At 44.2% G+C, this 68,470-nt stretch overlaps 1 protein-coding gene and 2 long non-coding RNA genes across 5 annotated transcripts in view; all 3 read right to left on the bottom strand.

The window, feature by feature from the left end:
* Positions 1-23,637: 23,637 nt before the first annotated feature.
* LOC133734184 (zinc finger CCCH domain-containing protein 46-like) lies at positions 23,638-26,669 on the bottom strand. The gene is made up of 8 exons (XM_062161818.1): positions 25,501-26,669; positions 25,240-25,404; positions 24,954-25,133; positions 24,763-24,854; positions 24,401-24,637; positions 24,207-24,309; positions 23,840-24,072; positions 23,638-23,722 (listed from the first exon to the last, which is right to left on the bottom strand). The coding sequence occupies exons 1-8, from the start codon at positions 26,313-26,315 to the stop codon at positions 23,685-23,687; spliced, it is 1,863 nt and encodes a 620-aa protein (XP_062017802.1). The 5' UTR covers positions 26,316-26,669; the 3' UTR covers positions 23,638-23,684.
* A 31,828-nt stretch (positions 26,670-58,497) lies between these two features.
* LOC133734783 (uncharacterized) lies at positions 58,498-61,025 on the bottom strand. Of its 2 annotated transcripts, none has more exons than XR_009858573.1 (5): positions 60,895-61,025; positions 60,591-60,723; positions 60,028-60,091; positions 58,784-58,868; positions 58,498-58,669 (listed from the first exon to the last, which is right to left on the bottom strand). It is a non-coding gene; the product is annotated as an uncharacterized LOC133734783 (long non-coding RNA). The 2 variants fall into 2 exon arrangements; XR_009858574.1 differs by having other exon boundaries at positions 58,498-58,613.
* Positions 61,026-64,598: 3,573 nt separating this feature from the next.
* Positions 64,599-68,470, bottom strand: part of LOC133734781 (uncharacterized) — an 8,711-nt gene continuing 4,839 nt past the window's right edge. The window contains exons 1-4 of one of the 2 annotated variants that reach the window (XR_009858570.1): positions 67,049-67,179; positions 66,745-66,877; positions 66,182-66,245; positions 64,599-65,022 (exon numbers count right to left, since the gene is read on the bottom strand). This is a non-coding gene — a long non-coding RNA (uncharacterized LOC133734781). Of the gene's footprint in view, positions 65,023-66,181; positions 66,246-66,744; positions 66,878-67,048; positions 67,180-68,470 lie in introns of those variants that run through there. The other variant, XR_009858571.1, reaches the window with a different exon arrangement.

The raw sequence follows: 68,470 nt of genomic DNA, 5'->3' as shown, positions 1-68,470 counted from the left end.
TTGGCCGACCAACAGTTGACACAAGCCCTCAGTAAGTGTCTTCCGCTGATGTGTGTTTTAGTTTGTTGTTTTTGGGCTAAGTCGTTGTTTTTTGCAGACTCTCCGCCAGGCAACAAATCGAGCCGTGAGGCGTTTAAGAATGCCATGGACCACGCCGAGATCAACAACTTCCTGGAGACCATGTACGCCACTAGGCTGGCGGCCCAGAAGACCGTCGTTGATCTGGCGACGCTGGCGCTGAGCCAGTCTGAGGTGCCTGTGGTGCTACCGATGCCGCACCACTCTCACCTTGGTGCCGATGGTCTGCCCGTCGTTCAGGCGGGGACCGGCGTTGACCGTGGGGCTGCCGGCGGGAGTAAGACCCCTGCTGCTACTGTGCAGCACAAAGAGAGAGTGCCCGCTAACCGGCGTGGGCAGCAAAAGGAGAAAGTGGTTCATCCGGCGGAAACGGTCACCGTTGCGGAGCTGGAGCTGCAGAAGGGATCGAGGATTGGTGTCGCGGGATCCACACGGCAGGTGCTTCAAAGGAGGCATCGCCAAAATGACTCCGATGGAGAGGAGAGGGACGACCCGGAGACCATCGGGGCCCGCCAGCAGAAGAGGGCAAGACAGGCTCCTCCCGCGGTGCCCGTGGTTGCCGGCGGGGATGTGTAAGCGAGCGACCTGGACTCGTTTTCCGCGTATGCAGAGTTCCTAACCGACCATGAGCGGGAATTTCTTTACCATCTCTGCGAGCGGCTTGGGTTTGGCGGCCTAGAAGGGATTGTGCGCTCGACCGCTGTTGATCAGTCGCCCTTTAGCTCGGCCTTTGGGCATTTCTCCGTTGGGCTGCACGAGGTGTTCCTGGCGGCGTCGAAGCAGCCCCGGGTTGAGCGGCAGCTTAGGGAGGAGATCAAGGGTCTCGAGCGGGAGCTGGGGGAGGCCAAAGACAGGTTGTCGGATGTGGAGCGGCGCCTGACCAAAGCGGATTGTGATGCTGCGGATGCCCGCGGCAAGCTGGCCGTCGCCGTTGAGCGGGACCTGGAGCGAAATGATCACGTCTCCAAGCTAGAGCAAGATATAGCCTTACTGAAGGACCGGGTGGCGGCTAAGGATAAGAAGGTTGAGATCCTTCAGCGGGAGTCTGCCACCAAAGCCACTGAGGTGAAGAGGCTGGAGGGCGAAGTTGCTGGCCTAGGAACTGAAGAGAACCGTGCAGCGGCCACCACTGTGGAGGTGTTTAAGTAGTCGGCGGAATACAAGAAGGCAATGACTGAGGTGGCGAAGGCCGGTGCCGTTGCCAACGTGGAACTGCTGAACCAAAAAGGAGCCATCGACTGGGTCAAGGCGTCCTAGCCCGCCGGGCGGTCAGGTCAGAATGCTCCACCCGCGAAAGGTGTGGTTCACACCCAGTCTGAGGGTGGCCGCTCGGGTAGTGGAGAGAGCGGTATGCGTCCGGCGGATGACTCTCAGCGGACCCCCCCTCCTACTCAGTCCGAGGTTTCTCGTGCTGGCTTCTTGGCTGCCCACACTCGAGCGGATGGTACCATCATCACGCTGAGTCCTACCGCTCGTGGGTCCGATCAGATGAGCCGTCAGTCCGAGCAACAACCGCCGCCCGACTGTCAGACTGCTTTTTCTGACATTATTTGTGGGCAGGGAATCCCGACCCTCAATATATGCAGTTTGCTTTTTGGATGCTGTGTTGTTTCCATGTTGTTATACCGCCAGCGTTTTGACCTGTGCTTCTGTTAATCAATGAAACATTAAAGGAATTAAAATTGTTCCCAAGTGCACGATGTATATCTGACATTATTGCTTTTTCTTTTGTATATCTGACATTATTGCTTTTTCTTTTGTATATCTGACATTATTGCTTTTTCTTTTGTATATCTGACATTATTTTTGGGCAGGGAATCCCGACCCTCAATATATGCAGTTTGCTTTTTGGATGCTGTGTTGTTTCCATGTTGTTATACCGCCAGCGTTTTGACCTGTGCTTCTGTTAATCAATGAAACATTAAAGGAATTAAAATTGTTCTCAAGTGCACGATGTAGCGGATGTGGTCCGCAAAATGTTGTTGGCGTTGCCAGTTAATTCTTGTGCTGGAAGTGGGCGACAATGGTTTGAATAATTCCTCGTTTCATTGATAGCTGACAGATCAACGTGTTACAAAAGCGGGGTTGTACCCATTGGGTAGCTTCCCTTAGCTAAATATTGAACAAAAATTTAGCTAAGTCAAGATGCTCTGGGGTAGCGGTATGATTATTTGTGGTAATACCGAAGGTGTTCGGTATTCCAAGGGTGGGTCGTTGTGACGCCATCCTTGTCCATTAAGTAAAAGGTGTCGGGGCTAGTGACGAATGACTTCCTTCATTACCCAGTCCCCCAGTTGGAGGTTCCGGGCCTTGACCCTGGCGTTGTAGAAACGCGATACCCGTTGTTTGTTTTGCAGATTGTGCAAATGGGCCTTGTGTCGTTTCTCCTCTAGGAGGTCCCTGTTGAGATTGATGCCCTCGCCGTTGGTCTCTGGGCGGTAGCCTTCGACCCTAGCGGTAGGTTGAGTTACCTCAATGGGTAGGACGGCCTTAGTTCCAAACATCATACAAAATGGCGTTTCACCAGTGGCGGAAGTTGGGGTAGTCCTGATGGCCCACAGAACTTCCGGGAGCTTCTCCGCCCATAAACCCTTGGCGTCGTCGAGCTTCTTTTTTAACATCTTATTGATTATCTTGTTTGCTGCTTCGACCTGGCCGTTGGTTTGGGGGTGAGCGACATATGCAAAACTCATCTTGGTGCCCAGGTTAGCGGTGAAAGATATGAGTTCCTTGTTGTTGAACTGTGTACCGTTGTCCGTGATGATTGTGTGGGGGACACCATAGCGGCAATAGATGTTCTTCCAGAGGAAGTGAGTTACCTTGGCGGTAGTTATTGTCGTCAGTGGCTCCGCCTCTATCCACTTGCTATTGTAGTCGATGGTGACGATGATGTATTTGAACTGGCCTTTGGCGGTTTGGAATTTTCCCATCAAGTCCAGGCCCCACGTGGAGTGAATCCATGGACCAATGATGATCGACAGTGGTTCCGCTGGGGCATGTGGGAGATCAGCAAATTGTTGACATTTGTGGCAGGATCTTGATATCCTCCTAGCGTCGTCGCCGAGCGTAGGCCAGAAGTAGCCTTGTCGCATTGTACGATTGGCCAAAGATCTGGCGCCCGAGTGGTTGCCACATTCCCCGCCGTGTATCATTTCCAGAACGACCCTTCCCTCCTCTGGGGTTAGACACCGGAGGTTGGGTGGGTGAACCCCTGGCAGTAAAGCTTGCCATTCTGGATGTTGTAGCGGGTTGCTCTCCGCTTGAGCTGTCGTGCTTCGACTTTGTCCTCTGGCAATGTCCAATTGCGCTTGTATTCGATGATCTCGTCCATCCAACTGGGACTGACCTCAATGTTGAAGATCTCCGCTAGTTTTTGTGATGCTTGGCTTATCAAGGCATTCCACCCGTGTGTCCGCTGGACTTTGGTGTGGCTGAGCGGTTGCTAGTCTCGCCAGTGAATCAGCCTTGGCGTTCTTTTCCCTGGGGATCTGTGTGATGGTGTGGAATTTGAATTTTTTGAGGAGCGTCTTGACGTAACCCAAGTATGCCGCCAACTGTTGGTCTTTGGCCTGGAAACTGTCATTGACTTGGTTGACGACTAACTGGGAGTCACTGAATATGTTGACACTGTCGGCCCCTGAGTCGATGGCAAGGAGTAAGCCGGCGATGAGCGCTTCATATTCCGCCATGTTGTTTGAGGCTTTGAAGTTGAATTTTAACGCGTATTCCACGTTCAGTCCCCTGGGCCCTGTCAGGATGACTCCGGCGCCGCTGGCCTTTGCGCAAGCGGAGCCGTCCACGTGCAGGTTCCAGTTTGACTGCTGGGGGGCTGGCTCCTCAGCGGTTACCATTTCCGTGCCGGGCTCCGCCTGCCGCTCGGTGAGCTCAGCAATGAAGTCTGCCACTGCCTGCCCTTTCATGGCGGTTCTTGGTTTGTAGTCGATGTCGAACTCGCTGAGCTCGATGGCCCACTTTGAGGCGTCCCGAGTGTTTAGGGTTCTGCATTACCTGCCTCAGCGATTGATTTGTTAGGACATGAATTGTGTGGGCTTGAAAATACTGGCGGAGGCGTCTAGCGGCGACGATGAGCGCAAGAGCAAGCTGGTCCAGGGGCGGATATTTGGTTTCAGCCCCGTTCATGCCTCTGCCGGCGTAGAATATGGGGAGCTCATCTTGGCCGTCCCGCCGGACAATGGCACAACTTACCGCTGACTGTGATACCGCTAGGTATATATACAATGTCTCTCCTGGCACAGGAATAGAGAGGAGCGGGATTGCCGCCAAGTACTCTTTGAGGCCCTGGAACGCTGCCTCACAGTCTGGGTTCCAGTCGATGACCTTCTTGTGGGTTGTCTTTAGGACTTTGAAAAATGGGAGACATCTGTCAGTGAGTCTGGAGATAAATCGAGAGAAGGCGGTTAGTTTGCCCTGGAGGCTCTGAATGCGCTTCTTCCACTCTGGAGCCTTCATGTTGAGGATGGCTTACACCTTGTCAGGGTTGGCCTCTATGCCCCGCTCACTGACTATGTAACCTAGAAATTTGCTGGCGGTGACGCCGAATAAGCATTTTTCTGGGTTAAGGCGCATACCGTAGGCCAAGAGAATGGCGAATATGATTCTGAGGTTTGCCACGTGTCCGCTGGCCTTTATGCTCTTTACCAACATGTCGTCCACGTAGACCTCGATGATTTTGCCTAGATGCTGAGCGAACATGGCATTCATCAACCGCTGGTAAGTTGTACCGGCGTTCTTCAAGCGAAGGGCATGACATTGTAGCAGTACAGGCCTTTGTCGGTGGTGAAGGAGGTGAACTCCTGGTCACCGGGGTGCATCTTAATCTGATTGTAGCCAGAGAAAAAATCCATCATGCTGAGTAGCTCGTGTCTAGCAGTTGCATCGACCAGTTAGACTATGCGGAGTAGCGGGAAGCTGTCCTTGGGGCATGCCTTGTTGAGGCCCTTGAAGTCGACACACATCCGCCACTTCCCGCTGGGTTTTTTTACCATGACCAGGTTGGAAATCCATTGAGGGTAATTTACCTGGCGGATGAATCCAATGTTCTGGAGCTTGGCGACCTCTTCTCCTATTGCACGGTATCTCTCCTCATCAAAAGCCCTTCGCCGCTGCTTGACAGGGTAGGTGGATGGCTTTATACTTAATTTGTGTGTGATGATCTCGGTGGAGATGCCTGGCATGTCAGCGTAGGACTATGCAAAGACGGCGGCGTTGTCACGTAGAAATTGGGTGAGCTCAGCCGCTACCTCTGGGTCTAGCTGGGCGCCGATGCGGACTGTCCGCTCGGGGTGCTCGTCGGAGATGCTGATAACCCTTAAAGATGTTTCTGGGTTGACAGGTTCTTTTTTGACGTACTTCTCGTCATCCCTGGGATCCTCAAAGATGTTTGGTGCCGCTGCATGGTATCCTACTGTTAGGATTTCATGACGGCGCGCTGACCGTGCCACGGTTGAGGAATAGCACTCTCGTGCCAGCTGTTGACTTCCCTTCACACAGCCTGTTCCGTTGGGAGTAGGGAACTTCATGAGGAGCATGTATCCGGCGATGATGCACTTGAGTTTGTTAAGTGTCGGTCGACCAATGATGGCATTATAGGAACTGAAGTAATCCACAATGATGAACTCTGTATGGATTTCCGCCGTACGTGGACTGGCACCGATGGCCAGTCGCATGTAGTCGGAACCCAATGGCTGTGTGACATCACCGGAGAAGCTAAGAAATGGCTCATGATCCTGTACTAGTTTTCTGTTCCACCGAAGTTTGTCGTAGCACCCTTTGAAGATGACATTTACAGCGGACCCGCTGTCGACAAGTATCCTTCCCACTGACCATTTATCGAGTATGGCGTCGATCAAGAATGGATCATCGTGGGGCAGATGTACTCTGCGCTCCTCCTCCTCTGAGAAAGTAATGGGCTCCTAACCAGACTTTGGGAGTTTAGCGGACCTCTCATATTGCACACCTCCTTGGGGTGGTTAGCACGTGCATAACGCTTTTTTGTCCTGTGAGACATGTTGGTGATTGGAGCGCCACCGTTAATGGTGTTGATGCGGCCCAAGGGCTCAATGTTGGCGATCACAGGTGGTGGTTGGTGTACCTTAAATTGTTCCATCTTACCGTCTCGGTACAAGGTTTCAATGGCTGTTTTGAGGGCGTTGCAATTGTTGGTATTGTGCCCGCTGTCCTCGTGGTATTTGAACCACTTGCCGGTGTTTCTGGGTTTTCCCACACTTGGGTACTTTCTTGGGGTGGTGGCGGGATCTGGTCCTTGCATTGGTCGTATATTTCCTCCTATGAGGCCGTGAGGACCGTAAACATTGCGTACTGCTGGGATGACTCCGTCTGTTTATTACGGTTATCCCCATGAGATGAGCGGTTGCCCTTATTGTAGTGTTGGTCCTTCTGCCGCTTGCTCTGGTAGTTGCCCTGTTGCCACACTCTCTTCTTATCAGTTGGCGGTGCATCGGTGGTTTTGGTAGCGGTTTGGTGATGGCTGGTGGAGGGTTGGGTGGACTTTACAGGTATTGGTGGTGGTGGTGGGGTTTCTCTATATGTGATGAATTCTGCTTGTGCATGGATGACATCCTCGCTCATGACGTGGTCGTAAGTGGCATTTAGATGATTGTAATTGAGGTGATAGAGAAATGGCCCCTTGAGGAGTCCCTGCTTGAAAGCCGCCAGTGCCATTGTCTTATCAAGATCGCGGCACTGGGATGTCGCTGCTCGCCACCTGGTGACGAACGCCTTCAACGTTTCCTCCGCCCCCTGCTTGAGGCTGAAGAGCTGAGTTGTACTGTGGTGTCTGGCCGTCAATAGGATGAACCGAGAGAGAAAAGCATTTGATAGGGCATGGAATGAGTTAATGGAGCCTGGCGGGCACTCGAAAAACCAACTCATCGCCTCACTATCCAGCGTTTCGCTGAACAGGTGGCAAAGGGTGGCGTCATCGAACCCCTTATTATTGGTGACTTTTTTGAATGTGTCCATATGGACAAAGGGGTCAGTCTTACCGCTGTAATGTGACATCTTCGGTGTCTTTGCGTGTGCTGGGCGGATGGCATGCAGGATCCTGGCGGTGAATGGTCCTGGCCTGGACGCAAAGAGTGGGTTTTGTATTGGCGCTGGGGCGCCCGCTTCCGCCCGGATTAGCCTTTGCTCTAGTTGTTGCATCCTTTCTAGGATTAGGGCAGTTGCGTCGGCGGTGGGCTCCTCCTGGAGGTCCGCTGAGCCAACTCCCGCCGTCTGGCATGTATATTTCCCTCTGTTCTTGCTCTGGCTGTTGAGCGGTTGGTGTGAGGCTGCGACTCTGCTTCCTGCTCCAACATTAGTCGGGGCGGAGGTGGTGGGCCCATCCCCAATAGCTCTGGTGGGTCCAGCGGTACCTGCATCTGTATGATTGGTTCGGGTATCAATTCACCGAAGTTGGGTTTACTGCGCCTGGCTCTCCGCGATTGCTCGCTTTGCGCTGGGTTGGCGTTTGCTTCCAGCGCCCTCTTCAGCTCGTCAAATTTGGACATCAGCGTGGCCACCTGCTTTTGGGCCTCGACCTTTTCTCTGCGCTCCTGTTCGCGCTCTATATTTCCCTTGTGAAGGTCCGCCAGTGCCAGCTCATACTTAGAGGCGAGGTCCTGCACCGGTGGGTGGCTGCCGCTCGGTTGAGCCTCCACTGTGGTTAGGGTTGGCGGAATTTGGGGAGTGGCTTGGGGTTGACCGGCGTGTTGAACAGTGCACGGTTAACGTTAACCGTTGGATCAACGTTAATCGTGGGGTTGGTGGGATGGGGGTTGGCGGATTGATCCGCTTGCTCCTCGGCGTTTCCCCCGCTACCGTTACTCATGGTGGATGTTGTGGCGGGATGGCCTTTTGTTCAAGGATTCCCACAGACGGCGCCAATGTTAATGTTTAAAGTTCAGCGGTAGCTAAACCTTTGTTAATGCTGGTCCGATGGGCGGACCGATACTTGTGATGTTATCAGAGCTTCCGCTACCTGTTAAGTAAAATACAAAGGGTGTCAGAGGGAGACCGCGTTGGGCGGTCTTCTCTTCTCCAATGCCTAAGTTAGTCAATGTATTTATTTTGACAAAGTAACAATAGGTAAGTATTAAATGCGTAATTAATGAGGAGAGAAGAGAGAACCTTTTATAGGTGAAGCAGGAGCTGATCTTCTTCATGTTTTCGATGTGGGACTGATGTGCTTTAGTCCCCAGCTTTGGAGCTTCTGATGCTGTCTTGGTGCGGCGCGTGGCAGCACGTCAGTGGTGATCTGGGGGTAAGCCGGGGCTCAGGTGGTAGCCTGCCTGGTTGTGTTCCCGTAGGTCACTCCTTTGGCGGGAGTTGGTACCGCTGGCGGGAGTTAGTACAACTGGTGGTAGCATGAGCGTGGCTCATTATACACTAGTACATGAAGGTTGATAGACATCATCTAAATACTAATGTCTATTTCAGTAAACAACCGATGTCTCATTATATAGCTAATTATGCTTGCAAATGCCTATGTAAGTACATCTACGAACCATGGAACCTGAAACTAAAATCAAAGGCCCAGATCCGCCGAGATCCACACAAACCTCTGATCATGAGCTCCTCAACACCGAGGTCAAGTCCTTTCGCCAGTCTTACCAGCGCCTTCTCTCGAAGTCAGCGACGATGGAGGAAAACTTCAATCGCTTCCAAAACCAGAGAGACAAGGTGGCAGCTCGCAATGGTTAGTTGACCAGAGTCATCGAAGAAGTTTCTAGTGAGAGAAATTCTCTCCGCGATGAGTTTCGCAAGCTCGAAGCTATTTCGAGAGAGAAGGAAGACAAGTATGTGATGAAAATTGATGAGGAGGTGAGAAAGAAGGAGAGTTGGGAAGGTGATATTCGAGTTCGTATATAGAGAAATAAGAAATTAGAGATTAAGAGGAAAGAAAAAGATGAGTAGAGCTGAGCCATGTATCAAATTTGAAGAGCCCGAACCTGAACCCAAACCGAAATTTTTGGGTTGGGCCATAATGTTGTGTTTAAATTCTTGCAACTGAATGAAGCCCTGACCCCTTTTTTGTTCGGACCACAATTCTGGGCTTTCAAGGCCATTGTGCCCTGTTTTGAGGAAATCTGAGCTTTCGGCTTAGATCCGGCTTCAAATTCACATCTGATGCGGTAGCTACAAACCCAGCACCACAAAATCAAAGCCAATGGCTTTGTCCATGTAGGTCTGTGCGAAACCAACATTTTCCAACCCATTTTTGCAAAACCATATCCTCTGTTGCCCAAATCTCACGCCGAAGTGTTAATTCTCAATCTTCACGAACCTCAACAATATATTGTGGTTTACATGAGCTCCGAGAGCAAATTGATCCCATTAAGAACACCCAAAAAATCACGGAAGCCATAAAGCTTGTGGCGGCTGCCATGGTTTGAAGTGCTCAAGACGCAATCATGAATGGTTGACTCTTTTCGGAGACCTTCCTCTGTTAGTGCTTCAATACCAAACCTAATTACCCTTATTAGCCATCACCATCACTGGCTGATTGAGGTATCTTGATTATTGTCCTCAACAAAGTCTCCCTCCTCGATTGCGAAAGCATGAAAACCCTAGCAGAGATTATATGCTAGACTTTATTGTCTTCCAGATCTTACCTTGCCTTCTTCCAGTGGACAGTGGTGGTAAAGGAAGAAAAGAATTGAAATGCAAGAGAGCATGTGTAGAGAGAAGAAGGAGAAAAAAGAAAAACAAGTGTGGAAGACACTAATAAAAAATATTTAAAATATATTAATTACGACTCGGGCCTATCAGAGTTTTTTAAATTTTAAAATCTCAAACCAGGACAAGAACCAGGTCTGAGCTGGTTCGAACCCAATCTGGGCTGGTTTTTCAGGCTTTCGGGCCTTTTTTACTCACTGATAGGAGCACAAAGTGCGACGATATTATTGAGTATATGCCCCATTTTAGCCTTGTTTCTCCCTTAGTTTCGTGTTTTGAGTCATCGAGTCATTTTGAGAGTCTTGTAGAGTGTTTGGCGTGAAATAGGCAGAAAACGCAAAATTCATGAAGAATCCTAGTTGGATCAGGATTCCTCACCGTCATGCTAATATGTGGGCCTTAAGAGAAAATTTATGGGAGTATTTTTCTGAAATTAAATTGTTTTAATTCCCTTTATTTTCTCTAAAAGAATTTAATTTTGTGCCCTTTATTAAATCAGGTTGACCAAGCAATGAAGAAGGGAAATAAAGGAAAAATACGTTTTTCAATTGGGGAATAAAGGAGAAAGATGTTTCAACTAGAAAATAAATAAGAGAAAGACGTTTCAGCTTGTTAAAAGACCCCATTATGAGAGGAATTAAGGCCATAAAGAAGACGTTTCAGTTGGGAAATTAAAGGAATTATGATGCAATCCCATCCGTCCAAATGATGAAGGGTATGATTGACAAAAGCCAACCAATCCTCCCTTATAAATAGGCAACGTCCAGACCAGAATTATGATCACTTCCTGCCCTATCACTTCCTTGCCTATCACTTCCTGGCCAAAAACTATTCCAAGACTCTACCCATTTCACTCCTCAAACCTCCAACACTTACAAGACCGTGACCACCATCCATCCATCAATCTACGAAGTTTTTAGGCGCTGAGTCAAGGACGCTCCACCACCATAGCATAGATGAGTTCATCAGCTTGTTGCTAAGCCGCTGAGGAAAGCTTCAAAGTGTAACTATGACTCTACTTATAATTTTTGTTTTGGTTTTGTGTGTTTGGATTTGCGAGTTGTGTAATTGGAGACATGAAATTTTCAGAATATTTTTATTAATATTTTTGAGATTTTCAGTTTATTATTGAGTTGATTTCGAGAATTCTTTGATGATGCATGTTACAATCTTGTGCCATTTTACGTGTTTAGATAATTTTCAGAGTTAGGTTAATAAGTTTGCATGCTAGAATAACTGTGAGAGTTCTTGTGTGTTTGCTTAATTTGCCAAGAGTAATTGTTATTTGTTAAGACGCTGAGTTAAACAAGTAGTAATTAGTTCTAACGAGTGGTAAAAATCATGCTTTAATGATTAAACGATTCTGGAAATTACGTGTTAATTAAATTCTATGTGTAATGGTTAATTTGCACATGTGAGTTAATTCGAGGGTTAGATAATACTACTAGTTAAGAGAATTACGTTGAGTGTTTTAAAAAATTAGTAGTATTTGGCTTGGTAAGGACTTTTCCGATCCTAAGGTTTAGGTACGGTTGTCCTTACCTAAGGTTTAGGTACGGATTTGGTGTTACTTTCCGATCACATTTTCACATCTTAACCGTTTTGTTTTTAGGTCCTAATGTATAGATCACCTCTGCAAATTTTCAGTCAATTTAGTGATCGTTAAGGCATCAAAAACTGTAATTTACCATTATAAATACGAACGGTTCCGGTTCGACAGATTCGGTCCGTTCGTGTAAATTGCATTTTTGGACACCTTAATGATCACCAATTTGGCTAAAATTTTGCATAGGTGATCTATACATTAGGACCTAAAAACTGAACGGTTAAGATGTGAAAATGTGATCGAAAAGTGGGTGAAAACACCAAATCCGTACCTAAACCTTAGGTAAGGACATCCTTACTTGAGAAAAATCCTATAAAATAGTTTACGGGCTTTTACGGGCCGGGCCGGGTTTCAAACCCCTAAACCAAGCCCGACCCTCTACCTACCAGGTCGGGCCTATGGCGGGATTTTTGACGGGCCGGGCTATTGGCCCTTGATGTAGGATGAGATTTTAGCCAATTTCAACAAAAAATCTCGAAAAGAAAGAAGCGTCTTCACATTAAGAAGAATAATTTGAATATTGGAAATTGATATTCAAATAGGCTTCTTAATGATGGAATTAACCATAAATTACTATTTTGGATATATCGGGATTCTCATGCAAAATCTGATTGAGATTCCAAGCGTAATATTCTTTAGTATCTAGGATTCTATTTCTGATTTTTATTTAATCATGTTTAATTAGGTTTCCTAGTTTTAGTCTACAATAAATTGTTCTTTATGTTTTCTAGTTGTATTAGGTTTATGCTATGTGCCCTATATAAGGCACCTCTTAGATTGTAATTTTTATTCAAGTTATCAATACAAAACCAAATATTAGAGAAGTTTCTCTATGTTTCTTACGGTTGTGCCTAAAATTGCTAGTAGATTCTAGCTCATCTCATATGGCTTTCGACGCTTGACGGAGCCTCTTACTATTGTGTTCATGCTTCCCGCATCAGCCCTCCGGGCCAACGGGCTTCCATCGGCCCACTTGATCCGCAGGCTTTTTGATGAGGCCTACCACTCCACCATGAGTACCACAGCCTTATGAAAAAACATCATTGTAGATGCTAGTGCCGCCATCTCGCCAACCATAGAAAAATTAAATAGTTGCTAGGTTAAACTATAGTAGTCATATCCTTAATTATTATATAAAGCTCACTAGTCTTGGATTAGCATTGAGTATCTTTACAAAGAGAAAATAATCACAACTATTGTCTATATGATAGATATCAATATAATAATGATTGTTCAAAAATTAGGTTGTAGTTTATGTTCAAAAATTAGGTTGTAGTTGAATTTTGTCACGAAATGCAAAACTCACAAATTTTTTGACTTGACTAAGGTGTTTTGTGTCAATTCAGGCTAGAAATCAGGTTTGATTACAAATATATGTTTATATAAGAGATATTAGTATAATAATTGTGTAGAAATTAGGTTGCAATTCAAGTTTGAAATGAATTTGGGCAGGCAAAGTCAACCTGAATTTATTTTGGTTAGGTTCTAAGTCTTTTTTTTGTGGATTTAGGCTTTAAAATTAGGTTTGATTTATTGGTTTGTAACAGTGTGCTTATAAATCTACTTTTGCAGAGAGCTCGCAACAGTTCAAACATAGTAAACCATACATCCACAAAGTGGCAATGACATACCTGTGACTTCCTAATAACCATCATTTTCACCAAGAACAAGACTATGGCCGGCCATTGAAGCGCCATAACCCCGCCATGAAGAGCTCCTTTAATTATACTTATTTCACTTCATGAAACGAAATACGAACAAGCCAACCCTCATGAGCATATGATCAAAAATGGATTACACAATCCCCTAAACAACCGAAATTAATTAAAATCATCTAGAAAGATAAGCTTATTCACTAACAAATGCCCCACCAAATCAAAATAGAGATCATTGAACTCTACTCCACCATTAATACCCAAGTCCACCTGCCTCCTCAAACAACAGCATTGCCATCTTATCAGCCACACAAAAAAAAAAAAGGTACAGTTACTAGAATAAGGATGCTAGGTTAAACCTTAGCAGAATCGTATTCTCAATTATTATAGTAGAAAATAATACTTCAATTCAGGGTTAATTCGATGATTCTATTCATCCCACAATGATGGTATATATACAAGTACAAAGGAGTAGTCTAACTCTAATAGGAAACAATCTTTCCATAATTACAGGATATCCTAATTAAATAAAAACCTAATTACATACAGATACAGCGATTCTACACTCTCCCTCAAGTTGGTGCATAGATATCTATCATGCCCAACTTGTCAACTGAGCTGTCAAATACCTTCTTGGACACTCCTTTAGTAAGAACATCAGCTAATTGCTCATCTGAGTTTACAAATGGAAAGCGAATAACCTTTCTGTCAAGATTTTCTTTAATAAAATGACGGTCAACCTCCACATGCTTTGTTCTATCATGCTGAACTGAATTATGTGCAATCTCAATGGCAGCTGTATTATCACAATGCAAATCCATAGACCTTTTAAGCTTGTATCCCAGGTCTTTCAAGACATTACGAATCCACAACATTTCACAGACTCCGTGTGCCATACCTCGGAACTCAGCTTCTGCACTTGATCTGGCAATTAACAACTTTCTGCTCTTTGCTACGCCAAGTGACAAGGTTCCCTCCAACAAAAGTGAAGTACCCAGATGTAGAACGTCTGTCAGTTTTATCACCAGCCCAATCTGCATCTGTGTACCCAACAACTTCCAATTCATCTTTTTTTTGAAACAGTAACCCTTTACCTGGTGCCATCTTCAAGTACTTCAAAATACGAAAGACTGCATCCATATGCTCTTCACTAGGACAATGCATAAATTGACTAACAACACTTACAGCATAAGCAATATCAGGTCTAGTATGTGAAAGATAAATCAACCTTCCTACAAGACGTTGATACCTCCCTTTATCAGTTGGAACTTGATCAGGATAGATAGCAAGTCCGTGATTCATCTCAATGGTGTCTCGATGGATCTGCAGTCCAGCATCCCCGTTTCAGCAAGTAAATCAAGAACATATTTCCTCTGTGAAAGTGAAATCCCCTTCTTAGACCTTGCAACTTCAATACCCAAAAAATACTTCAGTTGTCCTAGATCCTTCATTTCAAACTCCTTTGACAAATACTTTTGCAATTCATTTATCTCTTTCAGATCATCCCCTGTAACAATCATGTCATCAACATACACAATAAGAGCTGTAATCTTACCACTCTTGCGCTTGATGAACAAGGTATGGTCAGAATTGCTCTGTCTGTATCCAAAGGCTTTCATGGACTTTGAAAATCTTCCAAACCAAGCTCTTGGAGACTGCTTCAGGCCATACAAAGACTTCTTCAATTTACACACCTTGCCAACGTCACTTGGGTAATTCTTAACACCTGGGGGCACATCCATGTACACTTCTTCTTCCAAATTCCCATTAAGAAACGCATTCTTCACATCAAACTGGTGCAAGGCCAATCTTTGTTTGCTGCAAGTGAGATTAGAATCCGGACAGTATTAATCTTTGCCACAGGTGCAAAAGTCTCCTCATAATCAATCCCATAGCGTTGTGTATATCCTTTGGCAACCAACCTCGCCTTGTATCTATTAATAGTTCCATCTGCATTAAGCTTCACAGTAAATACCCAACGACATCCTACAGTCTTCTTTCCAACCGGCATAGGTACTAGCTCCCATGTTGCATTCTTTTGAAGAGCTTCCAATTCTTCATTCATCGCCTTTGTCCATTTTGGATCCGTCAATGCATCCTGCACGTTACTAGGAATAGATACAGTAGATAATTGATCAACAACAAGTGCATGTGACCCAGAAATCCTATGGTTAGACATAAAATTAGCTATAGGGTATTTAGCTTTGGCTTTGATATCTGGTTCATATTGTTTCTTAGGAATTCTCTTGGTAACCCTTTGTGATTTCCTAGGTTCGACACTTTCTAACCCAGAAGACTCATTACAGTTTAGGGGTACCTGAGGTGGATCATTCTGACCGGGATCTTTAGTTGGTGATGCAGAAGGGGAAATATCTTGTGTGTGAGCTTCAGATATGTCTTGATTTTGATTCAAACTATCTAGAAAAGTTGTCTCTTCTGTCTCGGAATTCACAACACTCTGTTCGGCAGTTACATTTTCTATTTCGGAATTTGCGACACTTCGTTCGGCAGTCGCATTCTGTTCGGCAGTCGCATTTTCTGTTTCGGAATTCGCAACACTTCGTTCGGCAGTCGCATTGTCTATTTCGGAATTTACAATGCTCTGTTCGGCAACTGCATTTTCTGTTTCCGAATTTCTACCATCAAATCTATCCTCCAAATTTTCCAAGTCTTCAAAGACATCAAAATCAATAATAGAACGAGGATTCCCTTCACAACCTCTCTCCCCCTGAAGGGAAGACTGAGAAGCTCCCCCTGAGTAATAAGGCTCGGATTCACGAAAAGCAACATCAAGAGAGACATGTATAGTGCCAGTAAGAGGATCATAACTTCGATAACCCTTTTGAAAGTCAGCATAACCAACAAAGATACACTTACAGGCACGGGGATCAAGCTTGCTGCGTTGAGGCTTGGGAATATGAACATAGGCTGTGCACCCAAACACCCGGGGCTCCAAATTAGGCATAGAAGGGATGGTCAAAAGTGTATGAAGCTTCTGATGAGGATTCTGAAACTCAATCACCCATGAAGGAGTACGGTTGATAAGATATGCTGCTGATTTTACTGCTTCTCCCCAATAGGACCGAGGTACATTCATGCCAAACAAGGAAGCACGAACAACTTCCATCAATTGCCTGTTCTTCCGTTCTGCTAAACCATTATGTTGAGGAGTATAAGAATTGGAGGTTTGATGACGAATTCCATGTGACCGGCAAAACTCAATCATAGGGCCATTCACAAACTCTCCACCATTGTCAGACTGAAACACTCTAATGGATTTTTGATACTGAGTTGCCACCATTTTGTGAAATTCGGTAAACATCCCAAATACATCACTCTTATTCTTCAGTAATGATACCCATGTCATGCGAGTACAATCATCAATAAACGTTACATAATATCGAGCTCCAGAAAGAGAAGGAATTTTCGCAGGACCCCAGACATCAGAGTGAATTTTCATAAAAGGAACAGGACTTTTATTAAGACTTGGTGAATATGAAACACGGTGGCTCTTGGCTAGTTCACAAATGTCACAATGGAAATCCAAATCACTGACAACAGAAAACAAATGAGGTTGCAGCTTCTTAAGATAACTAAAAGATAGATGACCTTAACGGCGATGCCATAACCATACAGCTTCCTTCGCATTCTCTACCCCATTGATCTGATTAGCTTGCCCCAAAAGATGCTTCTGGTTCTCTCCAGTCTCTGTCAGATCCAGGTAGTACAATTTCCCCATTCTAACACCATAACCAAGGATCCGCCGAGTCAGAATGTCCTGAAACACACAGAAAGACGGATAGAAGGTCACAATACATGCAAGAGCTAAAATAATTTGACCAACAGACAGGAGATTATAAGCTAGTGATGGCACAACTAAGACAGATTCAAGGGTTAATGTATCAGATAAAACAATAGAACCTTCTCCGGTGACCGAAGTTGGAGTACCATCAGCAGTAGAGACAACAACTTGAGGGGAATGTCTAAGGTTTTTCACAAGATTAGGGTCATTGGTCATATGATCAGATGCACCTGTATCAATTATCCATGTATTATTCAAAGTAACCTTACCCTTCATACCTGATTGCGTTACATTAGCGGAGGCATTGTCTAGACGCTCTTCCTCTGTAGTAGCAATGGCGGCCTTGCCCAGATTCTTTCGTGGTTTCTTGGTGAAGTCCCACCAATCAGGGTAACCAATCACTTCATAGCATCGCTCTTTGCTATGACCTAGTTCCCCACACACAATGTACTTTCTATTTGCATATGGATTTGGTTTACCTAGAGGACGATGTGAGAAGCCTGGAGGAGGACCTGGTTTGCGTTGGACAGCCATAACAGAGGATTCGGTAGGTATCGAATGCCCCATAGCCTGTTTCTCTGATTGCACCTTGCGAATGTAAGCATAGCTCTGCTCCAAAGAGAATTTAGGTTCCTTGCGCAGGATTTCTCCACGCACCTGATCATACTCTAGGTCAAGTCCACTCAAAAACATGTGAACACGCATCCGGGACATCGCTGAGGTCTCTTGAACTACAGCTGCAACATTATCATTCTGAGAGGCCACCCTTTGATCAATCTCCTGGAACATCGCCACTAACTCATTATAGTAGGTAGGAATAGGCCGTCCATTTTGCTTTGCTTCAAAACACTTCTTGTTCAATTCAAAGATCCGAGTTTGATCAGAATCATCATAAAAAGTTTTCTCTACAGCTTCCCAAATATCTTTTGCAGTAGGGAGACGAATATACCGGTTCATAAGAGAGGACTCCATGGAGTCAATGAGCCAACTTTTCACCTTTTCATTGTCAGTGGCCCAAGCTTCATACTCTGCATAATTTATGGCGGGTTCAGCCTTCACTCCGGTCAGATAACCAACCTTCCCTCGTGCTCCAATGCGCATCCGCATGAGAGGAGCCTATATGGTGTAGTTGGATTCATTCAAGACAACACTTGTTGGGAACGCAGAGTTGTCTTGTTGGGTGGTGTAGTGGTGATGGATGACTTGTGAGGATGGCACCATTGCCTTCTCGGGATTTGACTGTTCGCCTTCAATTACAGGTCCGGCCATTGAGGAATTCGGGATTTTTGCAGGATTAGGTTTTCTAGGGTTTCAAGATGGATCTGAATTTTTTTTTCGAAAAAAGGTAGGGTGATGGTGGTTAGGAATTCAATGGTGGTGGTACGCAGCGGTTTGTGGTGTTCTTCAGGATTCAAGATTCAGGATTCAAAGGATGCAGCGCAAGTTCAAAGGATTGAACCTGGCTTTGATACCAAGTAAAAAAGAATACTTCAATTCAAGGTTAATTCGATGATTCTATTCATCCCACAATGAGGGTATATATACAAGTACAAAGGAGTAGTCTAACTCTAATAGGAAACAATCTTTCCATAATTACAGGATATCCTAATTAAATAAAAACCTAATTACATACAGATACAGCGATTCTACAATTATAAGAAGCCTATTAGTCTTGGATTAGTATTCAGTATATATACCCAAAAACAAAAAAAACAATCACAACAATGTTTTTATATGATGCTAACAGTAATAACTAGGGGTGGACTTTTGGAACCGAAAGCCGAAAAATCGCACCAAACCGAACTAAACCAAATCGATGCTTGTGGTATGATTTCAGTTAGTGTTTATGATAAACCGATAAAAATCGAACCAAAAAATCTCTAAAAATGGGTAAATGGACAAAAACCCTACATTGGGTCCTTGACCCAAAGCCCCAAAATTAGCAAAAGTTATCCCACTTACCCCAGCAACAGATTTTTATTCCCACCCAATTTAAACTAAATTGACATTTTTGCCCTCAGCCTAATTAAAAAAATTACATCGTGCCATTTCAGATGCAAACACGTTCTGAGAATGTCGTTCTCTCTCTCACAACTCGATCTGTCTCTCTCTCTCACACCCCGGCGGACGACTTCCGGCTTCGACTGACCGGGTCGATCTCGTCGGCCATCCCTCCTCTCACTTTCACCTCGATCTCTCTCTGTCGGCGCCGACCGGCTTCTTCTCTCTCTCTCCTCCCTCCCTCTGTCGGCTTGCCTGAAGACGACAAAGAAGCTTTGGTAAGAGCTACCTCGCTGGTGGAGAACTCAGATCTCGTGGTCCCACGATTCGCAGGACGTGGAGTGGAGGAGGAAGGCCTCCGGGACGCTGACCCGTCGATGGCATAAAGGAAGGAAGCGATTTCGTGGTTGGTGGAGTCTTGGAGCATCACTTTGTCGAAGAAGGAGGCGTGGCCGTAGCGGCTGGACTTGGCGTACTTGGAGTTGGCGTAGTTGTTGAAGGCGTCGTAGGTCCCGTGGTGGCACAAGTTGCCGCACCGGAGGATTAAAGGTCCGAGACTACAAATCAGTTTCTGTGTGCCCAAATCAGTTTTTTTTTTTTTTTTGGTAAAATAGAAAGAAAGAAAAAAGAAAAAAAAATGTTTTATTAGGGGCTAGACGTTTTAAATTGATGTAATCTCTCGTTTTTTTTCTTTAATCAAAGTTTTATTTGTGTAATTTTAAGAAGATTAGTTCCCATTTCAGTAATCGAAAAGTCTATTGGGGGGCAATAGATGTCTATTGGGGGGCAATAAGGGGCAATCGAGGTCTATTGCCCCTCTATTAGGGGGCAATAGATGTCTATTGGGGGCAAAAAAACATTTTCGGTGGGCGGCGGCTGATGACCGGATTCTGGCGGCCGGTGATCGGGCTCCAGCGAAGTCTCCTATGGTTTCTCTCTCTCCCTAAATAACAAAGGGGTAAGGGTAAAATGGTATTAAATTAAAAAAAAAAAAAAATCTTAATGGGGTATTAGGGAAGACCTCCTTAGAGTGTTTTGGGTAAGAGGGAATTAAAAAAACTTAATTGGGTAAGTGGGAAAAACATCTCTAAAAATTGGGTAAATGGATAAAAACCCTACATTTATACTTGTATTATAGGAGGTTTATTCATACTGAAAAATACTTTCCGTTGTAGTCCCTCAAGCACTAAATCATTGTTACTCTAACATGTGTTTAATTTCCTATTCTACGTTTAATTTATTTGACTTGTAACTTCATTTTAATTGCAATTAATTTGATTTGCTTATGTATTTTTATATTGCTTCTAGGTTTAAATTATAGAGTAAACTATAATATATCCAATTTTATTGTCTTGTTGTCTTTTTTTTTTTTTTTTTTAAATAGAGTTGGTGCGACTGCCCTCAAACCTTGATTAATGAAACAACAAAATACAAGTAGGGGATATAGATCCTGAACTCTAGATTACAATACGCATTAAAAGAACATTCTGAAATAATATTAGGAGTTTCTACTAAATCTATGTATTTAATATGCACCAATTAGTAAAGAGTGCTCGACTGATTACTCCATTTGCTTTAACATATCAGTGACATACCAGAAAGATCATATTTGCTCACATAAGGGACAGTTTCAAGGGACTGTGAAGGACAAATGCATCTCAACCGAATATATTAAATATAAAAGCAGAAATTATAACAACTTAAAACTGTGCATTTATTTTCAGTCGTCAAATTCATTTGTCCATCACAGTCCCTTAAAAACTGTCCCTTAAGTGAGCAAGCCTTCCAAAAAGATAACATTATTACAAATAGCATAACTTTCCTACTATGCTGCCGCACGGTACAAATCTGGCGACACTCTGTTTTAATTCTAGTCTTGTTGTCTTTCGATGAATGTTATTTGGTTGAGATTAAAATTGTGGATATTGATATTGTTTGGTTAATTACTAATTGGGTACGATCACAACTGAAAAAGTAAAAAAATTCATTAAAAATATGGATCAAAAGTCAAAACGTTAAAGTCATGGCAGTTAAAATTAACCGAAATAGAACCAATATGTTAGTTAATCAAATTTTCGCTGCAGTTTCGATTAGTATAAAAAAACAGAACCGATGAAACCGAGCCCACCATTACTAATACAAGTTGAGAATATAATAATTGGGTATATTGTGATATCAATATAATAATTAAGGTTGGAGATGAATTTGGGTGGGAAAAGCATAAACTCAAGTCAAAGTTGAGTGTCAAGTTTAACGGCTTCTGGGCATGTAGTCTGTCATCTAGTTGTTGTGTAAGCTTTCTTTAGTCGGAGCCTAAAAGGCTCATTCAGTCAGTCATTATTGAGTTCTAGTGTGAAGTCTAGTGGTCATTTCGGTGTAAGAGATGTTGTTCAAAATCGTTGTAACTAGTTCATTATTAATGAAGTTTCTTCTTGATCAAAAAAAATAAAAGTCAAATTTATTCAAGTTGGCTCTTTTTGTGTCCATTTAGGCTCAAAGATTAGGTTTTGTTTACAACTATGAGCTTATATGAGAGATCAGTCTAATAATAATTGTTTAGAAATTATATTCGAGATGAATTTGAGCAGTCAAAACTCAAAAGCAACTCAATCCAAATTTGTCCTCCATTTTAAGTTTGCCCGTACCAAATTGCGCTAAAAATTTCTCAAACTCCATAAGTTACACAAATTACATAAATATTCTGCTGGATTCATCAAATTAGACGCAAGATGGACATAAAGCCTGTTTCCATGATCGAGCTTAGTAATGTAAATGAAAATAACACAAGTGCAGAAAAATGAAGCATAACCGCAGCCCCTGATAAATCTTCTAAGTAAATCATGAGAAAGTTTGCTTATGACAAGTTTTTCTTTCTGATTGTGACAATTTGATGTAACGACTACATGAGGCTCACCACTAGAGACAAAGGGCGTCACTAGACCAAAATGACTCGGAATTTTCACCAATCTCCCTAATTATAAGGCTGATTTTGACACCACACAAGATATAATATAAAAAAATCAACTTAATCTTGAAAAGAAAAAACAGAGGGACAAAATACCCATTTGCCCATATATGTAGTTCTGATACTTTATCCAGGTTGTTGTGGCCAGCTATGTAATTTGAAAGAATGTGGATTGTTAATGATGCTGACATCTTAACCCACATTAAGATTCTAGTTTATACAAACACGAAACACTTTTATAGTAGTCCTGTGCTTTCTCCTGGTGCTTGTTCTATATTCATGTTGGACTAAACATGGGCAACAATACTCCTACTACTACTACAAGAACACTCCTACAAAGTGGGCACTAACGCAAATTATGGAAAAACTGTCCTTGAACCATTCATATGCTCAAAAGCTTCTAAAATTCCCATTCACAAAATAAACGAAAAGTTGATAACCAATCAAATCCCTCTACTCTCTCTAACTAGATGCTGTCAAGAACAACAACAAACAAAAGAAGGGCCTTGGTATCAAACAATAAATATATCAACATCCATCCATATTAGACTATTGCGTCAAAAGGTGTTGTACATGGAGAGGGCAAAGAAGGAAGGGCTTCAAAGCCATAATATTTCAAATTCAAACAAAGGGTATAATCAAAAACCCATACAACGTCCAAAATTCTTGGCAGTAACAAATATTAATATGAGAAAGGAGGTTAAAAGGCTGGAACTGCAAGGGGAAGGAGAGTGTGTACGTGTGGTACCCAGGTAGGCAGATACCACCATTCAATGGTGTCAGAGCCCATGTGGGAATGAATGAAAATGAAGGTGTGGCCCTTAACCCTTCACAATTCACATCCCATATCAAAAAGGAAATCACAAAATGAGACAAAAGTGTCCTCTAAAGTAACCCTTTACTCACATGAAAGAGCGACCAACCAAACCCTTTATAATTTAAACCTTTCTACCAAAAAAAAAAAAAAAAAAAAAACCAAACCCTTTATAATTTTTTCTCTCTTAATAGACTATTATATTATTATGGATACCTGAGTAATAAGTATTAACTTAACTGGTCTTTTCAGCTCTGCCCTAGCATAGCTGATCCAAGTCATCCAACCCCTATTTCATAATGTAATTGGGGGAGCTAGCTAGATGATGCAGAAAATATAAAGAAGGTGGCAGAGACACAGCTTTTTACCCTCCACTGACTCATCCCCACTGTCTTTCCCCTTTTTGGGGCTCCATATCAGAGGAGTTGTTATGCTTCTGCTACAGTTGATCACCACACATCAAGTAGGTCCGAGTCTCAAAGACTCAAACAGTACAGTGACTTCATACTATACAGTATACACACCTCAGTGAAACTGACCTCACATAAAAAAAGTGGTAAAAGATGAGAAAAGTAAATTCAATTATTAAAAAAGATATCATATGAAGTTTACTACTACCACTACTAGGGTACTGTCCTAACCCTTGTTTGGTATGATACAGTGGCTACTTAGTTACTGTGGTCCAGCACATATCTAAAGAGGGAAAGTAGAGAAAGAGTACAGACAAGTATATAGACCCCAGTACCATCAATCAGTCCCATCTGTTCTTCTACCGTATACAATTAGGTAATTATTGTAACTAGTATAAATATATATTAATGATGATGGTGATCTTGTTGCTTAGATCTTGTCCAACGAGTTTCTTTGATGAGGGTATGATTTTTTGGCTCCCCAATTGTTTCTGCATTTAAGAAACCCAACAAAAAAAAAAAAAAAAAAGGAAATAGCATCAGTAATGATCATTCCCTTTGACCCAAAAATTGATATGCTTTTTCTTGAGAGAAAGGTAAAACTTACCCTAGCAAAAAGTCAAGTTACCCCATTGCTGGCCATGCTCAACTTTCTTAGTTGCATTCCAGTGGTTCCATACCCAAAAGAAAACCTATAAAGTCCACAATTAATAGTTTATGTTGACAATGAACTACAATAGTAACTACGAAGTAATGACTCTATTGCGCGTGTGTTTTGCTTGTCATACAAGGAAAGAAGTAAGCAGTACCTGAGCTCGAGAGAACAGATTTTGGGGAAGTTGCATTGGACGTAGAAGTAGAAGTAGAAGTGGTTGGCAGTAAATTATTATTATTATTGCTATTGCTATTGCTATTAGAAGAAGAAGAAGATATTGCTGAGGTGCTTTCATTGAATGGTGCAGAAGCAGTTGAGAAGACATTTATGTGGTCTCCAGCTACTGCTGGTGAAGCAAACAGGTTATCAGGGAGAATGTGCTCCACACTGTTGTTGTTCAAAACAAAATAACATTCATTAATAGAGAATATATATACATATATATATGGATGCACTGTGGACACTGAGAAAAAATTATATTCATATATGTATAGTGCTGCAACTATATACAAGTTGAATACCTTTGATGGAGGTCACACTCTTCAGCATTGGATTGGTCCTTGCCACTCTTCTCCTCTTCTTGTTGTTCACCATCTAAAGCATAACTTTGGGAAATGACTGAGGCTAGCACAATGTCACAAAATAGAAATGAATTAACTACCAGTAACTTAACTAATTAATGTATCAAGAGCTCTAGAGCATAAGATTAGCTAACCTTCTGAGACATCTGTGAGGGGTTGATTTTTAGGTGTATGTGATAACTTTGGGGAGGGAAATGGAGACCCTTCTGATAGACCTTGATAGTACTGATGATGATTGTTATTCTTGATGCCTAGAAGTTGCATATTCATAAGTCTTCTTTCTTGGAGTTCAATAGCTTGCTCCAAGTTCGCTTGGTCCTCTAATTTCCTTCGCAACAGCATCTCTTGGGTACTGTAATACATTCTTGATCCTGCAAAAACATCAAAACAAGTCCTCAATCTAAAGGGAGTTCCAAATTAAATCCTCAATTCACAGGGAGTTCCTAGTCTGCACCATTGACGGAAGCAAAGAGACTAAGAGAGCCTGTTTTCTTACCAAGATTGAAGTCATAAGGCTCCCTAGAATCAAGCCCAGATAGGCTTGAACACAGAGAATAGTCTCCCCTCTCCAAATGTTGGTGTACCTTCCTGAAATTGTATAATCCAAAGAAATTTAAATTACAATGTGGGAGGAGGCCAGAATTGGTAAAATAAAACAAAGCTGAAGAGTTTGTAATTGTCTAGTACTTGTCTGGTATTTTCCCCTTCTCCTTATAAGGCTTCACAAGCACCCGAGAATCACATACAAAATGAGGGTTCCCTTTGGCCAAAATGATCCTCACAGTTTCTGAATATACAAATGTAACGAACCCAAACATTCTCTTCTGCTGGTATGGAATCCTCACATCTTGCACAGGTCCAAACATGCTTCAAAAGCCACAAAATTATGCTATATTTCAGTGAAGTTCTATAATGTAACACCTTCATTAACTTGATTTCTAGAAGAAAAAGCTAAAAAATAATAATTACTTACTTGAAATAATTAGAGACATCTTCTTCTCTAAATGTACTATCAGCTGGGAATGTCAAGTAGATCTGCCTTGAACAGGGAATTACATTTCCACCCAAACTCGAAATATCATTTCTCTCATGTTGGTATCTCCCAAACTTGTGAAGGTCTTCTCCCATCATCAATGACCTGAAACACATCAAAATGGCATCATAATTCATCACCAATCCCAAAACCAAACTCCAATCCAAAACTAAAGGTCTTTAATTACAAGTACGAATATACCTTTGGGTGTCATTTGGTTGTTGCATAAGAAAGTTGAGACACCTGTTGTAAGGCAAAGAAGAACCGTTGGACATGAACTGTGACACTGCAGCAAGTTTGTGTTGCTGGGCAGCAGCATTGGATCTGAGCAAGTCTTCACACTGCTCAAGCATACTGACATTTCCAGGCAAGCCATCACTGTGGAGAAAACGGCAACTACTTCCATTTTTACAGAACCCTCTTGCAAAATACGAACATGTTTTCCATCCGAGCCCGGAATTCACATCTTCAGAACCAAAAGCACACCCGCAGTGAGCAGAGTAGCTCTGCTTGTTCATCGAGGAATTACCGTAAACACCTTCAGGGCCTCCATCGAAAAACTCCTCGTCCGTCTTCGGATCATTGAGGAAAGAAAACTGGAAGTTGTCAACAAGCTCAGTAGCACTAGAAGAGTCATTGATGGATGGCGATAAAGACCCAGAAGCAAGGTTAGTGTTTTTGCTAACAACATTGGCATAAGTAGGTGAACAAGTGGAGCTGGGACTAATGGGGTTGCTGAGGCTCCAAAGATTTGAGGTTGGAGAAGATGAAAGAGAAAGTGGGTTGGGCCTGGAAATGGGGTTGAAAGATGGAGTCTTGGAGTGAACAAGACCCAGTTGGGTTTTGGCATTGATGATGAGATTGTGAAGCAGAGTCTCCGGTCCAAATGCCAAGCGTATCATCTCCTTCTCACCCTGGTCTTGAATCAAAAGGTACCCCATGATTTTTGATGCATTTTCTGAATCCAAGCTCTGGATCCTTGAGAAAACGATCTTGGTAGCTTCGTATGAATCCATGGGAGGCAAGCAGAGAAACCCAGTACTACTGGTAACTGAGAGAAACAGAGAGATGAAAAGAGAAAAGGAAGAAGTAGAGAGAGTGAGTGTGTGTTGTTATAAAAAGAAGCAATAATGGGTGGGTAGATTAATTTAGTATAATCATTGTCACAAGGCTGTAAAACAGAGACTATAAAGCAAAACAAAACAGTACGAGTTGGGTACTGTTGGCTTTGAACTCTGAAGATGATTGATGAAGACGAAGATGAAGAAGAAAGGAGTATCAAATCAATTCGAAGGTGACGCTCCCCTGTTGGATATTTAGAACCACAACATCAACATAATACGTACATTGATGAAAGGTGACGGTGCAGAAGTTGCAGCCTTGGGAGAGTAAACAGTAAACTCACTCTCAAACAGTGTCCCACTACTTCTCTCTCGTTCATTATTAATTTCAAAGGTGTTGGTGTCTTTACAGAAAGAGACAAAGTGGGAGAACGGGTTCAATTTAGTTCCGGAGTAGAAAACAAGGCCAATTCCGATTCAAAATATTTTTTAAAGTGACTAGAAAGAGGGGAACAGTAAGATCACTCGTTACCTAAAAAGCAAATCACTCTTTTATTTTAATTGCATTCTTTAATCACTCTACAAATCAATCACACGAGGAGTCCTTGTTCTTTTTCTTCTACGAAAAGTTGTTACAACTACAACTAAAATCTACCCGATCAGTGTAAACAAGAAAAAAGTTACTGATTAGGTCATCTTTTTTCAAAAAAACTTCAGATGAGTCAATTTTTCATGTTGACATTATTTGCCGGTAACTTATTATTTAACAAATATTTATTGGGCATCATCTCTTGTTTTTTAGTAAATGAGTCATACTATTCATTCAAAAGTCAAAACGACACATAAATACTTTTTCTGCTCCCAATCCGAGCAATTAGGAAAACTAGTATAATCCACTGTTACATTAAATGTCACTTATTCAGTAAGCTTATAGTACTATGCACAACATTCTAACACAAAATAAAAATTTTATGTGAGAATTCATTCGTCAATGCACTTAATTGTGGTGCTCCAAAAAACTCATTTAATTCAGTGCTAAAAAACATATCACAGTATGTTGGAAATTCTTCTATGCATCGATGGTATCAGTAACCCAACACTTATAAGATGATATCTGTCACACCCCGAATTTTGAATAAATAAATTCAAATCTGAAACGCGATAACTTAACAAGCACAAGAAAACCACACAGAAATTTTTTTTCAAATAAATTAAGCAACTAAACAACTGAGCTCACAATGTACATACCGACTCGTTCTTTAGAGTCACATATTACATTACAGATAGTTTACAAATTAAATTGAATGACAATTCAATAAGTAAACACACCCACCACAACTCACTACACAACGGAATACTTAAAACTAAGAGTACCATTCGACGTCCACGCTACCGAACGTACACCTCAGCTTCGACGACGATTAATCGATATTCTAACCTGCACAATAAACCCTACACTATAGAATAGTGCACCAGGTTGAAACAACAAACCCGGTAAGCTTTTGCAAGCTCGTGTGAGTAAACTCAATTAAAATGACTCACGTCACGCATGCTTATAATTTCTCAACTCGTGAGATAAATTAAAGCAACAACATTTAACTCCGCAAAACACAACCAAACATACAATCACACTAGGTAAAAATTAGTAATCCCTGCATAGAAAATTAGTTCAGGAGATAACCTAAAATCACACAACTCAAAATCATAGTAATCCCTGCGTGTATTTTAGTTCAGGAGCCTACATTAAAATCAATCAATAGAAATTATAGTAATCCCTGCATATAGCTTAGTTCAGGAGATTACTTAAAAATCAACAATAGAAGAGAAAAAGAAAAAGAAATAAAGAAATCAAACAATAGAAATGAAAAAGGAAATTAATTAAAGAAATCAACCACTCACGCTAAAACCAAGAATTCACCCTTCAACTCCAAATACACAATCTCACAAAATAACACGTTTCAAAACTTAACATCGTTACCTCTCAAATGTAACATGCATCACCTCAATCGTAGCCCGTCACCCGCCTAGGGTTATGGCATCCGATACACTCACCTCAATCGTAGCCCATCACCCGTCAGGGTTATGGCATCCGATATCCTCGCCTCCGTCACTACCTTGACACTAGATCCATAGACCGAAAATATTTACAAGTCCTACGTGACCCAAAATGTTACTCCAAAACTCAAATACTCTTTCTCACAATAAAATCAACAATTCATACGCATATCACAATGTCACGCCATCAACATATATATTCCACATAAATATATATATATATATATATATATATATATATATATTTATATAATCTTGCTCAGGTGCGGATATCCGCACCTAAGCAAAAACGTACGGATTTTGTGTTTTTCCCCACTTTTCGATCACAAATTCACATCTTAACCGTTCAGTTTTTAGGTCCTAATGTATAGATCACCTCTGCAAAATTTCAGCCAATTTGGTGATCGTTAAGGCATTCAAAACTGCAATTTACACGAATGAACCAAATCTGTCGAACCGGAACCGTTCGTATATATTGTTGTAATTTGCAGTTTTGAATGCCTTAATGATCACCAAATTTGCTGAAATTTTGCAGATGTGATCTATACATTAGGACCTAAAAACTGAACGGTTAAGATGTGAAAATGTGATCGAAAAGTGGATCAAAACTGGAAATCTGTACGGATCGAAAAACTGCGGACGTCCGCAGTGGAGAACCGCTGTATATATATATATATATATATATATATATATATATATATATATATATATATATATATATATATATATATACACGTAGTCATCCACTCAGGAATGCCTACTAATACCAACTATAGTTCGCACGCACCAAAAACCGAGAAATTCATTTTATACTTAAATTCATTTTCTTACCTGTGAGCCGTAGCCCTATGAACCGTAGTCAATCGAGTTCATATATTTTAAAATAAATAATTTATTTTGATAAATACGATTTTGCATGCTAACAATTAAATCTACTAAATTAAAACATAACTAATTTATCAACCGAAACTCTGTGACATTTACTCACCTCCAATTCCTGCTGCGTCTTCACACAAACCAAGACAAGCACAAAATTATCTAGACTCCGCTCACACAATTCCGTCAATCACCTAATCACATCAAGGTCACATTCAATACCACACAAAGCACACAATCATTTTAAAGTTCGAAACACGTGAACTATAAACCGAAAGATACGTCAATTGAAACTAAACCCCATCGGAGACCACCCAAGTCTCCGGAACAGTCCTACGATCAATATATCAAAACTACAAGTTGATCGGATGGCCCGATCCTCACGAATCAAGAACCAAACGATCGAAATCGTAAAATTCACAACTGAATCATACTGTGATACCCCGGAAATTCGTAATTATTTTCCGAGGATTTTCCGGAATTAATTTTATGTTTATTGGACGGTTTCGTGGCTCATGGACGGAGCGGAAGTGTTTCGGATTAATTTTCATTCGGAAAATATGACTTTAGGGGTGGCGCAAAGGTTGACTTTTGATATGTTGAGATTCTCCGAAAACTTCCTTTACGAAAGTTGTAGAGCGCGTCAATACGAGTTCGTGGACATGTGGAACGCGAGAATCGGAGTTCGTATGAGAAAGTTATAAGCGTTGGAAAATTTGGAAAGTTACTATATATAGGAGTTTCCCTTTCGGGAAAGTTACTATTTTCATTTTTCTCCCTTTCCATTTCCGGAAATCTGAAACTCTCCGTTCTCTCTCCTCACCAGGTGATCCGACCAGGATTTTCCGGCGACGGTAGACCACCAGACGAGCCCAGATCAGTTCGCCTCCTCCGTGCGCTCCTCCCTGTGGTATTCTCTAGCGACGATATCCACCGTGTACGGCGCAGTAAGGCGGGGTAGTTAGGTGATTTACGACCCGATCGGTTCTCCGATCTCCGACGTCGGCGAGGCTTCAAACCGAGCTTGGGGAGCTCAGAGCAGCCTCCTTGATCGATCCTTGGTGGTTGTTTGGATCGATTCACGTGAAACTTTGTTCAACTCGGATTGAACAGTAATCCACGGCTTGTGAGGTAGTTTTCGACCATTTATGCTTGTTTTCTGACTTCGAGCTAGTTATGAAAATTCACAAGCATGCTTAGATGAAACTTTTTGATGTTGGGAGTTTTGGCAAATAATGAGTTTTGGCCAGCGGCGGTGCGCCACCGCCTGTGGCGGCGTTCTGGTGGCTTTTTGGCCATGTAGGGAACTGTTTTTGGTATTATATATGTTCTACTCGTTGATACGAGCGTTTAGATATATAATATGCAAATTTTGGAGTTCGAATGGAATTGTTATGATTTTTACCGTTTCATATCAGTGAATTTATTAGATCCGTGAGGATCCGAGCATTCGATCGACTTGTGGTTTGGACATATCGATCGTGGAAGTATTCCAGAGACATTGGGTGGTCTCGGATGTGGTTTCGCCTTAATTGGCGTCACTTTGGGAATTTTGGTTCGATTTAGGGTTTCGAACGTTATTCTTTGTGATTCGTTAACTGAATCAGAGCTGTAATTCCTTAGGTACGTGACGAGGTATTCTTTGGACAGTTAATTTGGGTGGTTTGGCTGCTTTGTTCTGTATTGAAGACGCAGCGGGAGTTTCATGGTGAGTAAATCTCGCGATATGTGTTATGAGCATAATTACCATATTGTCTTGGAGTTATTAGTTTAACCATGACTATAGTTGGTATTAGTGGCATCCTGAGTGGATGACTACGCATATATATATTTACGTGAAATATATATATGTATTGGTGCAATTGTTGTGATATGGGCAACATAGGACGTACTCGGTTCAGTATCGTTGGAAATAGTGAAATTAAGTATTGAATCTTTGTGATGATTGTTATGTGAAGCTTGTGTAGGAATATTTGTGTAATGAATCATTGAAATCAATGTGATGAATACTATCTCTGTGATGACTGGTGGAATCTGTGTGATGACTCGCTGGATGATGGCTATCTGAGTGATGACCGGTGAAATCTGTGTGATGATCAGCTGGACTATTGAAATCTGTGTGATGACCCTCAGAATCTGTGTGATGATCAGTAGGATGAGGAGTATCTATGTGATGACCGGTGGAATCTGTGCGATGATCAGTGTGATGACTGCTCGGTAGCGGAGCTGAATTGTTATTAAGGTAACAATAATCGAGAAGACTGCTGTGATAGTCGGGATTACCTACGATGACTACTTTGACTTAAATTGCTTGACTTAGTGTGACCTCCTGAACTAAATTATATGCAGGGGTTACTATGAATTGTTTTGCTTGCTACTTGAATTGTGATTGCCTTGTTTCTTTCTTGATTTCATTGATTGATGATTTGATTTATCATAAGGGCCATAGTGGTGACGAATAGTACTCTGTGGTGAGGATAGGAAGGTGATTCATTGCTTTTCACCTTTGATGTCATGTTGATGACAAAGGCTTCCAGTGGGGAGGGAATGAGTGTGATTCTGGAATTCGCCATAAGGCGTTAGGATGACGTCAAACATTGCTTGAGGAAGTCTTGTTTGACCGAAATTTGTGTAATTGGATGCTAGGATTAAAGATCTGAGCATGAGGCTTTAGTCACCAGTTGACTTATGTAGGCACGATATGGAAGATTATGGAATTGATGGCCGTAGGTGTGAGCTATGTGCATATCGTGTTTAGGTTGAGGTGACTTCAGAAATGTGTTTTGCTTTGTGGCTTTGAGTTTACTCATACGGGCTTGCAAAAGCTTACCGGGTTTGTTGTGTGGCAACCCGGTGCACCATTCAAACGGTGTAGGGGTTAATCATGCAGGTCAGGAAAATCGTGGCTGATGCTGAGGTGGCACCAATTGCAGCTTTATGGTAGGAAGCCATTTTGTGACTTTACCGTTATTAAGACTTCCGCTTGTAGTGAGCTCTGAGAAGCATTTACGTTTTATCTTGTTGTTGGCAATTTAATTCGTAAGCTTATGTAATATATGACTCCATGGAGTGGGTCAATATTGGAATTGTAGGTTCAGGGCATCAATATGTACTTGATTTAAAGGGAAGATGTCTCCATGTATTTCGTATTGATGACTGAACGATCACGCATGTATAATTATGGGGTTATATATCGATTTTTATTTGTGTAAAAAATCAGGGGCGTGACACATACCATCTCCAAAAATTATGCATTGTACATCAATACGATCGTATCAATGTGTAGATTTAAAAGAGAAACAAAAACTGTTCCGATTGTGGCCGGAAACGGCTTCCGGGGACGGAGGCAGAGCCGCCGTCAACCACCGCCAATGGAGGTGAAACTAGGCTGCAATTCTTCGTCTCAACATGCTGAACATTTTTCATAACTAGCTCGAGGTCATAAAATAACGGGAAAAGGTCGAAAATTTCCAAAAACAGTCACGGGTGGCCTGAAATTGTCCAGAAACCGGCGAAGCTCCGATCAACATGAAATAGATCACTCCAGGTGCGATCCTTCTTGGAGCATGATCAGCACCCTGATGCGAGTTCAATAGGCCAAGAATCACAAAGAATGGTGGCCGGAATAGTGAGATATCGGTGTTGACCTCAAATCGGACTCGGATCGGGTTTGGCTTCCTCCGCCGCGTACAGGCCACGAGATGGCGCAAGACTACCACTAGCAGCTGCGCAAGATCAAGGCGAAGCCGAGGGAAGAAGATGGTGAGGATTGGTGGCCAGTGGAGTGAGAACGAAGCCGACAAAGGGACGCCCAGAACTGGGCTTGGGAGAAAGGAGAGAGAATCTGGGGGAGAAAATGAGAAAATGAGAAATTTTGGGATTTAATGAAAAATTCCGGAATTTCTCATATTTATAGATATTTCCCAAATTTTCAATCGCTCATAACTTTCTCATACGAACTCCGATTTCCGCGTTCCACATGTCCACGAACTCGTATCGACGCGCTCTACGACTTTTGTGAAGGAAGTTTTCAGAGAAGCCCAACGTATAAAAATTAAACCTTTGTGCCGCCCTAAAACCATACTTTCCGAGTAAAAATTCGTCCAAAACACTTCCGCTCCATCCACGAACCACATAATCGTACCAACAACCACTAAATTAATTCCCGAAGCATTTAGGAATTAATAACGAATTTTCGGGGTATTACGATATCAATCCTTGATATTTATATTCAACCTGTTTTTTAATAAACAAAAAGTGCATTTACTGTAATCAAGTCATCCATTCATGACTTCATGTTGGTGTAAGTGCACGTCCGTACGTACTCTAAGTCCCCCCCTCTAGTATGTAAGTAAACACAAACTTAGGAAATTAAATATTAAGCTTCTCCTTGCCCTTAGGAGTAGGGTGAGGAGACACAAACGTACAAGGCGAGGAGCCTTTTGTTCCTTCTGTGCCTTATTTATTTTTGGCTTCCAAAGGGTGCCCACACTTCTTATTAAGAGCTTGAACTTCAGTTTGTACTGGAGCTAGAACCATACTGCCTCATAGAGTCTCCATAAGCCCTAATAATTTTACAATAAACCTTGAACTGAATTATGGAAGCTTGACTGTCTTTGGTTGAAAACTTAAGCCTCTTTGCTCATCATTGAAAGTCAAGATAGGACCACCCTTCAATTTCTTTGGAGAGGATGTGTGGGTGTTAGCCCTGCCCTCTTTCCTAGTTGATAGTCATCCATCGGAACTTAAGGCTAGGGCATTACTCATTCTACTTTCAACGTCCTTGATCACCACAAAACATTTGTCCTTCTTAGGCATACCAATAGTGTGCAGGTTTGCAAATAATGAAGTTGACATCAGAGGGGCCACCAATATGGTGAGTTTAAAGGTTTCCTTCCCCGCCCCGAGTCGTCATCCAATGAATTCAAATCTAGGAGGTGCAAGCCCAAATTTTGTCGTGAACTTTGTTGACGGCATAACAACACATACTAAAGGTCATGGCATAATAGCACATACACTAATATGATGATAAATGATAAATCAAGCGACAATAACGACACCGACTTGCAAGATTTTCAAAATAGAAAGATATCTCCTCCTCCACACTCGGAGCTAATTTTAGGATCTTATTCAGAGAAATAGGTTTTAGCAATTTCTTCAGCATACCAATAGTGTGCAGATTTGCAAACAAAGAAGTTGGTATCAGAGGGGCCACCGGTATAGTGAGCTTAAAGGTTGCCTTCCCCGCCCTGAGTCGTCCTCCAGTGAATTCGAGGTGCAAGCCCAGATTTTACTGTGAACTTTGTTGACGTTATAACAGCTCATACACTAATATGACGATAAATGATAAACCAAATGACAATAACGACACCGGCTTGCAAAATTTTCAAAATAGAAAGATGTCTCCTCCCCCACACTCGGAGCTAATTTCAGAATCTTATTAAGAGAAATAGGTTTAGCAATTCATGGGAAAGCCTAACCATAACCTCTCTTTTCGTATTGAAAAGTTTCTCATCAAGCTTAGTGAATTTACCTGCAATGGAAGTAATATTGGTGATGGTTTCCTTTACCTCAAAAGCAGGCAGTATGATTGTGATCTTGACGCAGTAGCAGATAGCATCTAATGAGATTTTGTCAACATATTTCATGCTATCATAGTCTTGCATCAATAGAGGTGCACGAGAAAAATTCTATGGCCCTACTGGGAGGACCTTTGTTTTGTCACTGTCATCATCAAACGTGAACAACAACAATTTTTGTTTAGCCTGAACCTTAAATACCCTTTTGCAAGACCCAAATACGTTAGAGATGACAATGAAAGTTATTTGATATTCATTGCTTTTGGTGATAAAACCTTGCCAAGCAAAAAGGATTGGGAAACACATATTGTTGTGCCTCTAGTAAGCTTGTTGATGTTGATCACGCCATTGTCCTCTACAAGAGCTAGAGACGCAGCAAAACTCGCAGTAGCATCATCGATGGAGGCCATGAAGTCGGGAAACAGAGTTGCACAGAATGGAGGCCTTAGGGTTTGATAATAGAGTTTCATAGTGGTTCATAGGAAAACGACAGCCTTAATATTTATTAGGCATCATCAAATTTATTAATAAGGATGAAATTGTACATAATGAAATTTATTTACATAATGAAATTCATTAATAAGGATGAAATTATACATAATGAATTTGGTGGCAAATTAATTTTCCAAAATACAAAAATTAGAGGTGACAAATAGGCTGACAACTCGATCCGGCCCGTTTGTTCTACATGTTGTGTCTAAGTTGACCAGTTGAATTTTTTGACCACAGTCATTACCTAAATATATTTTCATTGTGGAATTACAGGTGATGAATTTATTTAGAATTTTGAGAATTTCAATGATATGATACATAAATAGTGCAATACTAGTTGCTAAGCTCCCGCGTTGGTTGAGTTTTGCCTTAATTGTTTAGCTTGGCTGGGAGTATCATAGTGGTTAAGAACGAAATGGTTGTCCCATGTAGAGAGAGAGAGAGAGAGAGAGAGAGAGAGAGAGAGAATTTGAAGGAAGCTGTTAGGTTTTAGTAGCTCTTGAGAGACTATGAGTAGAGAAGTTATGGGAAACAATGTGTGTAATAAAGTGAATTAAACTTTGATTTGTTTTATCCATTTTTTCTTGATTTGTTTCATTATTAAATGGTGCAATCTCTTTATCTTTATTTGTTGGTTCATCTGGTGTTAACGTTCAAAGTCTGGCGGTAGCCAATCCTTCGTTTAACGTGGGTCCGGTGGGCGGACCGCTAGTCGTGATGCTCTCAGCTTCCGCTACATGTCAGATAAAATACAAAGGGGGCGTCAGAGGGAGACCGCGCTGGGCGGCCTTCAACTCTCCGATGCCTAAGTTAGTCAATGTATTTATAGACAGAGTAACAGTAGGTAAGTATTGAATGCGTAATGAATGAGGAGAGATGAGAGAACCTTTTATAGGTGAGGAAGAGGTTGGTCTTCTCTTTGTTTTCGATGTGGGACTGATGTGCTTCAGTACCCAGCTCTGGGAGCTTCTGATGCTGCTTTGGCGCGGCTCGTGTCGGCGCGTGGCGGCGCGTCGGCGGTGATCAGGGGGTGATCCTACGCCGAGGTTGTAGCCCGCCTGGCGGAGTATCCGTATGTCATTCCCTTGGTTGGAATTAACATCTTTATCGGTACAATGAGCGTGGCCCATTATAGCTAATTATGCTTGCAAATGTACATGTATGTACAAGTCCCCCAAGTCCCCAGTCAAGGAGGGCAATCTTGGTTGGGGAGTTGTTCGGCGGTTTGAAGCGTTTTCTTCCGCTAGACTTGCAAGAGCATAATTAGCGTCAGTGCGTTGTCAACCATGGATTTTACTGAGCAAACGCTTTATACCCTTTCGGGTGGGCCCCTGCTAGGCCCCCCAGGGAGTCCCCCACTCCCCGGCTAAGATAGACCTCCGGATGGTCTGTAAATTGTTTGTTGAGGGGGAGCTGCGCGGAGCAGAGGGTGTTGGGTAGCGAGCCCAATCTTTAGCACCCAAGTGACGGGGGTCAACGTGCCTGATCAGGGCCGTCGTAGACTGTTGACACAAGTCCCCGTGTCCCGTAGGGACCGTCTGACCGTAATGCCGCGTGGCGGTCGTTGTCAGAGTGAGGCATGGCCTCGGGATCCGCCGCTGGCGGAAATCCCCCCGCAGCAGGAAGCAGCGTCCAGTAGACGTGCCTGTCAGTATTTTATTGAGCGATACTGCGCTGAACAAAGTACGCAGCTTGCAAGATGATAAGGGGTTCCGCTAGTGGTGTGCAGCGGAAGTTGCCCCGCTTGCAGGAGGCCAAGGGAGAAGTTCTGCTAGCGGAGTTTCGCTCAGCGGAGACTTCGTCTCTTGGAAGGTGACAAGGGAGAAGTTCTGCTGGCGGGGTTTCGCTCAGCGGAGACTTCGTCTCTTGGAAGATGACAAGGGAGAAGTTCCGCTGGCGGGGTTTCGCTCAGCGGAGACTTCGTCTCTTGAAGATGACAAGGGAGAAGTTCCGCTGGCGGGGTTTCGTTCAGCGGAGACTGCGTCTCTTGAAGATGACAAGGGAGAAGTTCCGCTGGCGGGGTTTCGCTCAGCGGAGACTCCGTCTCTTGGAAGATGACAAGGGAGAAGTTCCGCTGGCGGGGATTCGCTCAGCGGAGACTTCGTCACTTGGAAGATGACAAGGGAGAAGTTCCGCTGGCGGGGTTTCGCTCAGCGGAGACTTCGTCTCTTGGAAGATGACAAGGGAGAAGTTCCGCTGGCGGGGATTCGCTCAGCGGAGACTTCGTCTCTTGGAAGGTGACAAGGGAGAAGTTCCGCTGGCGGGGTTTCGCTCAGCGGAGACTTCGTCGCTTGGAAGGTGACAAGGGAGAAGTTCCGCTGGCGGGGTTTCGCTCAGCGGAGACTTCGTCGCTTGGAAGGTGACAAGGGAGAAGTTCCGCTGGCGGGGTTTCGCTCAGCGGAGACTTCGTCACTTGGAAGATGACAAGGGAGAAGTTCCGCTGGCGGGGTTTCGCTCAGCGGAGACTTCGTCTCTTGGAAGGTGACAAGGGAGAAGTTCCGCTGGCGGGGTTTCGCTCAGCGGAGACTTCTGACGGTTGGTGAATTCATCCGAAGTGGCTACCTCCACCAGACGCTTCGTCTGATGGTGGTTGACACGTGTCTAACCCACAAAGGGTTAGCGTGCGGAGGCTTGTCTCCTAAGCCTGGCCGTCGTCTCGTCATTAATGATAGTAATTATGGATTCCGTAACCGAGGCGACGCCTCGGTTAATCCGGAGAGTAAGTGGAGACCCGCGACACGTGTACGGCTGGTGTGTGATGTCGTTTTTTAGCGGACGGCTGAGAACGCGCTGATGTTGACATAAAAGGGGGGGGGGGGAAACTCAGCGAGATTTGACACTTTGGTAAAAGTTTCAAACTCACAGTCGTCGTCTTCTCGCTATGTTCGTCCGAGACTGAAGGAAGAGGTTGCCGGAGCGTGGAGATATCGTTTCCGGAGAAAGGACGATCTCACCCCCCAGAGATTATTGCGCACCATCCTATCGTAGGCTTCACCATCGAGGTTGGTATCTGGACTCCCCTTTTCCCTGTTTCATTGAATCTGCCGTTTTCTGGGTTTTGTTGTTTTTTGGTTTTTTGGGGTGATATCTGTTCTTTGGCGTGTTCTGAGATGTGAAGTGAGATTTGGAGGGGGGGGGGGGAAGGTGGGTTATGGTGGTTGGCAGAGAGTTTGTGTTTAGGGATTTGCTAGATGGTCGAATCTGGGCCGAGTGTTTGCTCTTATTTTGGCATTTTCTGGGTAAATTGTGTTTGATGTTCTTGGCTATGGCTGATGTAAGAATAGGCTAGATCTGTGTTTGTGCTAACTGGTGTGGGTTTTAGGGTTTGGGATGGCTAACGTCATAGAGATTTCGAGCAGTGAGGATTCCGGGTTTGACGTGTCGTTCAGCGCGGCGGATAGGATATTTATTGACTCGTTGCGTCCGTCTGCCCATGCAGGAACCTCACTGCCGGAACCACTAGAGGTAGAGCCGCTACAGACCATACCCTGGGAAGTAGTTATGGGTCGTGGTCCACGTCCAGAGAGCTCTAGGGCGGGTGAGGCCGCCGCTGCCAAAGCTAGGCACGACGAGCGTTTGGCGAGCAATAGCGCTGCCAGCGGCTCCGCTGGGGAAGAAGAAACAGCGGGGGAGGATGCTGAGTCGGCGTGGTTCCTCGAGGATGGCACCGCCGTTGACGAGGCAGGAGGGCGGATGAATGCCGCCGCCGTCACTCGAATGAAGAAGACGTTCCGGTTGCCGGGGTCGGTGAAACTACGGCCGCCGACGGTAGATGAAAAGGCGTCGATTCTCCCAGCGGGGTTTGCGGCGGTGCATGAGGCGATATTCCGCCAAGGAGTGACACTCCCGCTGGTGCCCAATCTTCAAATCTTGGTGTGCGAGTTTGGCCTTGCCTTCGGCCAGATTTGCCCCAACATGTGGCGGTTGATGCTGGCGATGAACTCCCTGTGGCGGTTGTCCGGGTGCGAGGGGCCTACTGTGGCGGAAGTGCTCCACTTCTACGAGCTGGTCTACGTGAAGCGTCGGGGTTGCAGCGGGCAAGTGAACCTGAGCCGCCGCCAGGGAGCGCCCAAGTTGATCGAGAATCTGAGGGATTCAATGTCCTACTGGCGGGGGACCTTCTGCGTCGCCACAGAGGGGTGGGAGTATCAGGTTCGAGCGAACGAGGAAGGGCCGGCGTTTAGGATTAAGTCAGAGTTCCAACCTATCCGAGGTTGGTAACCAGCTTCCGCTGAATGTGGCTGGCGGGTTCTTGTATTTGCAGATGTATCTTTACTAATCAATGTGTTTGTGCAGCGGGACTGCGGTACAACCTAACGCGCGAGGAGGAGTGTCGCGTAGCACGGATCAGAGGTTGCTGGCGGAATCGTAACCTGCTGGACTTTCGACTTCTGACCGGTTGGGAGTTACTGGTTGGCCAGCAGCTAACTCGCGCCATTGGTAAGAAATGTCCGCCACACTGCTCCTTAGATCCCAAGTGTCCCAGACTGATATATTTTTGTTTTTTTTTTTTTTTTTAGAAACTCCGCCAGGGAATAAGTCGAGCCGCGACGCCTTCGAGAAGGCGATGGATCGTGCGGAGGTTGACAACTTCCTGGAGACGATGTATGCCGAGGGTCTGGCGGCCCAGAAGACCGTGGTGAACCCGGAGACCCTGGCGGTAAGCCAGTCCGAGGTTCCTGTGGTGACGATGGCCTGCCCATCGTTCAGGCGGGGGCCCAAGTGGTTGGCGGGAAGAAAGGATCTGCAACCGCCGCGCCCCAAAAAGAAAGAGTGCCCGCCAACAGGCGCAGCCCACAGAAGGAGAGAATGGTGCCGCCGGCGGGGACCGTTACCATTGCAAGGCCGCCACCGACGGAAGCGAGGCCTGCTGCTGAGAACACACAGATGTCCCAGCGAAGACGCCGCCAGCCCGACTCCCCCGATGAGGAAGGGGATGACGTGGAGATCGTCGGGTTCCGCCAGCAGAAGAAAGCCCGTCAAGCTCCCTCGAAAGCTGCTGTGGTGGAGGGAGAGGCGCCCGCCGCCAGTGACCTGGATTCGTTTGCCGCGTACGCGGAGTTTATGACTGATGGCGAGAGGGAGTTCCTCTTCCACTTGTGCGAGAGGCTAGGGTTTGGAGGCCTAGCGGGGATCTCACGCCCAACCGCGATTGACCAATCGCCCTACAGCTCGGCGTTTGGTCAGATTTCAGCTGGCCTCCACGACATGTTTGAGGCGGCAAAGAAGCAGCCTCTGGTTGAAGGGGAGCTGAGGGAGGAGATTCAAAGCCTCCAGAGGGAGCTGGCGGAGGCAAGGGAGATGCTGGCGGAGGCAGAAAGGCGGCGGGTCAAGGTGGAATGTGACTTCGCCGAAGTCCGCGGTAAGCTCGACGTGGCCATCGAGCGGGACTTGGAGAGGAATGACCGCGTCATTAAGTTGGAGGAGGAGATAGCCCTGCTGCAAGAGCGGATAGCCGCTAAGGACAAGAAACTTATTATTGTGCAGCGGGAGTCCATCGCCAGGGCGACGGAGCTGAAGCGGTTGGAAGGCCAGGTTGTCCGCCTGAGGGATGAAGGGGAAACTGCCGCGGCAGCCGCTGTTGAAGCATTCAAGCAGTCGGCGGAGTATGCGAAGGCGATGACCGAGTCAGCGAAGGCCGGGGCCGTGGCAAACATAGAAATGCTGAAGCGGAAGGGCGCCATCGACTTCGTCAAAGCGTCACAGCCTGATGCGCCGCCGGCCAAGAGTGCCCCGCCGGAGAAAGAGGTCGTGCTTGCCCCAGCGGGAGGTGCCCGCTCAGGGAGTGGGGAAAGCGGTGCACATCCGACGGAAGGGTCCCAGCAGACCCCCAATCCGACATCGTCGGAGGTGTCGCGTGCTGGATTCCTGGCGGCGCACACCCGGGCAGACGGCACCATAGAGACCCCCAGTCCGACAGCTCGAGGGTCCGATCAAACGAGTCGAGCGATCGTGCCGCCGCCTGCAGCAGAAGATGCCGAGGGCAACCCCTGAAGCCAGCTGGGACCGCCAGAGATTCCCTTGTTTTTTTTTTGTGTAGCCGTTGAGGCACAATAACTTGTAACAGAAACTTTGAAATGGAATGAAGTTTTCGAAGTTGTGCTTGTGATGATGTCTGTACCGCTAGAGTTTTGACTTGTAGTGTTCTTTTGCCAATCGATGAAACATTAAAGGAATTAAGATTGGTCCAAGTGCACCACGTAGCGGACGTGGTCCGCTAACGATTACTGGCGTTGCCAGTTGCCCTCGGTGCTAGACTTGGGAACAATGGTTTGAATAATTCCTCGTTTCATTGATAGCTGACTGGTCAGCGGATACAAAAGTGGGGTAGTACCCGTTGGGTAGCTTCCCTTAGCTAAATATTGAACAAAAGTTTAGCTAAGTCAAGATGCTCCTGGGTAGCGGCATGACCATACGTAGTAGTAGTAGTACCGAAAGTGTTCGGTATCCCAAATGTGGGTCGTTGGTTTGGGGATGGGCGATTGACCCAAATCTCGGTGCCAAGGTTGGCGGTGAAAGACATGAGTTCCCCGTTGGACTTCGTGCCGCTGATTGATTGTATGCGGGACACCGTAGCGGCAGTGGATAGTGAATTACCTTGGCGGTAGTTGTTGCCGTCAGTGGTCCTGCTGACGTTCCCTCTTATTGTCAGTTGGCGGTGCCGAAGGGGTCTCATTAGCGGTTTCCTGATGACTGGAGGATGGCTGGGTTGACTTTGTTGGTGTTGCTGGTGGCGATGGGGTTTCTCCATATGTGATGAATTCCGCCTGGGCATGGATGACCGCCTCACTCATGACGTGGTCATATGCCGCGTTAGGATGATTGTAATTGAGGTGATAGAGGAATGGCCCCTTGAGGAGTCCCCGCTTGAAGGCCGCCGATGCCACTGCTTTGTTTAGATCACGGCACTGAGATGCTGCCGTCCGCCATCGTGTGATGAATGCCTTCAGTGATTCGTCCGCCCCTTGCTTGACGCTGAAAAGCTGACCTGTGTTGTGATGTCCGGCGGACAACAAGAGGAACCGAGAGAGGAAGGTGTGTGTTAGTGCATGGAATGAATCAATGGATCCTGGCGGACACTCGAAGAACCAGTTCATAGCCTCACCATCTAGTGTTTCACCGAACAAGTGGCACAGAGCGGCGTCGTCAAATCCCTTGTTGTTGGTAACTATCTTGAAGGTGTCCATGTGGACGAAGGGGTCAGACATGCCGTCGTAATGTGACATCTTTGGGGTTTTTGCGTCCGCTGGTCTGATAGCCTGTAGGATCGCAGCGGTGAAGGGTCCAGGTCTGGAAGCGAAAAGTGGGTTTTGAGTTGGCGACGGGGCGCCCGACTCCGCCCGGATTAATCTTTGCTCCAGTTGCTGCATCCTTTCCAGTATCTGGGCGGTTGTACCGCCGGCGGAGCCTGCTTGGGTACTCCGCTGTACCTGCCCGCGCCCCGGAGTAGGCGGATTGTCCTTAGTCCCTGCTCTGGCTTCCGAGCGGTTGGCGTTCGGTAGTGATTCCGCCACCTGCCCCAACATTAGCTGGGGGATGGGCGGTGGTCCTATCCCCAATAGTTCAGGTGGGTCCGGCGTTACCTGCATCTGCGTGACTGGCGCTGGTACCAACGTGCCGGTGCCGGGTCGACTGCGCCTGCTGCTGCGTGATTGCTCACTCTGTGCTGGATTGGCGGTGGCTTCCAGCGTCCGTTTCAGTTTGTTGAAACGTGTCATCAGCGTAGCCAACTGTCTTTGAGCCTCAGCCTTCTGCGTGCGCTCCTCCTCACTCTCTCTGTTTGCCTTATGAAGATCCGCCAGCGCCAGCTCGTACATAGTGATGAGATCTTGGCCCGGCGGGCGGCTACCGCTCGGATTTGCCTCACCGCCGGGGTTGTGAATAGTGCGCGGTTAACGCCTACCGCTGGGCCGGAGGGTTGGGGGATGGTGGAATGGTCCGCCTGCTCCCCAGCGTTTCCTCCGCTACCGTTAGTCATGGTGATTGTGGTGGGATGACCTTTTGTTCAAGGATTCCCACAGACGGCGCCAATGTTAAAGTTCAAAGTCTGGCGGTAGCCATGAAGTCTGGCGGTAGCCAATCCTTCGTTTAACGTGGGTCCGGTGGGCGGACCGCTAGTCGTGATGCTCTCAGCTTCCGCTACCTGTCAGATAAAATACAAAGGGGGCGTCAGAGGGAGACTGCGCTGGGCGGCCTTCAACTCTCCGATGCCTAAGTTAGTCAATGTATTTATAGACAGAGTAACAGTAGGTAAGTATTGAATGCGTAATGAATGAGGAGAGAGGAGAGAACCTTTTATAGGTGAGGAAGAGGTTGGTCTTCTCTTTGTTTTCGATGTGGGACTGATGTGCTTCAGTACCCGGCTCTGGGAGCTTCTGATGCTGCTTTGGCGCGGCGCGTGGCGGCGCGTCGGCGGTGATCTGGGGGTGATCCGACGCCGAGGTTGTAGCCCGCCTGGCGGAGTATCTGTATGTCATTCCCTTGGTTGGAATTAACATCTTTATCGGTACAATGAGCGTGGCCCATTATAGCTAATTATGCTTGCAAATGCACATGTATGTACATCTGGAAATGGAGAAATAAGGATGTTTTTGAGCCAAATTTTATCATGCCCGTTTGTGCTGACAAAGTAATTTGGAGTTATGCTGAAGAATGGACTAGTGCTAACTTCAAGCTAAATACTGATACAGTCCACAGATATACTGTGCTTGCTTGGAAGAAACCTATTGCAAATTTTCACAAGTTAAATATTGATGGGACTAGATCTTCATCAATTGGCAAAATTGGTGCTGGGGGTGTTATCAGGGATCATCTTGGTAATTGGATCGCTGGGTTCCAAGTTAATTTGGGAATTGGGGAGATCCTTGATGCTGAAGCTTGGGGCTTACTCTGTGGCCTTAAACTTGCCTTGAGCCTTCATATCTCTCACCTTGAAATTGATTCTGACTCTGCCATTTTAGTGCAGCTAATGCAGAAAGCTGAATTCTCTCTCCACCCTCTTGGTTCTCTCCTCAAGGGCTGCTCAAATATTATGGATGCTATGGGGAATGCTCACCTCTCTCACATTTTCAGAGAGTGCAATATGACGGCTGACTCTTTGGCTAAGAACAGCATCAATCATGAGCTTGGTCCAATCATTTTTGAGTACCCTCCTTTCATGCTGCCCAGGCCTATCTTGATGACATCTCTGCTGTCTCTAGAGTAAGGAGATGTTCCTGCTCTAACTCTTAGTTTTTTTGTTGTTTTTGCTTGGGTCTTTTAGGCTCCGCTTGTAACAAAAAAAAAAAAAAAAAATCTGTTTAGTCCCTATACTTTGCCTCTCTCATCATTTCAGTCCTTAATATTCTAATTTAATCTAAAAACTCTCTGACCTCTCAATTTCTCTCCAATAGGTCCCTTCCGCGTCAAATTAGGAGTTGGCCTTAGGTGAAATGTCCAATATACCCCTCTGTTATTTCTCCCTTCCTTTTTAATTTCTTTTTTTTTCTTTTTCCTTTTTAATTTTTTTTTTTGTTTTTCCTTTTTAATTTCTTTTTTTGTTTTTCTTCTTTTTTTGTTGTTCTTTTTTAATTTTTTTTTTTTTTTCTTTTCGTTCTGCCTACTTTCTCCTTCCTCAACCCACCAATCCCATTCTGATCGAACTTCACAACCCATCTGTTTCTCTCCCCAAATTGAAACCAAACCTTGTAAAGACCTAGCTTGGCGGTGCAAAGATGGATATCGAGCAAAAGCAAGAGGCTAGGAGCTGATCGATCACTTCTTCACCTTTTCTGAAGCTATCTCCCTCCGTTGTCTCTTAACGGATCCGCCCTCGCCTCCATCGTCGCCGACACCATCTCGCAAACACAAGCAGATCCCAATCAGGTCAGAAATTCGCCGCTAAACCACTCCCCTCTTGTTTTCACAGCCTGCTTCTCTCTCTCTCTCCCACTCAAATCCCACTTTCTCTCTCCACATCAAGCCTCAATTTGGAAACTTTTCACTGAAAATTACCATTTTTTCAGACCCTGAGGTTTTTGGGTCTGGTTGAAATGGTGGTTTTTGATGGCCAAGTTGACCAAAACCAGAAGTGAAGAAGAAGAATAGTGATGGAAAAGAAAAATGGCCGCCGGCGTGGAGAACAAGAATTGGGGTTTCGGGTCGATCTGGATTGGTTCGCCGACGTGGCGCTACCGATGCAGCAAGATACGATGGTCATTAAAAAGGAAAAAGAAAAAAGAAAAAAGGAAAAAAAAATTAAATTAAAAAGGAAAAATAAATATAAAAAAAGGAACAAAGAAATTAAAAAGGAAAAAGAAAAAAGAAAAAAAAGGAAAAAAAGAAATTAAAAAGGAAAAAAAGAAATTAAAAAGGAAAAAAAAGGAAGGGAGAAATAACAGAGGGGTATATTGGGCATTTCACCGAAGGCCAACTCCTAATTTGACCCGGAATGGACCTATGGGAGAGAAATTGTGAGGTCAGGGAGTTTTTAGATTAAATTAGAATATCAGGGACTGAAATGATGAGAGAGGTAAAGTACAGGGACTAAACAGATTTTATTCCTATTTATTAATAACTCTTTTTATCACCAAATATTTCTTTTCTGCAGGGGTGGGAAATATATAGAGGAAAATTGCATATAACTTGAAGATCAACTACAATGCTTGCGGCAAATACAAGACAAAAAGGTAAATTCTGCAAAATAAAGGGGCAAAATTGTCCCATCACTATTCATTTAATAGTAATGAACAGTGTTTCAGGGTGTAATACCCTGAAAATTCGTTATTATTTTCTGAGAATTTTCTAGAATTAATTCAGTGGTTGTTGGTACGAGTACGTTGTTCGGGAATGGAGTGGAATCATTTTCAGATGAATAATTATTTAGGAAGCATCATTTTAGGGGGGCGCGAAGGTTGATTTTTTATACGTTGGGTTTTTTCCGAAAACTTCATTCACGAAAGTTGTAGAGCGCGTCGATACGAGTATTTCAATAAATAACCCTTAATTTTTGGAGATCGTATGAGCATGTTAGGGTTTTTGTGATTTTGAACCATTCGGTTTTTGATCTGTGTGGATTCGATTGTCCGATCGACTTGTAACTTTGGCATATCGATCGTAGAAGTATTCCGGAGACTTTAGGTGGTCTTAGATGATCAGTTTCGCCTCGATTGGCGTTATTTTTGGGGATTGTAGTTCAAAATGAGGGTTTCGGACTTTAATCGCTTGTGATTGGTGTACTAAGTTGAGACCGTATGTGATTAGGTACTTGACGAAGTATTCTTGGACGGATATTTTGTGGTTGTGCTACTCTGTTCTGTATAGAAGACGCAGCAGGATTCAGAGGTGAGTAATCTCACAATGTTTATTTATGAACGGAGTTACCTTTATCGTTTTGAGAGTTATTTAATTAACTGTAAACTATAGTTGGTATTAGTGGCATTCCTGAGTGAATGACTACGTGTGTGTGTGTGTGTGTGTGTGTGTATATATATTTACGTGAAATATGTATATTCTTATGGGTTGATGGGTGATTTAAGCAATATAAATTGATGGGTTTCATTCTATTATTTTGAGGCTTGGCTTTTCGGTAGACAATGTGTTGGGAATTGGGAATTTCTATCGTTTTGAAAAGTATCAAGATTTGTGATATGCTAAAAGTACGTAGCATCCAACTTAACCCTGAAAAATATCATCGTTAGTATACGGTAAATAGTGATCGTTCAAATCCGGGCATTGAGGGTACACCTGTCATTGTAAAACAAATAAAGAATTAAAATAAATACAAAGTATAATATTTACAAAAATAAAACAAAGGATATATACAAAATAACAAAACAAGGGGGGTTTTAACATTAGAGTTTCGAAAATTAAAATAAAAAAAGTAAAGAAAATGTAAAAACATATATACAAGGGGGAAACGTAAGAAACAAAGATCAAAACCAATTCCATGTAATCAAACTCGATTCAAACCCTATAATTGATCATCTAAGTCATGAGAGAGAAGTTGATCATGTGAAACATTCGAAGCAAATGATTTCCCATATTTTACTTTCCTTAAGCAATTAATCTAAGTGAAAGCACTTAAACTAATCCTATTAAACATGTAATCAAAGTCTAGAAAACTAGCTAATCAACACATGTTCAACGCAAGAAGCATAGAGAAAGGATATCAACTTGAGTGCACAACCTAGTATGAATAAGTTCATCTATTTGCAATCCTCTTCAATTGAATTCGACTTTTGTCCAAAGCCTTTACTACTTTTGATTTAGGGTTACAAAACTATTAGGTGAATTGTTAACCTAAATCTAGCACCAATTATATGCAAACCCTAAAAGTTTCGAACCAATTAAGATACACATATAAAAGATATCAATCAAGCAAATTCAATCGAACAAACTCACAAAAGCAACTTAGAATCACAACTATAAGAATTCAAAATCTTTATTCAAGCATAGAATTGGGCTTAAACTTTTCCCTAAACGTTTATGCTAACTAGAAACAAATTCATACGAAATCAAACAAGGAAACCAAAAAGGTAACAAGGAAAAAGAATGAATTACACAGTGAGTGAAGATGGAGATGGAGAGCTTGAAACGTTGGACTCTTGAATCTTGGAAGCAAGTCTTCAAGGCTTCACGGCTTCAAGGTGGATGATGGAGGCTAGGATCTTCACGGCTCCTTCTTCTTCTTCCTCTCCTTGCTTGAAAACGCAAAACTTGAAACTAGAGAATGGAGAGGGAGAGAGAGCTTTCTGACGTTGTGGGAATTTTCTGAGGGGAGAATGGTGTTTCAAACGTCTAGCACTAGGGGGTTTATATAGGGGACGGCCAAGCATACTCCAACCTTCATGAATCTTCTTTTAATTTCTCAAAGAATTATCCAATAATGCCACACAGCTTCGACCAATCACATAGCGCCATGTTAGCCCTGTTGTGTCATCCAACAAATCAAAAATCTTCAAAATAAGTCCCTAATATATTGTTGCCGAATTTTCAAGGATTTATTGTGATTTTATTCACAAATTTCGGCCAAAATATCTTGAGGGAAATTAGGAATGAATCTGGACAACGAATCTGGACTTGTTTTGAACCTTATCTTGTTGCACACTCTCCACAATCCCTTGAAATTCTCCCAAGCTTTATCTTTAACGTCATATCTTGATTTTCTTCTTGATTTCCACATTATCTTCATTCATTTTCACGGTAAAACAAGTTTAATCCCCCAAAAATATCTCCAACGTCATCTTCTATGATCCTCTCTTTATTTTCCAAAAATTCCTCTTTTTACGTCTAATAACCCAAATTGATTGGGCTTTCACCATTTTGCCGAAATCTACATTAACCTAGAAGATTATTGGGCCTCCATGTGTCAACTCCAAGCCATAAGGTCTCCTAGTGCCTCCAGGATTCTTCTCCCAACGCCATTTTTCTTCATTTTTTCGATCATACTTCCTGGTTGGCTCAGGAGTCTTGCTTTGACAAAGTTTCCTCTTCTAAACAGAATTTCCTGGTTGAATCAGGATTTCCTGGCTGGACCAGGAAAACTTCATTTCTTCGTTTCAGCTCATTTTTGCAGCCCTTGTGCCTTGTCTTAACCTTCTCCAACGTTTCCTAGCTTTTCTTTCTCTTTTGAGCTCATTTCAGCTTCATTTGCTCCATAGGACCTGAAAATAGAAACTTTTGCTAAAGTTACTAAAAATAGAAACTTCCTAAAAATAGAAACTTTCCTAAAGAAGAAGGATTTATTTAAGAAAATAACTAAGTAAATACGAGGAAATAACGCTTAAAACGTCGCATTAAAATGCTCCTATCAATTTGGTGTGAGTTTCTTTAACGAGAGTTGAAATGTTTTGATCAGACGATCGGGGTTCTGAAGATCTGAGAGTCACGGGTTGTGATTTCTCCTTTTGAGTTGATTTAACATTTTGGGTCTAGAGTGACTTGCTTAATGTTTTGAATATAATGACCGGGGGTCTGAGGATTCGGAGGTCACGGGGTGACATCTCCTTTTGATTTGGTTTAACATCTTGGGTTCAGAGTGACTTGCTTAATGTTTTGAATATGATGACCGGGGGTCTGAGGATTCGGAGGTCACGGGGTGACATCTCCTTTTGATTTGGTTTAACATATTGGGTCCAGAGGGACTTGCTTAATGTTTTGATCTGACGACCGAGGAGGTCTGATCATTGGGGGTCACAGATGGTGACATCTCCTTTGAGAGTTGAGTAACATTTTGGTTCTAAGTAACCGCTTTTAAATGTTTTGATCTGAAGGTCGGGGGCTTGAGAATCCGGGGCCGCTGGGAGTGACCTCAGACATATATATCAGGAATCATGCATTTGGCCGGGCGAGTGGTTACGATAAGTTAGAGCTCTAGTGTGTTGCCATTGTATTCATGGGGAGTAGCGGGGAGCTACTTGATGCTCATGAGTGCGTGTTTTAAAAGGGAGTTTCAGGGATTCTTTCTTTTAAATGTCCAAGGTGGACTTGTTTATCATATTTAATTGTCAGAGTTTTAATTAATATGATTTTGTCACGGGGTGACTTTTGTTGTTTGTTTGGGGAAAGGTATATCTAATTGTCAGAGTTTCAATTAATATATTTTTGTCACGGGGTGACTTTTGATGGTTTTTTTTTTTTTTGGGAAAAGAATATTGTTTTTGGGAAGCATGGTATGTGTTCTTTTTCTCAAGTTGAAAGGCATTCCTCGTTTAGGTGAGAGTTGGGTGGGCAATGTTTTGAGTTACTCATACAATCTTTCATAATCTTACTTGGTTTGTTGTGTGGCAACCCGGTGCACTATTCGATGGTGTAGAGGTTAATCCTACAAGTCAGGGTAATCGTGGCTGAAGCTGGTTCTGATAGCTGAAGCCAATTTTGTGACATTTCCGTTGTTAAGACTTCCGCTTGTAATAAGCTCTGAGGAGCATTTACTTATTATTTTGTTGTGGCAATTTAATTTATAAACTTGTGTAATATATGACTCTGTGGAGTGAGTATATATTGACATTGTAGGTTCAGGGCATCAATATGTACTTGGGTTAAAAGGAAAAAGTTTTCAAGGTATTTTGTATTGATGGCCAAACCATCACGCATGTATAATTATGAGATTATATATTGATTTTTAATTTTGTTTAAAAATTGGGGTTTTCCTTTTAGCATCGAGTATAATATAGTAACCACTTGTTTAATACTTATCCGCATTGAAAATTTGATAATTTAGCGGTAAATCATTGAAACATAATCGAGCTACAAAAACACGTACGCGCTGTTTAACTGTAAATCTCTTATTTAAAGCTGATAGGCAATTAAATACATTACTTCTTTTAAAGAGCGCATAAGCGTTTACACAGTTAGTTCATTTGAGTCTTAAATGCGGTTATGTTTTCTCCCTTATAAATATATTATCACATGAAACTAAACTCCAACAAAGCGATCATTACCAGAGAAGTGATCGTTCAGTCATCAATACAAAATACCTGGAAACTTTTTCCCTTCAAACTACAAACATATTGATGCCCTGAACCCACAATGTTAATATTGACCCGCCCACAGAGTCATATATTACATGAGCTTACGAATTAAATTGTCAACAACAAAATAAAACGTAAATGCTCCTCAGAGTTTACTACAACGGAAGTCCATATCAACGGTAAAGTCATAAAAATGGCTTCTGTTAATGTCTAAAAGTTCAGCGGTAGCTAAACCTTTGTTAACGCTGATCCGATGGGCGGATCGATACTTGTGATGTTCTCAAGGTTTCCGCTACCTGTCAAGTAAAATACAGAGGGCGTCAGAGGGAGACCGCGCTGGGCGGTCTTCAACTCTCCGATGCCTAAGTTAGTCAATGTATTTATGTTGACAAAGTAATAGTAGGTAAGTATTAAATGCGTAATTAATGAGGATAGAGGAGAGAACCTTTTATACGTGAGGATGAGGCTGATCTTCTCCTTGTTTTCGATGTGGGACTGATGTGCTTCAGTCCCCAGCTTCAGGAGCTTCTGATGCTATCTTGGCACGGCGCGTGGCGGCGCGTCGCCGGTGATCTGGGGGTGATCCGAGGCTCAGGCTGTAGCTCGCCTGGCGGTGTATCTGTATGTTTTTCCTTTGGCGGGAATTAGTACCTCTGGCGGTACAATGAGAGTAGCCCATTATAGCTAATTATGCTTGTAAATGTACTTGTATGTACAAGTCCCCCAAGTCCCCAGTCAAGGAGGGCAATCTTGGTTGGGGAGTTGTTCGGCGGTTTGAAGCGTTGTCTTCCGCTAGACTTGCAACAGCATAATTAGCGTCAGTGCGTTGTCAACCATGGATTTACTGAGCAAACGCTTTATACCCTTTCGGGTGGGCCCCTGCTAGGCCCTCCAGGGAGTCCCCCACTCCCCGGCTAAGATAGACCTCCGGATGGTCGGCAAATTGTTTGTTGAGGGGGAGCTGCACGGAGCAGAGGGTGTTGGGTAGCGAACCCAATCTTAGTACCCGAGTGACGGGGTCAACGTGCCTGATCAGGGCCGTCGTAGACTGTTGACAAGTCCCCGTGTCCCGTAGAGACTGTCTGACCGTAACGCCGCGTGGCGGTCGTTGTCAGAGTGAGGCGTGGCCTAGGGATCCGCCGCTGGAGGATGTCCCCCCGCTGACTGTAGCAGGAAGCAGCGTCCAGTAGACGTGCTTGGTGGTATTTTATTGAGCGGTATTGCGCTAAACCAAGTACGCTGTTTGGAAGATGAACCGGGGGTTCCGCTATAGGTGTGTAGCGGAAGATGCCCCGCTGGCAGGATGGCAAGGGAGAAGTTCTGTTGGCGGAGTTTCGCCCAGCGGAGACTTCGTCACTTGGAAGGTGACAAGGGAGAAGTTCCGGTGGCGGGGTTTCGCTCAGCGGAGACTTCGTCACTTGGAAGCTGACAAGAGAGAAGTTCCGCTGGCGGGGTTTCGCTAAGCGGAGACTTCGTCACTTGGAAGGTGACAAGGGAGAAGTTCCGCTGGCGGGGTTTCGCTCAGCGGAGACTTCGTCACTTGGAAGGGGACAAGGGAGAAGTTCCGCTGGCGGGGTTTCGCTCAGCGGAGACTTCGTCACTTGGAAGGTGACAAGGGAGAAGTTCCGCTGGCGGGGTTTCGCTCAGCGGAGACTTCGTCACTTGGAACGGGGTTTCGCTCAGCGGAGACTTCGTCACTTGGAAAGGGGCAAGGGAGAAGTTCCGCTGGCGGGGTTTCGCTCAGCGGAGACTTCGTCACTTGGAAGGTGACAAGGGAGAAGTTTCGCTGGCGGGGTTTCGCTCAGCGGAGACTTCGTCACTTGGAAGGTGACAAGGGAGAAGTTCCGCTGGCGGGGTTTCGCTCAGCGGAGACTTCGTCACTTGGAAGGTGACAAGGGAGAAGTTTCGCTGGCGGGGTTTCGCTCAGCGGAGACTTCGTCACTTGGAAGGTGACAAGGGAGAAGTTCCGCTGGCGGGGTTTCGCTCAGCGGAGACTTCGTCACTTGGAAGGGGACAAGGGAGAAGTTCCGCTGACGGGGTTTCGCTCAGCGGAGACTTCGTCACTTGGAAGGTGACAAGGGAGAAGTTCCGCTGGCGGGGTTTCGCTCAGCGGAGACTTCGTCACTTGGAAGGTGATAAGGGAGAAGTTCCGCTGGCGGGGTTTCGCTCAGCGGAGACTTCGTCACTTGGAAGGTGACAAGGAAGAAGTTCCGCTGGCGGGGTTTCGCTCAGCGGAGACTTCGTCACTTGGAAGGGGACAAGGGAGAAGTTCCGCTGGCGGGGTTTCGCTCAGCGGAGACTTCGTCACTTGGAAGTGGACAAGGGAGAAGTTCCGCTGGCGGGGTTTCGCTCAGCGGAGACTTTGTCACTTGGAAGGGGGCAAGGGAGAAGTTCCGCTGGCGGTGTTTCGCTCAGCGGAGACTTTGCACTTGGAAGGGGACAAGGGAGAAGTTCCGCTGGCGGGGTTTCGCTCAGCGGAGACTTCGCACTTGGAAGGGGACAAGGGAGAAGTTCCGCTGGCGGGGTTTCGCTCAGCGGAGACTTCGTCACTTGGAAGGGGACAAGGGAGAAGTTCCGCTGGCGGGATTTCGCTCAGCGGAGACTTCGGACCGTTGGTGATTTCTTCCCAAGTGGTTACTTCCATTAGACGCTTCATCTGATGGTGGTCGACACGTGGCCGACTACCAGAGGGTTAGCGTTTGGAGGCTTGTCTCCTAAGACTGGCCGTCTTCTCGCCATTAATGCTAGTAATTATGGATTCCGTAACCGAGGCGACGCCTCGGTTAATTCGGAGTGTAAGTGGAGACGTGGGACACGTGTACGGTTGGTGCGCGAGCTCGTTTTTGAGTGGACGGTTTAGAATGCGTTGATGTTGACATAAAAGGGGGGGATACTCAGCGAGATTTGACACTTTGCTAAAGCTTCAAACTTTGCTCGTCGTCTTCATGCTCTGCTCGTCCGAGACTCAAGAAAGAGGCTGCCAGAGTTTGGTGGAGATATCGTTCCCGGAAACACGAATATTTTCCCCACTGAAGATTATCGCTCACCATCACACCGGAGGTTTCGTCACTAAGGTTGGTATTTTGATTGCTTTTCCCTGTTTCATTGGATCTGGTGTTTTCTGGGTTTTGTTGTTTCTGTTTTTGGGATGCTTTCTGCTCTTCTTTGGTGTGCTCTGAGGGTGTGAAGTGCGATTTGGGGGTGAGTTATGGTGTTTGGCAGAGGGTTGGTGTTTAGGTATTTATTAGATGGTCGAATCTGGGTTGAGTGTGTTTGTTCTTGTTTTGGCTTTTTTTTTTTCTGGGTAAAACTGTTCTTAGTGTTCTTGGCTATAACTGATATAGGCCTAGGCTAGATCTTTGTTTGAGCTAACTGATTTGGGTTTTAGGGTTTGGGATGGCTAGCGTCGTAGAGATTTCGAGCAGTGACGATTCCGGGTCTGACGTGTCGTTCAGCGTGGCGGATAGAGTATTTATTGATTCGTTGCGTCCGTCTGCCCATGCAGGAACCTCACTACCAGAACCGCTAGAGGTTGAGCCGCTACAGACCATACCCTGGGAAGTAGCCATGGGTCGTGCCTCGCGTCCAGAGAGTTCTAGGGCAGGGGAAGCCGCCGCGACCAAAAGTAGGCGTGACGAGCGGTTGGCGAGTAACAGCGCGGCCAGTGGGTCCGCTGGCGGGGGAGGATGCTGAGTCAGCGTGGGTTCTCCAGGACGGCACCCCTGTTGACGAGGCAGCAGGGCGGATGAACATTGCTGCCATCAATCGGGTGAGGCGGATGTTTCGGTTGCCGGGTTCGGTGAAGCTGTGTCCGCCGACGGTGCACGAGGCGATATTCCGCCAAGGAGTGACATTCCCGCTGGTGCCCAACCTTCAGATTTTGGTGTGCGAGTTTGGCCTTGCTTTTGGGAAAATTTGTCCCAATATGTGGCGGTTAATGCTAGCGCTGAACTCCCTATGGCGGCTGTCTGGTTGTGAGGGGCCAACCGTGGCGGAAGTACTGCACTTCTACGAGCTGGTGTACGTGAAGCGCCAAGGTTGCAGAGGGCAGGTGAACTTGAGTCGCCGCCAGGGAGCACCCAAGCTGATCGAGAATCTAAGGGATTCCATGTCCTACTGGCGGGGGACCTTCTGCGTTGCCACGGCGGGGTGGGAATACCAAGCTGGGTCCAACGAGGGGGAACCGACGTTTAGGAATAAGTCGGAGTTTCAGCATATCTGAGGTTGTTTACCGGTCTCCGCTGAACATAGCTGGCAGTTTCTCATATGTGTAGACTTGTAATTTTACTAACGATTATTGTTTGTGCAGCGGGATTGCGGTATAACCTGACGCGTGAAGAAGAGTGTCGCGTGGCACGCATCAGAGGCTGCTGGCGGAATCGCAACCTGTTGGACTTTCGCCTTCTTACCGGTTGGGAGTTGTTGGTCGATCAACGACTGACTCGCGCCGTTGGTAAGAAATCTCCGCCAACTGTTCCTTCGATCAGAGTGCCTCAGGCTGACCGGTTTTTTTTGTTGTTTTTTTTTTTATAGAAACTCCGCCAGGTAATAAAGCGAGCCGCGACGCTTTCGATAAGGCTATGGACCTCGCCGAGATCGATAACTTCCTGGAGAGCATGTACGACGAAGGGCTAGAGGCCCAGCAGACTGTTGTGAACCCCGACACGCTGGCGCTGAGCCCGTCCGAGGTGCCGGTGGTGCTACCCATGCCGTACCACTCCCATCTTGGTGGTGACGGCCTGCCGGTCGTTCAGGCGGGGGCCCATGTGGATGGCGGGAAGAAGGGATCCGCTACCGCAGCGCCGCAGAAGGAGCGGGTACTTGCCAACAGGCGTGGTTCTCATAAGGAGAGAACGGTGCAGCCGGTGGAGACTGTCACCGCTGCAAGGGAGGAGCCGCCGGCGAAGGGCTCGAAGCCCACTGCCGGGAACACAAATGTGCTCCCGAGAAAGCGCCGGTAGATTGACTCCCCCGACGAGGAAGAGGGGGACGATGTGGAGACCATCGGGGCCCGCCAGCAGAAGAAGGCTCAGCAAGCTCCGCTCAAGGCTCCCGTGGTGGAGAGAGAGGCGTCCGCGAGTGACCTGGACTCGTTCGCCGCGTATGCCGAATTCATGACTGACGGTGAGCGGGAGTTTCTCTATCATCTCTGCGAGCGGCTGGGGTTTGGCGGCCTAGCGGGGATTTCGCGCCCAACGGCCATTGATTAATCGCCCTATAGCTCGGCCTTTGGTCAATTGTCCGCTGGGCTGCATGAAATGTTCCTGGCGGCGTCGAAGCAGCCCCGGGTTGAGCGGGAGCTCAGGGAGGAGGTCCAAAGTCTCCAGAGGGAGCTGGTGGAGGTGAGGGACAGGCTGGCGGAGGTGGAACGGCGCCTGACAAAGGCAGACTGTGACGCCGCGGAAGCCCGCGGCAAGCTGACGGTGGCCATCAAGCGGGACCTGGAGAGGAATGAACGCGTCTCCAAGTTGGAGCAGGACGTGGCCTTGCTGCAGGAGCGGGTAGCCGCTAAGGATAAGAAGATCGATATCCTGCAGCGGGAGTCCGCCGCCAGACTAGCCGAGGTGAAGAGGCTGGAGGGTGAGGTCGCCCGCCTGAAAGCTGAAAGGGGCAGCGCTGTGGCCGCCGCTGTTGAGGCGTTCAAACAGTCGGCGGAGTATAAAAAGGCCATGACTGAGGCGGCGAAGGCTGGGGCCCTAGCAAATGTGGAGATGTTGAAGCAGAAGGGCGCTATTGACTTTGTGAAGGCGTCCCAGCCCACTGTGCCGGCAGCCAAGAATGCCCCGCCGACGAAGGATGTGGTCCCTGTCCCAGCGGAAGGCGCTCGCTTGGGCAGTGGAGAGAGCGGCGCACGCCCGGTGGATGGCTCCCAGCGGACTCCTCCTCCTACCCAGTTGGAGGTGTCCCGTGCTGGTTTCCTGGTGGCTCATACTCGGGCGGACGGTACCATAGAGACTCCCAGTCAAACCACCAGAGGGTCTGACCAAACAAGCCGCGCGTGCACCCACCGCCGCACGCTGAAGGTGAAGAAGCTGAGGCCAACCCCTGAGATGTTGGAACCTCCCTTTTTTTTTTTGTAGCCGCTGAGGCGTAACACTTTGTAATGAACATTTTTATATGGAATGAAGTTTTGAATTTTGGTTTGTCATGATATGCCTGTACCGCTAGGGTTTTGACTTAGAAATTTCTTTTGCCAATCAATGAAACATTAAAGGGATTAAGATTGGTCCAAGTGCACCGCGTAGCGGACGTGGTCTGCTGACGATTGCTGGCGTTGCCAGTTGCCCTCGGTGCTAGACTTGGGAACAATGGTTTGAATAATTCCTCATTTCATTGATAGCTGTTTGATCAGCGTGTACAAAAGTGGGGTAGTACCCGTTGGGTAGCTTCCCTTAGCTAAATATTGAACAAAAATTTAGCTAAGTCAAGATGCTCCTGGGTAGCGGCATGACTATTTGTAGTAATACCGAAGGTGTTCGGTATTCCAAGGGTGGGTCGTTGTGACGCCATCCTTGCTCATTAAGTAGAAGGTGCCTGGGTTAACGACTTCCACAATTTTGTATGGACCTTCCCAAGTTGGGCGGAGTTTTGTTGGCGGTGGAATGACTTCCTTCATTACCCAGTCCCCCAATTGGAGGTTCCGAGCTTTGACTCTGGCGTTGTAGAAATGCGATACCCGCTGCTTGTTTTGCAAGTTGTGCAAGTGGGCGTTGTGTCGTTTTTCTTCTAGGAGGTCCTTGTCCAGGTTGACGCCGTCGCTGTTGGTCTCTGGGCAGTAGCCTTCGACCCTAGCGGTAGGTTGAGTGACCTCAATAGGTAGGACAGCCTCTGATCCGAACATCATACAGAAAGGCGTTTCACCAGTGGCGGAAGTTGGAGTTGTCCGGATGGCCCATAGAACCTCTTGAAGCTTCTCCGCCCACAAACCCTTGGCGTTGTTGAGTTTCTTTTTTAGCAGCTTCTTGATTATCTTGTTTGCTGCTTCGACCTGGCCGTTGGTTTGGGGGTGGGCGACAGACGCAAAACTCAATTTGGTGCCAAGATTGGCGGTAAAAGACATGAGTTCTTTGTTATTGAACTGCGTGCCGTTGTCTGTAATGATTGTATGTGGGACACCATAGTGGCAGTAGATGTTCTTCTAGAGGAAGTGAATTACCTTGGCGGTGGTTATTGCCGTCAGTGGCTCCGCCTCTATCCACTTGCTGTTGTAGTCGATAGCAAAAATGATGTATTTGAACTGGCCCTTGGTGGTTTGGAATTTTCCCATCAAGTCGAGGCCCCACAAAGAGTGAACCCATGGGCCAATGATGATTGACAGCGGCTCTGTCGGTGCATGTGGGAGATCAGCATACTGTTGGCATTTGTGGCAAGATCTCGATATCCGCCGGGCGTCATCACCAAGTGTGGGCCAGAAGTAGCCTTGTCGCATTGTACGATTGGCCAAGGATCTAGCGCCTGAGTGGTTTCCACATTCTCCGCCGTGGATCTCCGCTAGCACGACCTTTCCCTCCTCTGGGGTTAGACAACGGAGGTTGGGATGGGTGAATCCTTGGTGGTAAAGCCTGCCATTCTGGATGTTGTAGCGGGTTGCTCTCCGCTTGAGCTGTCGCGCTTGGATTTTGTCCTCCGGCAATGTCCCGCTGCACTTGTATGCGATGATCTCGTCCATCCAGCTGGGATTGATGACAGGACCCGCCCCGGATTTCACCCTGAAATCCGAAGTGACCCTGCGGGGCCCACCTTAGAAGAAATTCTACCAAAAATTTGGCGGAACTTCCCCTAAAATGGGCAACCCAAACCTGTAGGGAACATTTACACTTCTCAATCGAATCATCCTTATGCCCCTGGAGCCACCCTGCTCCCCAAATTAACATCAATCTCCAATTCACAAAACACATATCTCAACTTGAATAACATAAATCCCATAGGTAATCAGAGCAATTCTAACAGAAAGGTATATGAGGAAAACCTAATTCAAAGGCAGATGCGGAAGCCATGCTGCTGACTATGCCTCAATTTCGTGTACGCCCGACCTCAACTCATTCGCCTGCAAACTGGGCATTTGAAACCGAAGGGCCCAGGGGAAAAGTATTGAAAACACGTTAGTGTGAGTGGACAAAAATAAACAATTCTAAACGAAAGAAATTTTATACTTTCCCCATTTATTTCCTTAAAAACTCTCGATGCATGCAACGATTTAGAAAACAAATCACGAGAAGCTCCGCTCAAGAAAAACCGACTAGCCCCGCTAGTCAGAAACAACTGAGAAAAAAGATCGAAACTCCAATACTCAACAGGATAAGACCAGCCCCGCTGGTTACACGGAAATCAGACTAGGCCCCGCTAGTCGAGAAATAATAGGATATGGGGAAGATATATCACCATACGGGTAATGGAGCCTCCCAGGCTCTACCTATCCTCGACTGCCACTCACACATAGATTGTGCGAGGAGGAGAACTAATAACCTCAACTTCCACTCACACATAGATTGTGCGAGGAGGAGACCAAATAACCTCGACTGCCACCCACGTGAGGAGGAGAATAAATCACCTCTACTGCCACTCACCAACACAAAGTAAGTGAGGAGGAGAATAAGCTACCTCAACTGCCACTCACCAACACAAAGTCGGTGAGGAGGAGACCTAATCACATAACCCGCGTATGGTGAGGAGAAACCATCGAAAACCAGTAAATCCGTAAATCCATAAGGCTTCTCCAAAATCTCTCAAGATAAAATCCATGTATTCAACGACGTGACCCCGCACGCCAAGATAGTCTCGAAATCATAAACAAATGGGCGAGAATTAATAAATCATTATAATTTATTTAGGAAATCCCATTTCCGATAATATTCCAGAAAAATCTCGAAATCATCATTAAGGCATTCCCAATGCCAAAACCGAAAGTCGATAAATATATAAGAAAATCCAACTCCATCGAAACTCATCTCGAGAATCTTCCAGGAACTTAAATCGGCAATTAGAAATATACTTAATTCCGGAAAATTACCTCGGAAATAAGCAATTGTCAAATAATATTATAAATCATAATCAACCTTTGAAACTCGTTGTCAAGAGCGACTCCACGTGATAAACCGAGATCGAATTTCCGAAAATCAAATCATTTGCTCAATAAGTAATATGATTAAAACTAGAGCATTATTTAAGAAAATAAATGCATGCATCAATATTTAAAAATAAAAGTCCACTCACAGGTGAGTCTCGCAGCTAATCCTGCTGCCTACCCGTATCCCCTCGCTCAAGGGATCAATCCGTCCTGTAGCGAATGGACAGGATATAATTAACCATAGTAAGGAAATAATCTCAAAATCAAAACTCATTCCCTATGGAGTTAGTATTCGTTACTCATAAATTCTTATAAAATCCCACACTTCAATTTGGGATTAAATTCTTGAATACGGAATTTCCTTAACAATTCGACATCCTCACTAAATCTTAAATCATCGCAAGGATTGATTCGATAACTTAGTCAATTTAATTTCAATTCCTTAACCATAAATAACCACCAAATTATAACACAACTCCTTTTCCAAAATTTCCACATTCTTTCATAATTTTCCTTTTCAATCCACAATTACTTTTCCAACTTTCCAACACATTAATTCAATACTAAACTATAACCAAGAGCATTTTAACCCACAATATTCAAAACAATCTTTACCAACATCAAATTTCCAAGAAACCTCAAACCAAACAACCTCAAGCCTAAAACAAGTTCAAAATAATCTCAACAACACACCCATCAACTTCCATACCTGCAACAACAACCAAAATCAAGCAGAAAAGGCCGGAGAAATCAAACAAAAACCAAGAACCCGACAGTTACTGTTCACGTTACTGTTCACACGCTCAAACACCTTCAAATCTTCCTCCATAGATCAAAACAAGCTACAACAAGGTTAGGAACACGTTCAGCACCTCACCAACAACCAAAACCCTCAAGGAATCCGGCCGGAAACCGCCGGAAACCGGAGATCAAAGCAAAACCCGATTTTCCCTTTTTTGAAATCCCTCACCAATTTCTTCTCAAATCAAGGCTACCCAAATCAGAAATCTTACCTTAGATGCAAGAGGAGGAAGAGAGGATCCTCTAATGGCCGGTGGTGCGGACGGTGGCGGTGATTTCGCCGGAAATGGGTTCCGGTTTCGCAGCAAGGAAAGGAAAGAAAGAGAAAAAAAAAGAAGAAAGAAGGAGGGGGGGGGGGGGGGGGGGGCTGGAATCGGGTTCTCCCGATTTCACTCTCTCTCTCTCTCCTTTTTTTACCCACTTTCCTTTAAAATAATAGGGAAATAATAACCATAATAGTAAATTTCCATTTTTGGTCATAACTTTTCCGTAGAAACTCCGATTTAAACAAACTACGTGTCCACGAACTCGATTTTTCATATTCTACGACATTCTCAAGGAAACTTCCTAATTTACCGGACTAAAGAAAAAGTCACTCTTCGGTCAATAACGGTAAAATTTAACTAGTAAAAATTTTAAGGTACGGGGTATTACAATCTCCCCTCCTTAAAAAAATTTCGTCCTCGAAATTGTACCTGTCATGGAAAAAAAATGTGGGTACTGCCGCTTCATTTGCTCTTCTGATTCCCAAGTAGCTTTTTCGATGAGATGATTCATCCACAATACCTTAACCAAAGGTATAACCTTACTTCGGAGTCCCTGCTCACGACGATCGAGGATCTGTACTGGTTCTTCATATGTTAAATCCCCTCTAAGTGTAATGGGTTAAACTGATAACACGTGAAGAATCGGCTATGTACTTGCGAAGCATGGATACGTGGAAAACATCATGTATCCCAGATAGTTGTGGAGATAAAGCCAAGCGGTAAGCAACAAGACCAATTCGTTCCACAAATTCATAGGAATCAATATACCTTGGACTAAGTTTCCCACGTTTACCAAACCTTACCACACCCTTCCAAGGAGATAACTTCAAAAACACCCAACCACCAACTTGAAATTCAAGATACTTCCTGCGGTTATCAGCGTAGCTCTTTTGTGTGGTTTGAGCCGTCTTGAGTCTCTCTCTAATCACCTTAATTTTATCTATTGTGATTCCAATAATTTCAGGACCAATAAGTTGTCTTTCTCCCACTTCATCCCAAAAGAAAGGTTTACCTCCATTCGTGATTGAAAAACCTTATGTTCAAAGCAACCTGTTAATGGTTCTATAAGTAAGTAAAAGCGTAGTGTTACGTGGGCGTAAAGCACCTCAAATACTGCAGAGAGAAAAGAAATCAACTCGTGAATTAAGAAAAAGAGATATTGAAGCAACAACGTAATCCACAAGAAGGAAATAAATTCTTTCATAGTCCCCAAAAGACTAATCGAGAAATCCCTCATAGAATGCTACCAGAATCCCGAATCTTGTTGACTAGCATCACCCCGCAACGAAAACTACTACCAACCTTCGCCATAACTCAAGGATTTTAAACTAAGATCATAACCACATCACCTAGCACTTCCACTTGAATTACTATGGACACCCTGTGGCGTCACGACGACTATTTCTTGATCTCAAGTTCAACAATTTCACCCAAATGGATATCCAATGACACCTAATAGTACCTTCATGCGCAATAAACATGATCAAAACCATTGTAAGACGATCCGAATGTCCTTGATTTCTGAAACCTTTCAAAACTTCAATACACCCCTTTTTGCGCTCTTAATTGGTTTCAAATTCCAAATTCTTGCTACACGGGGCCATTCCCCCCTGACCTCATCACCAGTTTTAAGGTTAAGGACACCCGTCCAACATCATGTATCACTCCCAACGATACCAAGATCCGAAGGTGGTCCCACCACCTAACGATCAAATTTCCAAGTTCAACCCACAAAAAGTTTTTCTCAAAATACAACTCAGAACTCTGGTCAAACTATGACCTGAAATACTTTCCGAGTCAACTGGGAAAACCCATGTCCTTAGAGTTACTCTACTTACTATTCTTATAAAATCTCAACCATTCCATCTATCGCTTGCTCCACCAAGAACTTACCACAATTCAATCCCAATGACTTCACGATTTAGAATTCGAATCAAACTCCGTATCACATAGTAATTCGCTTGAACCACTATGGATACCCAACAGTGTCACTACCGTCACTCCCCGAATTTGCATTAAACCATTTCACCGAAAATGAAACACCAAAGACAAACTTGTACAACATCATTTTCAAAGAGTTGGTTCTAATCCCTTGAAAAACTTTAAGCGTCCCGCTTACTTAAATTTAAAACATAGAAACAACTTCAAAAACTCACTACTGTACATCTCCATACGATCCCTAATTTAAAAAGACTAATTCATAACTCAAAGAGCCAAAAAAAATCAATTTCCTTCACTTGAACAAAACTGTGGAATACTCAAAGTTTACTTAAAGTCGATATTCTCAAGTGACAATCGTCTTCACTGAAATGAGAATAAGATCGCTGAAATCCGCTCTCCGAACCACACTTAATTAATAAGATTTCGGCTACAACAATAATCTCAATAACTTCCCTGTGCTAACCAAAATCGCACCAAATTCCGAACCTCTTCTCACTGAGAAATAAACCAACAACACAACTCAATCATAGCAGCTCACCATTTAATACCTTCATTAAATGTCGGTTGAAACCTTGATAAAACTTAAGTCCAATCAATTAATTCCAAACTCAACTCCTACTTCCTGTTCAAGTCATCTTACTATTAAACACATAATGGTGATCAGATATCACTCGTACCAAAACTTTCTACACTATTCCAATCAAGAGTCATCATGTCGTAAAAAGGTCGATCAAAGCGAGAACTAATATCATAAACAACTTAACCCATCGCCACCAGTAATGGCACCAAGGTAGTAAAAATTCACTCAATTCTTCCAAAACATTCCGTTACTTTCAACCATTCCACTCAAATAATCAAGGACAGACATCGGCACAATCTCAAGTACAAAAGTTATTCCTAATCCTCCCAATTGAATACCGACAAAGATCGTAACTCCATTGTAAAACTTCAAGCATCCAAATAAATACTCAAGTTTCAAACATAAAATTATTTCAAAAGTCCATTCTATCCATCTCCCAATTCTCTACAATCTAGAACTTAATAAGATGATACAATAACTCAAATTATCTGGAATCAATTTCTTTCACTACGAATAAAACTAAATCCAAATGTCATGGTCAGGTCAATGACTCAAGATGACCAGTCCTATGATTTTCAAGTAATCTCCAACGGCTGCAGTAATGTCTCAGATGTCGCTTATGTAACCGGTCACGTTAAGTAGACATCACCCGAAACTGGGTTCAAAGTGAGAACCACCATTACTACTAATTCTGCTTCTAACAACAATCCTGATTCCTGAAGCAATTATATTATCAAGGGACAGCCAAAGCTATGGTTGCTCGTCTCAGACACTCAAGCACGAAATAGAACTCCAGTCTCGCACATTAACCTTGCTCCAATAAACTTACTGGCGTCGAGGAAGAAATAACCACAACATTTTCTCGAATCATACTTCGTAGCACAACTCAAAATTGTATAGTCTTACTCTACCATCAGCAGGGAAATGTGGAAAACATGCAAACAATCCACTACGCAACGAAAACCCTAGGAGGTCGGCGTACAAAAGGCATAGCACCTAAAGGAACATCATCTAGACATGCACCTTACACACTTAATGAATACATCAGCACCGAAGAGTAAACGATGGGGAACCGCTGCAGTCGGGCCATCACTCGGGAGGTACTGTGTAACATCAAGCATGTAAGGTAACAGGATAGAAACAAGTCTACAGAATCTGACAACCTAATGCTCTGATACCAACTGACAGGACCCGCCCCGGATTTCACCCTGAAATCCGAAGTGACCCTGCGGGGCCCACCTTAGAAGAAATTCTACCAAAAATTTGGCGGAACTTCCCCTAAAATGGGCAACCCAAACCTGTAGGGAACATTTACACTTCTCAATCGAATCATCCTTATGCCCCTGGAGCCACCCTGCTCCCCAAATCAACATCAATCTCCAATTCACAAAACACATATCTCAACTTGAATAACATAAATCCCATAGGTAATCAGAGCAATTCTAACAGAAAGGTATATGAGGAAAACCTAATTCAAAGGCAGATGCGGAAGCCATGCTGCTGACTATGCCTCAATTTCGTGTACGCCCGACCTCAACTCATTCGCCTGCAAACTGGGCATTTGAAACCGAAGGGCCCAGGGGAAAAGTATTGAAAACACGTTAGTGTGAGTGGACAAAAATAAACAATTCTAAACGAAAGAAATTTTATACTTTCCCCATTTATTTCCTTAAAAACTCTCGATGCATGCAACGATTTAGAAAACAAATCACGAGAAGCTCCGCTCAAGAAAAACCGACTAGCCCCGCTAGTCAGAAACAACTGAGAAAAAAGATCGAAACTCCAATACTCAACAGGATAAGACCAGCCCCGCTGGTTACATGGAAATCAGACTAGGCCCCGCTAGTCGAGAAATAATAGGATATGGGGAAGATATATCACCATACGGGTAATGGAGCCTCCCAGGCTCTACCTATCCTCGACTGCCACTCACACATAGATTGTGCGAGGAGGAGAACTAATAACCTCAACTTCCACTCACACATAGATTGTGCGAGGAGGAGACCAAATAACCTCGACTGCCACCCACGTGAGGAGGAGAATAAATCACCTCTACTGCCACTCACCAACACAAAGTAAGTGAGGAGGAGAATAAGCTACCTCAACTGCCACTCACCAACACAAAGTCGGTGAGGAGGAGACCTAATCACATAACCCGCGTATGGTGAGGAGAAACCATCGAAAACCAGTAAATCCGTAAATCCATAAGGCTTCTCCAAAATCTCTCAAGATAAAATCCATGTATTCAACGACGTGACCCCGCACGCCAAGATAGTCTCGAAATCATAAACAAATGGGCGAGAATTAATAAATCATTATAATTTATTTAGGAAATCCCATTTCCGATAATATTCCAGAAAAATCTCGAAATCATCATTAAGGCATTCCCAATGCCAAAACCGAAAGTCGATAAATATATAAGAAAATCCAACTCCATCGAAACTCATCTCGAGAATCTTCCAGGAACTTAAATCGGCAATTAGAAATATACTTAATTCCGGAAAATTACCTCGGAAATAAGCAATTGTCAAATAATATTATAAATCATAATCAACCTTTGAAACTCGTTGTCGAGAGCGACTCCACGAGATAAACCGAGATCGAATTTCCGAAAATCAAATCATTTGCTCAATAAGTAATATGATTAAAACTAGAGCATTATTTAAGAAAATAAATGCATGCATCAATATTTAAAAATAAAAGTCCACTCACAGGTGAGTCTCGCAGCTAATCCTGCTGCCTACCCGTATCCCCTCGCTCAAGGGATCAATCCGTCCTGTAGCGAATGGACAGGATATAATTAACCATAGTAAGGAAATAATCTCAAAATCAAAACTCATTCCCTATGGAGTTAGTATTCGTTACTCATAAATTCTTATAAAATCCCACACTTCAATTTGGGATTAAATTCTTGAATACGGAATTTCCTTAACAATTCGACATCCTCACTAAATCTTAAATCATCGCAAGGATTGATTCGATAACTTAGTCAATTTAATTTCAATTCCTTAACCATAAATAACCACCAAATTATAACACAACTCCTTTTCCAAAATTTCCACATTCTTTCATAATTTTCCTTTTCAATCCACAATTACTTTTCCAACTTTCCAACACATTAATTCAATACTAAACTATAACCAAGAGCATTTTAACCCACAATATTCAAAACAATCTTTACCAACATCAAATTTCCAAGAAACCTCAAACCAAACAACCTCAAGCCTAAAACAAGTTCAAAATAATCTCAACAACACACCCATCAACTTCCATACCTGCAACAACAACCAAAATCAAGCAGAAAAGGCCGGAGAAATCAAACAAAAACCAAGAACCCGACAGTTACTGTTCACGTTACTGTTCACACGCTCAAACACCTTCAAATCTTCCTCCATAGATCAAAACAAGCTACAACAAGGTTAGGAACACGTTCAGCACCTCACCAACAACCAAAACCCTCAAGGAATCCGGCCGGAAACCGCCGGAAACCGGAGATCAAAGCAAAACCCGATTTTCCCTTTTTTGAAATCCCTCACCAATTTCTTCTCAAATCAAGGCTACCCAAATCAGAAATCTTACCTTAGATGCAAGAGGAGGAAGAGAGGATCCTCTAATGGCCGGTGGTGCGGACGGTGGCGGTGATTTCGCCGGAAATGGGTTCCGGTTTCGCAGCAAGGAAAGGAAAGAAAGAGAAAAAAAAAGAAGAAAGAAGGAGGGGGGGGGGGGGGGCTGGAATCGGGTTCTCCCGATTTCACTCTCTCTCTCTCTCCTTTTTTTACCCACTTTCCTTTAAAATAATAGGGAAATAATAACCATAATAGTAAATTTCCATTTTTGGTCATAACTTTTCCGTAGAAACTCCGATTTAAACAAACTACGTGTCCACGAACTCGATTTTTCATATTCTACGACATTCTCAAGGAAACTTCCTAATTTACCGGACTAAAGAAAAAGTCACTCTTCGGTCAATAACGGTAAAATTTAACTAGTAAAAATTTTAAGGTACGGGGTATTACAATCTCCCCTCCTTAAAAAAATTTCGTCCTCGAAATTGTACCTGTCATGGAAAAAAAATGTGGGTACTGCCGCTTCATTTGCTCTTCTGATTCCCAAGTAGCTTTTTCGATGAGATGATTCATCCACAATACCTTAACCAAAGGTATAACCTTACTTCGGAGTCCCTGCTCACGACGATCGAGGATCTGTACTGGTTCTTCATATGTTAAATCCCCTCTAAGTGTAATGGGTTAAACTGATAACACGTGAAGAATCGGCTATGTACTTGCGAAGCATGGATACGTGGAAAACATCATGTATCCCAGATAGTTGTGGAGATAAAGCCAAGCGGTAAGCAACAAGACCAATTCGTTCCACAAATTCATAGGAATCAATATACCTTGGACTAAGTTTCCCACGTTTACCAAACCTTACCACACCCTTCCAAGGAGATAACTTCAAAAACACCCAACCACCAACTTGAAATTCAAGATACTTCCTGCGGTTATCAGCGTAGCTCTTTTGTGTGGTTTGAGCCGTCTTGAGTCTCTCTCTAATCACCTTAATTTTATCTATTGTGATTCCAATAATTTCAGGACCAATAAGTTGTCTTTCTCCCACTTCATCCCAAAAGAAAGGTTTACCTCCATTCGTGATTGAAAAACCTTATGTTCAAAGCAACCTGTTAATGGTTCTATAAGTAAGTAAAAGCGTAGTGTTACGTGGGCGTAAAGCACCTCAAATACTGCAGAGAGAAAAGAAATCAACTCGTGAATTAAGAAAAAGAGATATTGAAGCAACAACGTAATCCACAAGAAGGAAATAAATTCTTTCATAGTCCCCAAAAGACTAATCGAGAAATCCCTCATAGAATGCTACCAGAATCCCGAATCTTGTTGACTAGCATCACCCCGCAACGAAAACTACTACCAACCTTCGCCATAACTCAAGGATTTTAAACTAAGATCATAACCACATCACCTAGCACTTCCACTTGAATTACTA

This window comes from Rosa rugosa, chromosome 2 (assembly GCF_958449725.1).
Source record: "Rosa rugosa chromosome 2, drRosRugo1.1, whole genome shotgun sequence".
NCBI classification, from domain to species: domain Eukaryota; kingdom Viridiplantae; phylum Streptophyta; class Magnoliopsida; order Rosales; family Rosaceae; genus Rosa; species Rosa rugosa.
The sequence above is the reverse complement of the archived record's forward strand: the minus strand, read 5'-3'. Positions and strand labels throughout refer to the sequence as shown.

Excerpts from the sequence above, each read along its gene's own strand:
- LOC133734184 (XM_062161818.1), bottom strand. The coding sequence starts at position 26,315 with ATGGATTCATACGAAGCTACCAAGATCGTTTTCTCAAGGATCCAGAGC. Across the intron at positions 25,134-25,239 it reads GATGTCTCTAATTATTTCAA|CATGTTTGGACCTGTGCAAG; the intron begins GTAAGTAATTAT and ends TGGCTTTTGAAG. Across the intron at positions 24,073-24,206 it reads GAGTGTGACCTCCATCAAAG|TGTGGAGCACATTCTCCCTG; the intron begins GTATTCAACTTG and ends GAACAACAACAG.